Genomic DNA, 72,089 nt, shown 5'->3' with positions numbered 1-72,089 from the left:
TTCCACACTTATAGAGAATATAGAGAAGAAGTGCACAATGCTTATATTTTTTTTAAATAATGCATAAAAGATATATTAAATTAATAAAGAAAACACTACACACACTACATACCGTGTATTTGACGCACACACGCATGCATGCATACTATTTATTGTCAAACTTTTGTTCTTGACGTCTGTTGTCAAATTGAGAATAGATTAAATATTGTTTGTCTTTGTTAATATTTTTTATAGCGTAGTCTTGGCGAAATTTGTGATTATAGAAGTATAAAATACAATCATAATAGTGTACAAACTTACAATTCCAATTAATTATAGTCGAATTTCGACTACTGCGGGACCTCTAGTATATACAAATTTTCGATAAATGTCGAAATTTAAAAGTGTTCCAAAGTCAAATATTATGTACTTTTATTTGATTTCAAAGTGAGGCAGGTGTTGTCTACGCAGTAATTATTAAACCTAGTATTGTATTTCTGCTAAATTAATTATATCAAACAACATTCTCATTCTAGTTTAGCGTTGACAATTTAGTTCGTGTAGTTAACTGCTTAGTATCGATTCTGTATAACTAAGTTTGAATATCCTGCAGCGCGGATCCAACTATGAACTAAAGACAATCACACTGATACAAAACGATGGCGTCACAATCTATTAACTTCGTTGTACTGTCGATAACGAAAGTGTTACGAATCATTTATTTTTAACATTTAATTTTGTGACGTAGAATGTTACAAAATCGTCTCAAAATGAGGTAAGTCAGATTGGTAAGTTAAAAAAGTTTGCAAGTGGATGCCGCACGGACTGAATGATTGCCCGCGCGACGAGCGCATTAAGTTGCGATGGTCAATAGACACAGAAATTTTGGACCTTACTGTCACTTGCGATCAAAAATAGATTCTTTTTGATAATCGTAAGCGGTCATCATGTTGGTTAAACCATGGTTCTAGAAAAATTTTACCCCTAACAAGTCATGGTCGCTGGTTGATGATCTGGAGTCGGTTTAAGGCATTACAGCTTCTTATTAAATGGCACTAGCATCACTGCGGATGATTACTGTAAGGAACTGGACAGAAGAAGAGTTAGAGAAGAGAGGAGCAAGAAAAGTTAGCAAATTTCTGGCTAGGCTTGATAAATTGCTCGTCTCCGCTGCTCCTACACGACAACGGTCGACCTCATATGGCACAACAGATGGTCTCTAAGATACAAGAGCTAGGTTTGAAAGTTTTGCGTTATCCACCGTACTCATCAGACCTTATGCCGAGAGACTTTTCCATCTTCCAAGTTGTGATCAACTTCTTGAAACAAGAGAAAAAATAATACCCTGAAGGCCGTACAAAATGCCTTTGAAGACTTTCTAGTCTCCCGTAAACCTGTCTTTTTCAAGAAGGGCATCATCATATTGCCACTTTGCTAGTAAAGATGCATCGATACGAGGGGTGCATATTTAGATAAATAGAAATAAATAGAAATAAAAATAAGAAAGCCCTCGAAAATTTCAACTAGCGCAATTTCTGGTGATAGGACATCTTGTGAGCCTGGACGGGTAGGTATCACCACGTTGGCTATTTCTGAAGCAGGAATGCTTACCTGATTGAAGGGAAGGGTAGCATCTACGTTATAACGTCTATCGACTTCGGTTATAGCACCCGGTGAACCGTGAGTTGGTTGCCCCGTTTCTCTTCTTCTTTGACGCCGCCTTATCCCACTAGGTGGGGTCGGCACAGCAATTTTTTCTATTCCATTCGTCTCTATCAGCCGTCATCTCGACACTCACTCCTCTCTGTCTCTCATATCGTCATTCACACACTCCATCCATGTCTTCTTCTGTCGACCTCTTTCCCCTTTACCTTGTACTACCATTTATATACATCTCCTAGTCACATGCGTCTCCTTTCTTCACATCACATGTGAAGAAAGGAGACGCACCACGCTAACCGTCTTTAATTTATCAATCACTTGTCCAATCTATGCAATAAAAAAACAAACGGAAATTCGTTTATAATATACGTAAAAGATTTCTATAGACACACTCACTTTTGTTCGAAACTGTACAATGTTACCATTGATTTGTTTTACGGCACGCAGAATGCACGTGCCACTTGCTTAATGGAAATTTTAAGCCTCCCCCGGTTAATGGGATCCGATGTTTTATTAAAAAATATCAAATTTGTTTTATGAAAAAAGCGTTTCCTTTTTTTGTCGGTACGCGAATTCTGCTCGAAACGCTTTGTGGACGGAATATGGTTTTTGGAAATGTTTAATATATAAATCTACAGTGGTTTTTACGGATGTTCCGATATAACTATTGAACCATGCATCCGATTGACTTGAAACTTGGTATCTATGTAGAAAATACATGTACTTAATAGATAGGCTAATATTTACATGAGTGTTGAGATGAGAATCTTTATAGCGGAGCGGATGAGAATCTTTATAGCAAAGCGGACGGGTACAGCTAGTAATATTAAATAATAAATATAAAAATGTTATAAAGCTAAACAGATCTGTATATCAGTCTCTTGTTGCAATAGGGAATTCTAGTTTAGCGCCAGATGATCGTATGTGATCCGTCCTCGATTATTTAATACAATTTATTTAAAATACTTGTAACGGTGCCAAGTATGACCGCCGCTTGCACAAATTCCTTGCGGCCAATTGTCTAGTCGATCGCAATTTTCACAAAAGACATCTCCTAACCTACACTAATTAAACACGTGGTTTGAAGTGAACGTGTTAGTACCGAAATAGTTTGTCGCCTGTCCGAAATGATTGCACAATGAGAACACATAAATAACTCCGGAAATAGTGTTGCCGATAGCTTTGTTGCGGCTTTGACCCAATACCGAAGCGAAGCAGAGCTTTCTCTCTGAACTTTTTTTTTCGAATTTTTTATTTTCTTCGGATTCCGCGGATCGTAGAGATAAAAATTGGCGATTAAATCTTACATTTATTATTCTCATTTTATAATCACTAACGCATCGAATACAGTTACAGAACTTATTAAGACTAGCTGACCCGGCAGACTTCGTAGTGCCTCAATCGATAAACAAAAGACCTAAGCTTTTGTATAAAATAAACTTAAACAAACAAAAGGAATCCGTCCGACGGGGGACACATCAAAGGAAAAACAAAATTGTTATTTTTATTTAATTCCGAGCGTTTTCATATTTATCTACCTTTTAAACCTTCTCTGGACTTCCACAAATACTTCAAGACCAAAATTAGCCAAATCGGTCCAGCCGTTCTCGAGTTTAAGCGAGAGTAACGAACATCAATTCTTTTATATATCTATATATTAATACGTGAAGCAAAAACTTTGTATCCCTTTTTACGAAAATTGCGCGGACGGAGGAGTATGAAATTTTCCACACTTATAGAGAATATAGAGAAGAAGTGCACAATGCTATTTTTTTTTTAAATAATGCGTAAAAGACACATTAAATCAATAAATAAAACATTACACACACTACATACCATGTGTTTGATGCACACACTCATGTATACTGTTTATTGTCAAACTTTTGTTCTTGACGTCTGTTGTCAAATTGAGATTAAATATTGCTTGTCTTTGTTAATATTTTTTATAGTGTAGTCTTGGCGAAATTAGTGATTATAGAAGTATAAAATACAATCATAATAGTGTAAAAACTTACAATTCCAATTACTTATAGTCGAATTTCGACTACTGCGGGACCTCTAGTATATAAAAATTTGCTTTGCGAAATAAACGTTATACGACGTGGTGTATTCTCAGCCTTGATTTGTTCTGCAATATATTTTAGGTACTACGAGAAGTAATATCGAGCGCCAGTGGTGTTTTTTAATTGAAATCGATTTTGATTTTAATAGAAATTTAACTGTTTTGTTTGTGCTCAGCTCAGTAAGTTAGAAGTGAGTCGTCTTGAAATAGAATCGGTGAAAAGTTTTTATTTTTATTTTAAATCAAAATTATGTTTTGTGTTGGCATCTTTATGTATGTACATATCTTGAGAGTATCTATTGAGGCTTCGCGACAGTGCTGTGGAAACAGTAGAGCTTGTATTATAAAAAAAAGAACAATATTCCTAACCTAAAAGTACATGTAATTTTTTTTTTTTTTTAATAAATTAATAAATGTTTACTAACAATCACGGTACGTTAACTGGTCCCGTGATAAGTTCGTACAGAACTTGTGTTACAGGTACCAGATAACGGAAATAAATGTAAGATTTTTATTATACACATACATATATATTTATTTATTTTATTTAATATATTTTGTACACACAGCTGTTAGAAAAGAAACGTCAATAAGGATACAGAGTACAAGGGCACATATATTTAATATACATCCACAACCCTGGAAAAGACATTTATATTTATCATACAAATATCTTCCCTTGGCGGGATTCGAACCCGCGACCCCCTTGTGTAGTGACCATGTCACTTACCACTACACCAGACGGCCGTTAAATTATTATCCGAAAAACGCTTCGTCAGATTACAGAAATAGAGCTATCAGCAACATGCTTCGTCAAAAAGTACAATACTTACTTTCAGTTACACGTGTCGTCGTGCTTGTATTATTTGTGTAGTGCTTAAAACACAAACAGATCTTAGTTTCATAAATAACCGTTTAGCTAACAGTAAGTATTTTAATCAAAAAGTTAGGACAGAGTGTGTATTATGTACAATTTCCTATTATTATTATTATTTTTATGTTTTGTTCCTTAGATCGGTAGGCGAGCTCACGGCTCGTCTGGTATTAAGTGGCTACCGGAGCCGATAGGCATCGCAAATGCCGCAACCCACCTTGAGACAAGAGTTTAAGTCCAAGCTCTCGGTTTTAACAATACAACGGCTGCCCCACCCTTCAATTCAAAAGCCGGTTTAACCGGTGGTAGGACCTAGTCCTCCAACCACCCTCCAACTAGAGTCCGCCGCCAAATAGCCTAGCTGTGTTCCGGCGTGTGGGTTGGAGAGCCAGTTCTATCCCTTCCCTTTCCCCTTCCTTGTTGGGGTTGAGTCTTGGTGACGCCTGGAACTTGCGGAGCAGACGTGCGTGCGAACTCACGCGGCGTGATTGTTTGACGGGGGTATAGGGAGACCCAGTGAAACGGTACCCGCTGCCGCCCGCCGGTCAGTAGGGGACCTGAACCCGGGTGTCTCTACTAAACTCCGCCCCGGGAAGCTGTCCCGCCAACCGGTGTAAAATCCTGCCGTGCGGTCGTCGTGCCGGAGTCGGAGACCGGAGTGGATCCCGGCGATCGCACGCAGAGTGGACTGGGGCCCTTCCATGCCCTGCGTCAGTCTCTCACGCAACCCGTGGTCGAGCACGTACTATGTTCCGCGCTTCATTCAGATGTTGCCTCGATCTCACCTCCAACATCCTACCTCTCCTAATCCTACTCTCCGAAAACTTAAACATCATGAAGACGACAAAAAAAAAGAAAAGGGTTTCACAGGCGGTCCCCCATTCCACATTTAATGTGGATTTCAGCAATGTCAGGGGCCTACATAGCAACCTTGACGCCGTACACCACCACCTTGAGACGGCGCAGCCTGCCCTGCTTTTTTTAACGGAGACGCAGATATCTGCTCCGGATGATACCTCATACCTTGAATACCCCAGCTACGTATTGGAGCACAACTTCCTGCGTAAAGCCGGGGTGTGCGTATTCGTCCGGGCTGATGTCTGTTGTCGCCGTCTTCGGGGCCTCGAACAACGGGACCTGTCCCTCTTGTGGCTGCGCGTAGATCACGGGGGCCGTAGCCGAATCTACGCGTGCCTGTACAGGTCCCACAGCAGTGATGCAGGTTCAGCTCTGTTTGAGCATGTGCAAGAGGGGACTAACCGCGTGCTTGAGCAGTACCCATCTGCGGAGGTGGTGGCTCTTGGAGACTTTAACGCTCACCACCAAGAGTGGTTGGGATCCAGAACCACTGACCTCCCGGGTCGGACTGCCTACGATTTCGCCTTGGCCTACGGCTTCTCCCAGCTGGTGACACAGCCCACCCGTGTCCCAGATATCGAGGGGCACGAGCCTTCTTTGTTGGACCTTCTGCTGACCACAGATCCGGCCGGATACAGTGTGGTGGTCGACGCTCCGCTTGGATCGTCTGATCACTGCCTTATTCGTGCTGCCGTACCACTCTCTCGTCCTGATCGTCGAACGACGACCGGGTATCGAAGAGTTTGGCGGTATATGTCAGCAGACTGGGATGGATTGCGTGAATTTTACGCATCCTACCCATGGGGGCGGTTCTGCTTTTCCTCTGCTGATCCTGACGTCTGTGCGGACCGTCTTAAAGACGTGGTGCTCCAGGGGATGGAATTGTTTATTCCCTCCTCTGAAGTGCCCGTTGGGGGTCGCAGCAGACCCTGGTATAACAATGCCAGCAGGGATGCTGCACACCTCAAGCGGTCCGCATACGTGGCATGGGATAATGCCAGGAGACGTCGGGATCCTAACATCTCAGGGGAAAGGCGGAAATATAACGCCGCTTCCAGGTCCTACAAGAAGGTAATTGCCAAGGCGAAGTCGGAGCACGTCGCTAGAGTTGGCGAGCGATTGAAGAGCTATCCCTCCGGGAGCCGTGCTTTTTGGTCGCTCGCCAAAGCTGCAGAAGGAAACTTCTGCAGGTCTAGTCTCCCACCACTGCGCAAGTCCGATGACAATCTGGCCCACAGCGCGAAAGAGAAGGCTGACCTTCTGGTCAAACTCTTCGCCTCGAACTCGACTGTGGACGACGGGGGTGCCACACCACCGAACATCCCCCGGTGTGATAGCTCCCTGCCGGAAATCTGCTTCACACAGTGTGCAGTCAGGCGGGAGCTCAGACTCCTGGACGTCCATAAGTCGAGTGGGCCAGACGGCATCCCCGCAGTGGTTTTGAAAACGTGCGCCCCTGAGCTGACACCTGCGCTAACGCGTTTGTATCGCCTCTCTTATTGCACTAACAGGGTTCCGTCTTCATGGAAGACCGCCCACGTCCACCCTATCCCCAAGAAGGGTGACCGGTCGGACCCATCGAGCTACAGGCCTATCGCGATAACTTCCTTGCTTTCCAAGGTGATGGAGCGAATTATAAATACACAACTCCTGAAGTATCTTGAAGATCGCCAGCTGATCAGTGACCGACAGTACGGTTTCCGTCACGGTCGCTCAGCTGGCGATCTTCTTGTATACCTTACTCACAGGTGGGCTGAAGCCTTGGAGAGCAAGGGCGAGGCTCTTGCTGTGAGCCTTGATATCGCGAAGGCCTTCGACAGGGTCTGGCATAGGGCACTTCTATCGAAGTTACCATCTTACGGAATCCCCGAGGGTCTCTGCAAGTGGATCGCTAGCTTTTTGGATGGGCGGAGCATCACGGTCGTTGTAGACGGTGACTGTTCTGATACCATGACCATTAACGCTGGCGTTCCACAAGGTTCGGTGCTCTCCCCCACGCTTTTCATCCTGTATATCAATGACATGCTGTCTATTGATGGCATGCATTGCTATGCAGATGATAGCACGGGGGATGCGCGATATATCGGCCATCAGAGTCTCTCTCGGAGCGTGGTGCAAGAGAGACGATCAAAACTTGTGTCTGAAGTAGAGAACTCTCTGGGGCGAGTCTCCAAATGGGGTGAATCGAACTTAGTTCAATTCAACCCGTTGAAGACACAGGTTTGCGCGTTCACTGCGAAGAAGGACCCCTTTGTCATGGCGCCGCAATTCCAAGGAGTATCCCTGCAACCTTCCGAGAGTATCGGGATACTTGGGGTCGACATTTCGAGCGATGTCCAGTTTCGGAGTCATTTGGAAGGCAAAGCCAAGTTGGCGTCCAAAATGCTGGGAGTCCTCAACAGAGCGAAGCGGTACTTCACGCCTGGACAAAGACTTTTGCTTTATAAAGCACAAGTCCGGCCTCGCGTGGAGTACTGCTCCCATCTCTGGGCCGGGGCTCCCAAATACCAGCTTCTTCCATTTGACTCCATACAGAGGAGGGCCGTTCGGATTGTCGATAATCCCATTCTCTCGGATCGTTTGGAGCCTCTGGGTCTGCGGAGGGACTTCGGTTCCCTCTGTATTTTGTACCGTATGTTCCATGGGGAGTGCTCTGAGGAATTGTTCGAGATGATACCAGCATCTCGTTTTTACCATCGCACCGCCCGCCACCGGAGTAGAGTTCATCCATACTACCTGGAGCCACTGCGGTCATCCACAGTGCGTTTCCAGAGATCTTTTTTGCCACGTACCATCCGGCTATGGAATGAGCTCCCCTCCACGGTGTTTCCCGAGCGCTATGACATGTCCTTCTTCAAACGAGGCTTATGGAGAGTATTAAGCGGTAGGCAGCGGCTTGGCTCTGCCCCTGGCATTGCTGAAGTCCATTGGCGACGGTAACCACTCACCATCAGGTGGGCCGTATGCCCGTCTGCCTACAAAGGCAATAAAAAAAAAAAAAAAAAAGCTTACCGGCCATCAGTAATGAATTCGAGATCATTGCCACGCGAATTCCTACCAGACGTGAATACAGTTCCAGAGAATTTGGATATAGCGCCGGCATTCTGTCTATAACATTTCATTAAACAAGAACTTCATAATATTTCACTTACAATTTTAAGTTTGGTTTACGAAATTGAATTTTTTTATTTTTTATTGCTTATATGTGTGGACGAGCTCACAGCCCACCTGGTGTTAAGTGGTTACTGGAGTCCATAGACATCCACAAGGTAAATGCGCCACCCACCTTGAGATATAAGTTCTAAGGTCTCAAGTATAGTTACAACGGCTGCCCCACCCTTCATACCGAAACGCATTACTGCTTCACGGCGGAAATAGGCGGGGTGGTGGTACCTACCCGTGCGGACTCCCAAGAGGTCCTACCACCAGTAAATAAAATGCCCAGATAATCATGTCCTTCTTGAAGTATGAAAGAATCTTTGTTTAATGGCTATTGTCTTCGTATTTCAAACTGGGTGAATTCACATAATGCTCGCGTTCCAATTTGAGCTAGTAAAAAAGGTTTACTTCCTCGTCACGTACTATCCATTCGGTGTCCCGAATGGTTTTCTTACAGCCATATACTTGTTCATTGTTATTGATGACGCTTAAATATGCAACGCGTGCGACCTTTCAAAGTATTTTAATATTATAATATTTTTTTGTTCAATACATTGATTTTTATTAGGTACTAGCTGACCCGGCAGACTTCGTAGTGCCTCAATCGATAAATAAAGGACCTAAACTTTATCTAAAATAAACTTAAAACACACAAAAGGAATTCGTCCGACGGGAGACACATCAAAGGAAAAACAATATTGTTATTTTTATTTAATTCCGAGCATTTTCATATTTAAAACCTTTTAAACCTTGTCTGGACTTCCACAAATAATTCAAGACCAAAATTAGCCAAATTGGTCCAGCCGTTCTTGAGTTTTAGCAAGACTAACGAACAGCAATTCATTTTTATATATAGAGACTAGAGACAGGCCCTCGCTTAGCTTCGAAAAAAAAAAAAATTTTTTTTGTATTTGAGAATAGAGAGATAGATATTTGGGACAGAAATTCAAGAATCCCTCTGTTTATTACATTAGATGGTGTTATATGACTTAGAAAGTGTAGCTAATTGCTATAGTGCGCAGAATACGCACACATAGCAGACAGCGGTATAAATAGATCACTGTCTGTCTATGCTACATTTTGAGGAGGAGAAGCGGGTGTCGAGAAATTTGTATATTATGTTGATTTTAATCTATCACGGCCTTTACTTCAAATAACATCGAAGGCAATACGAAAATGCACACTGGTCAGGTGGGGATTGATTGGGTTGAGTTTCCTTTTCTGAACTTAGAGTAAGCTAATCAAAATAAATGCGCTTATTTGAAATTTAATAATAATAAAAACATATTGGGAATGTGTCGGGAATATAATGAGTCCACAAGATTAAGTACTATCCTACGAAATTTTGCCAGGAAGTAATGCTAGGGGCGAGTGAGGCAAAGCTCTCCTCACTACGCAGAAACCCGCCGCCGCCGAGCAGGGGTCGGGACCGGGGTCGTATCCGTGACCTGGCCCCCTAAGTGCTAGGGGTCCCACCCGTTTTGTGCGGGGAGAGACCCAGACGTGGGGTGGCGTGCTTTGCACGCTCACCCGCAGTAGGAAGTCGGGTGATGGTAGACCGCGTTCCACCGACCGCTCTGGGGGAAGGTGTAACGCGGCGCCATCAAAGCGGGCTCTCGGCCCGCTGACCGAGGGAACTGGTGGTCGTGTCGCTGGCGGCCGCGGGTCCGGCGTCCGTGGGACGGTGGGATGGATGTAATGTGCTCTGCGTTAACCCTGTCCCGCCGTTTCAATAGCCCCGACTGGGCTCCGGCCCGGTCCGAGGTAGGGCGCCGGTTGTGAGCGGCAGGAGTTTTTAGTGAGGTTCAACTCCCACATACCCCACCTGCCGCGCGGGTGGGGATCCGGCAATTTTCTCCTGTGGAAAAAAAAAAAAGGAAGTAATGCTACATACTGACTAAGTCAGTCACATTCTTTTACTTATCCGTACAAGATCGGTGTCTAAGCTTTGAAATTATACCTAAACTTATCAAGCCTGGTCAACTTTATTGTCCGATCTTTGATTTGACTGATCCGTACCAAACTTCATTAGATCACTTCATAGGCCTATTCGAAGATATCCTGAAAATTTCACCGAAATCACTCCACCCGTTTCGGAATCATAAAGGCCCATATCTACTTTTATACACAAATTCTGCATTACGCTTGTGGCTCGTATGTGGGAGTGCCTACTCATTTCGACAATTTGACTGACTGAAATTGGCCTTGTCATAATAGTGTTTAACATTATTTTTTTAAATTACACATTAAGTATGTCTCGAGCGATAAAAGCTGCTATTAATTATGTTCTATTTTAGTTCGGAAACATTAGTATTATTGCGATTGCCGAATCTTTAAAATACTATAGGGTTAATTTCAAATAAGATTTGAGAATTTTGTTACAAAATTTGCAATTTTGAAAGTTCTCTGGTGCCGGAAACAATTCCCAATTATTTTTTATTGTTTTGATGAGGATCGATCAAGACGATCGGGACAAGATAAGGAATGAGTATATCAGAGGAAGTGTGAAAGTAGCCCCGGTAATTAGCAAATTAAGGAGCGGACGGTTAGCGTGGTATGGACATGCGATGCGTAGAGAGGAGATGCATGTGACTAGGAGATGTTTGGAAATGGTAGTGAAAGGTAGAGGGGGAAGAGGTCGACCGAAGAAGACATGGATGGAGTGTGTGAATGACGCTATGATAGAGAGAGGAGTGAGTGTTGAGATGAGGGCTGATAGAAGAGAATGGAATAGAAAAAATCGCTTTGCCGATCCCACCTAGGGGGATAAGGTGGAGAAAAAGAAGAAAATGAGTGATCGAGGTCACGGCTAAGCTGGTTTTAAGTGGTTACCGAGGCCCATAGACCACATGAATGTCGCCATCCATCTTGAAATAAGGTTTAAGTCTCAACTATTACGACTGTTGTACCTTTCAAGCCGGAATGCAGTAGTCTACCATGATGGTATGCTTGTTTTCGAACATCACATCGGGAATGACAGGATTTAAGTATTACGATTGTTGCCAATTTTTAGATTTTCGTTTTAAGACGATATCCCAATAGTTCATATACATTTATGATAGATACAATATCCATTAGTTTAAGCCATCCCGTATAGCTTCAAGGTCAATTGTACATAAAAATCTTGAAATGACGACAACTTTTTCCTTTAAAATTAAACGGTTTTTATGAATATTCTGCTTAAAATTCGTCTCAATCTACCTGTAAAAATTATATGAAAATCCATCACGTGATTCTTAAGATAATGGCGAACAAACACATAAGTAACTACACTGACAAAAAAAAACAATTATTATTCTAAAATATTTTTTTTTACGTCTAATCTGTTTTCCTTCGTTTTCTTCGACGTATAAAACATACGGGATTCAAATGTTTTATTATTTGAATAAAGAATGATGTTTATTATTCGACAAGGAAATAAAAATGTGATAATTTCAAAAAATAAAATACCACAAAAAAATACCTACTTGCCGATATGTTTAGGTCTGCGACCCTTCGGAATTATTAAGTAACAATAAATAAATTACATAAAAATTCATTGACGGCGAGGTCAACATTGTTATTGTCATAGGCAACGGTTCCGACTAAGTCGCTGCCGTGTCAGCCAGCTAGCTAAATAAATGTGTTTCATAAATATTTATTTTACTCAACAACCGGAAAATAACACAAACCGTTTCGGAGATAATGTTCCAAAATGTTATTCGAACCGAACGTCAACGCACGAGGAAAGCGGAAGGATCGATGCTAATTAGCGACCGAGAAAAAGAAATATCTTGAAATTGTCTGTTGCAGAACTAGGGTGACATTTTATTTATCAGAAAAATTGGATTTTCCTGTTAACGGTGCGTTGCATTTTGTGATTTATAAGAGCACTCCGACTTGCCTTTAGAAGTGACCTTGAATCTTTGAGCAGGTAGCAGAATACAGGCGATGCTCGAGGTGGACTCGCAGAAAGAGGCAATGGAACGCGAGAGGGGAACACTTCTTTCCTCTCAGCGCCGTTCTGTCGCCGCCGAGCCGGGTATCGGAGGAGGGCGTTCTTCCAGCTCCGGCCCCTGTGAGGAGGCAGTTTCCTCCCGGGCCCCTGTACCGCGGAGACCGGCGTCGTCGTCGATTGCCTCGACGTCCTGTCGGTCGGACGTCTTCGGTGTAGCGCCGGAGTGTAGTGTTGCGCTAGGGTAACCCTAGGGGGATTACCGCAATCTGACTAGGTTCTGACCCCAGGCGGAGTTTGGACGTCGGGTGAGAGAGCGCAAAGTGAAATCGTTTGGTGCGGTAGGGTCCTAAAAATCCTTGAGATTGCGGGGTCTGCTCCCAACACCTGCAGACCGTCAAATCCCACATACCTCGCGTGCCACCTACGAGTTAACAACTCGCAGAAATCGAAGGAAAAACTAGACGAAAAACAATCAAATTTTAATTAACAGCACTAAATATTCATCATCATCATTAGTAATTATAAAACCAATAACAGGAATAAGTTGTAGAATCTTCAGATTGTGTGTTCTGAAAAGAAATGTTTATGGTCGCCCTAATTAAAATATCAGTTTAGCATCTGTGTTGCACAAACGTACTGAAAATACGTTTGCCGTTCGCGCCGAGACGAAACTGTGGCCTTGATGACCGTTCTCCAAGACATACTTACCAAATATTATGAATATGTATTTAGTTTTGTAAATAGTTTAGGGCAGGGGTGAGCAACCTTTTTAATAAATGGACCAATTTAAATTAAAAAAAATTTGGTGGGACGCACTTTGATTATAAATTATCTCTTATTAATAATTTACAATACTCTATTTCTTTATTAAGACCAAACAAGAAAAGAACAGAAAAACGTATTGATGGGAGAAAGTCGATAAAATAAATCAATCTTAGAGATACTTGGCGGGCTGCGTGTTGCTCATCCTTGGTTTAGGGCGTAAGTTTTAACTGTACATATAAATTAAGACAGGTATAGGTAAAATGACCTAAGGCGTTTATAAAAAACCTTAGTTTATAAAAACCTCTATTATTCTTATTTAGCTTCGTATTTTCAATAAATTTAAACCTCTCTTGAGACGGCACTATGTTTCTTTCAAAACGTACGTAATTCGTTGTCCCACAGATAGTTCGTGTTTAAAATTGTCAGGGCGTAATCTGAGTTCGCACTAATGGGTCTTTCCTAATGATTCCACCTCATATCTCATGGAATCAACGAAAAATCAAACGCACCTCATTTTTGGACGAATACGTCACGGCTAATCTTAACCTTAGGACACAAAGTCGCAATTTCGATTGTGTTCAATAAGAAATATCTTTGAACTTGGTCATGTCGCTGTTGCGAAATTCATGTAGTCAAATGAAGACTAGTTTTTTAGGTTAGGTTATCAGACGAATATTCATTTGATTATGGAAGTGTAGAGTAAAATCCGTCCAGTCCATGAATAGAAGACCCCAACTGGACCGTAAATTGAATGCGACATCTCTCGTCGTTGGGTCTTTGTGTCCCCTTGCGGGGGCACGGATCGGGCCTCGAGGCAATCCCCTCTGCCCGGGCTTGGACTCCCTGCCTGACGAGGCAGGGGTGATGTTTGTTGCCTGTTAGTCATTAAATAGTAGGTGATGAGCTGGTATGAGAAGGTAATGATATTCGGTAGGTTCATTTTTTGATGTAGAAATGATGATGATGATAATGGTGAATGGTAATGGTCATGCTGTTGGTGATGATGATGATGATAATGGGGCGGGTCTACTCCCATGAAGTAGGGGAGGGATGGACTACCCTCCAGATGTTACCTTCGTTCTCTTCGTTCTTCCCTCTTCTTCCTCCTCTTCCCCAGCCGCCGCCGCTCCACCCGCCGTCGCCGCCAAGGAGCAGCCGCTCAGTTGTTTGAGCGGCTGCTCCTGAGGAGAATATCGCGACATCTCTCAATCGACTCGTTGGATTAAATTGAACACTGAGTATTACAATGTATTCGTACCATTATTTTCACTTGTTGGCGAACACAATCACACACATTAATACGACTCTCATGTTATTGTCTAAGTCGCATAGCAGCTATAATAATACATAATTTAGTTGTCGTTTTAATGCCAAAGCGATTTATCAAACCGCATTTCTGTGAGAATGAGTGCAAGGTTAGAAAGTGAGTTGGCATTGAACGTGTTTTCGTAAGATTGATTTTATGTTTGCTCTATTTTAATACATAATAAATAATAAGCAGAAAATGTTGTTTCCAGATTTTAAATATATAAAATCCTAGTGTTTTTTTTGTTTGCCTAAAATTAGTCTAAAAAATACTCGCAAAGCCATAAAATGATTTTATTGTATAACTAGCTGACCCGGCAGACTTCGTACTGCCTCAGTCGATAAATAAAAGACCTAAGATTTTGTATAAAATAAACTTAAAACAAACAAAAGGAATCCGTCCGACGGGGGACACATCAAAGGAAAAACAAAATTGTTATTTTTATTTCATTCCGAGCATTTTGATATTTATCTACCTTTTAAACCTTCTCTGGACTTCCACAAATAATCCAAAATCAAAATTCGCCAAATCGGTCCAGCCGTTCTCGAGTTTAGCGAGACTAACGAACAGCAATTCATTTTTATATATAGAGACTAGCGACCCGCCCTCGCTTCGCTTCGGAAACATTAAAACACACATGAAACAAAACAAAAAAAAAAAAATTAAAAAAAGTAGCCTATGTTCATCAGGGACAATGTCGGCTTCTAATGGAAAAATAATTTTTCAAATCGGTCCAGTAGTTTCGGAGCCTATTCGAAACAAACAAACAAACAAATCTTTCCTCTTTATAATATTAGTATAGATATAGATGCACAGTTTATATATTAGTAGTAGTATATTAACTATAGCCTATCAATACGAGATCATTGATTTCAAAAGAAGCTTAAAAAGAGTAGAACAGCACCGATGTCCAGCCAATGCTAAGTGTCGGTATTTTCGAATGCACCCGTTTCTTTTCGGTCTTTTGCATCCAACCAGGGCAAACTAATAAAACAAAATAAAATATTAAAAGACATCAATTACGCGTATAAATATGTAGATACAAAATCTAAAAATAGTACTTAATGTGTTTAGAGAAAATAGAGAACGGAGAGCGTGGATACAACAATACGCTTCCTTTGAGAGTTCCTATTAAAATATAAGTTCCATTATTTTCGTTTGAACGTGCATTAAAGCCGAGAGTAAGCAGCGGTATTCCAAATTTCACAGAATTCCGGGCAAGTCTTATACAAAAGGCGAAACAGTACTATGCTCGGAACAAGCTTTAATTCGTCAGCTTATCTGCATATCTACTTTGATTGCTTCGTTGGTGATTTTTTTTCCTACCAATTCTAGCAACCTCGAGGTGTTATTTCAGATTCGCCGAACTAGTAGGTGAGCTCACGGGGCTCAAGCCTGACGACATTGCTAGCACGAACCCTAGTAAGAGCCGTGCTTCGCAGAATCTACCACCGGATCAGAATCGCGTCCCACTGAGAAGATCCGGCGAGAAACTTAGTGGGCTGTGTCTGTGGGTTAATTTACTCGCCGAGCCCTTGACGAGAACGATGACAGGTGCTTGAGATACCTAAAAGCACCGTTAGTGGGTCGGGAGGCCAACTGATTTAAGTTTTTACCTATATAATATCGCAACGTGGATGCCTTTACCCAATGTTAACGGATCAACGTCGCGTCATACATTGATGGCTGTGATTGGCCAGCGATGACGTGATATTGCATGAACCAATAAGAAATCAGGGAACGCAACAGTGGCACCAATAGTCAATTTTTCATTATCACACGAAGAAAAAAAGTGTTAGTTATAGGATGAAATTGCCGATTTGTAAAGAAAAATAGAAATTTGTTTTTTTTTGCTTCATTTAACATATTTATTTAATCAAAATATTTACCATTATTATCTATACATTGCTGCCATCCAATAGCAAGGTCAGTTATGCCTTTGCGATAGAACTCTGTTGATCTAGATTCTATAAACTGTGTGAAAGAGATATTTTGTACTGCCTCCTGGGAAGAAAACTTTTTAATACGTAGAAATTTGACCAAATCACGAAAAAATGTTAGTCCGTTGGAGTAATGTCTGGCGAATACGGAGGGTGACGAATGGTTTTTAATTGCAGTTCCTATAGAGTTAAAACAGTTTCTCGTGCTGTATGAGGTCTCGCGTTGTCATGGAACAATAATGGTGAAGATCGATTTATGAGTCGGGGCTGTTTCACTGCAAGTTTTGCTATCATTGTTCGGAGTTCGGCATTGTAGATATTTGCCGTTATTGCTTGACCAGATCGGAGAAAGCTGGGCGGAAATGTGGGCATCCGTGGTCTAGTGGGTAAGAAGCTCGGTTCATTAGTATCGAGCTGTCGTAGTCAATTGAGTCTGCACGGATAAACACCACTCTCCAGCCTGTTTATTCCACAAAGGCACTATGTTTATTTGCTCCGGTGGCTATTCGGAATTTGATCTCCTGGCTTAGACAGAAAAAATACTTCTCATATGACTCATACAATTCTTAAATGGCGTACAAACTAAAGTGTGAAATGTTGTGTGTTAGTGTTTATAAATGCTCACAAACTAGACTTTTTTTTTTTTCTTGTAGCGCTCTGTATATTGTAGTTAAAAGTAAACAGCAACAGCAACGTGCCGAAGCTAACCTATTTCTGAACTGTACACAGTGCAACTATAATGTTGCAGCGCTGAAGGTCATAGTTAATAGCACAACAGTAATACATTCCTTCAGTAATTACAAATCTATACTAATATATAAATCTACAGTGGTTTTTACGGATGTTACGTAATCCGTTATCTGAGTGTTAGACTCCCTAATAATAATGACAATAAATAATAATGTTAATTTTAAATGTCCAGCGAAGCGGGCGAGTACGGCTAGCTATCTCATATTAGTGTAACTAAAACACTACTGATTTGATCTCGTGTTCATTTTATTTATTTGAGAAATTTCAAATATCAAGATTTGAAGTTATCTAACATCTTTGAGATCACTACATTTCATTATTTCATTTCTCAGGGTTTGTAACGTCAGTAGTGTTAACTACGAGAAAAGAGACTACACATTTCGTGTAGAATACGATTTCATGTGGATTCATATTGAGCTCCTCTCCACGTTCTTTCCAGATCGGTTGAAAATGTCCTTTAAATGAGCTTTGAAAAGATAACTTTAGTGTGCACCTGGAATTGGTGATCGGGTAGACCGTGTATTATAAATATGATCACCTTCGATCAACGCCAAAAATAAACCAATCGACATATGCTTTGAAGCCGTTTTCGTTTCGTTTCCATATCCCATCGAAGGTAGTTCAAAATCCGAATTGATCGTCTGTATACTACGACACTGTGGCATTGTATACTCGACCCGTTTACAATCATCTCTGTCTAATGCGCATAGTAAAATAATAGTTTTATACTGTGCATTCAGTGTTCAAGGTTTTTCAACGGACCCGTTGTTTAGCTTCACTTTGAAAATTTTTCGTTTCACTTTGCGCATGTTTTATATTATGAATCCAGACACGATTTTCGTTCGGTTGTCGTAATGAAAATGGAAATCTGTAATTTTGGGCGAAAAAAAAACTATTATAGTTTAAATTGGCGAGTGTTACTTGATATTCTTTGTTAAAGAGCTTGTGCCTCTACGCTTGGCTCGAAGCGCCCAAGAGGTTGTAGGATCGAGTTTGGCGAATTTTTATTAAAAGGTCATCGTGATATTTACGTAGTATTTAGTGTCTGAGCACTCAGTTCTAACAATATTTGGATCTTATTTATCAAAATTATGTTGAAAGCTGTAGAGTTTCTCTGTACAAAATTGAATCGTAGCTTGTAAGATTAGCTTGATAGATTTTGTCACTTCAAAATTTTGCTCTAATTGCTTTGAAGTGGAAATACAGTCATAGCTTAGTGTTTTTTTTATAATATCTCGTACACTTGGGTCATATAAAAAATTTGGTTCGAGAGCCTTAAGTATCAACAAGACTATACCTGTAGAGTTGTCGACAAATATAAAAAAATAAAGATTGCATATTCTATATGCGTAATTTAAGCTGATTGTATTTTCCATTCTTCTCGATAAATCTATCCATAACTTCCTACAAAAGCTTTATACAATTCGGGTGTATGTAATTTAGTTACGTGTGCCGTCATTTAGAACTAAGATCACCAATACTCAATAATTACTCACACAAGACATCACTTGTTCTAACTGGTTGCTTGTAAGTTACTAAGTTTGAATTAAAAAACCAAAAAAAATGATTTCAAACATAACACATTCATATTCATTATTATAGTTTGTTTTTAATTGTTATTCGATTGTTATGTATTGTTGCATATAAACAGTTCTAGCAATGTTTATGTTAAAAGAAAACAATAACATTTACTGCTAAGCGGTTAAAATTACGACTATATGTCGAAATTTGACCAACCATAATAAATTACAGTAATGAAAATAGACGCATCGATTTTATATTTCTATTCAAGAATGCACCAGCCTTAAGCCTTCTGCTACGGGCTACGTGTCTACGTTGCTACGACGCTACGACGCTACGTGATCGCTTCAAAGTATTGTATTACCAATTTGGTCACACGATACGCTATTTTTACAAGCTCAATCGCAGTATTTACAAGACCCTCTACAATGTACGAGACTAGTTTTCAAAGTAACAAAATTACATTGGAAGTCTTCCGCTGTAATTGTAATGCGGAAATTGTAGCTTTGGATTTTAATAGTCCGTAAACCGAAACGTATTACTGCTTCACGGCAGAAATAGGCAGGGTGGTGGTACCTACCCGTGAGGACTCACAAGATGTGAGTCCGTTCGGCTTTACAGTATCTAATGTATAGTCTACGTGATTACGGTTATTATTATTATTCATATAAATAGCTGTTTCTTTGTATATTATTATTATATATTTTTTTAAAAATCATTGTGAATAAAATAAAGTTGATAATTTTGTAAAGTAGTTTTTTTTTTTTTTTTTATCAATAAAAAAATCGTGAAAAATGGATACCCGAATAATTATTTTCTCTATACCTCGAATAGAACTTAAAATTAATATTTTTATAGTAAGGAACTTCGTTCCTATCCGGTGTCCCACGACACCACACATCTTTTTTTATTTTTTTATATTGCATGGATGGGTGGACGAGCTCACAACCCACCTGGTGTTAAGTAATTACTGGAGCCCATAGACATTTTGAGATATAAGTTCTAAGGTCTCAGTATAGTTACAACGGCTGCCCCACCCTTCAAGCCGAAACGCATTATTGCTTCACGGCAGAAATAGGCGGGGTGGTGGTACCTACCCGTGCGGACTCACATGAGGTCCTACCACCAGTAAAAATCTATCCATCGAACGGCTGTAGTTTTTCTTTAAGTTTAGATCTGACATGAACGATGTTCACAAGACGATAGCGAGTGGTTGGCTTCCTCACAGAAAACATTTGGGCTTAATTAATAAGCTTTAATCTCTTAAAAAATGACCATATTTTCCCGTTAAACTGAATGAGCTTAATTCATCGGACAGCGTCACTGTACAACAAGCTCTGTCCATTATTATTAGCTTAATGCGTTCAACGAGCCATGAAAGCTCCGTTCGGGTAATAAAGCACGCGATAAATTTATATTTAAAAAGCTGAAGGTCGCGTCTGTCCGTCGCGGTTTACGAGTATGTGTATCTTTTTTTATTTCATTATAACTGTATGCAATATTACTGTGGATTAAAATGAGCTATGTGATTAAAAACGTGATATGTTTGACGATGTGTCAGAACAAATAATTCTAATGGTTTATTTGTACACGAAAGCAGATTTCCGATTCGGGATTAATTTTTCAATGTTTATGGATGCCCTCGATTAATATATTTGATGAGGGAAATTGTCGGGACATTCGAGGATTAAAAAATATTGGAATATCACAATCCAAGAATAGAAGACACACTGAATGTTGAATTATCTGTACAAAATTGAATCGGAGTTTGTAAGATTAGCTTTGTTTTACGTCTTTGACACTTCAACATCCCCCGATCACCCTCTTCGGCCAACCTATACCCTGGGCCAGGAAGGTCAAGTACCCGGGAGTCACCCTGGATGCATCCATAACATTCCGTCCGCCTATAAAAACAGTCCACGACCGTGCCGCATTTATTCTCGGCAGAATCTATCCCATGATCTGTAAGCGGAGTAAAATGTCCCTTCGGAACAAGGTGACAACTTACAAAACTTGCATAAGGCCCGTCATGACTTACGCGAGTGTGGTGTTCGCTCACGCGGCCCGCACACACATAGACACCCTCCAATCCCTACAATCCCGCTTATGCAGGTTAGCCGTTGGGGCTCCGTGGTTCGTGAGGAACGTTGACCTACACGATGACTTGGGCCTCGAATCAGTCCAGAAATACATGAAGTCAGCGTCGGAACGGCACTTCGATAAGGCTATGCGTCATGATAATCGCCTTATCGTTGCCGCCGCTGACTACTCCCCGAATCCTGGTCATGCAGGAGCCAGTCACCGTCAACGCCATAGACACGGACTTACGGATCCATCAGATCCAATAACCTTTGCATTAGACGCTTTCAGCTCCAACACTAGGAGCAGGCTTAGGGACCCCGGTAACCGTACTCGTCAAACTCGACAAAGAGTTCGCCGTGCAACCTAACCCATGAATCAGCTCGCTGAGTTTCTCGCCGGATCTTCTCAGCGGGTCGCGATTCCGATCCGGTAGTAGATTCATTCGCGAAGCAATTGCTCTTGAGTTGTTAGGTGTCCTATGGAGGCGCTCGGGCAGTTATTAGCAAATCCCACACCTCCTGGCTGAGCCTTTGCTCGTCCACATGTCCTGGTGAAACTGGAAAGGCCTCGGGCCACCAGTAATCATTCAATCATAAAAAAAAACACTTCAACATAATTAGGATCTAATGGCTTTGAAGTGGATTGCAGTCATAATTCAGAGTTTTTATTAGAATTTCTCGAACACTACGGTCATGTCTACAAAAACAAATTCCATGCGTGGGAAAAGAAGCACAGGCCTCATTATAAAATAAATATTGTTTCCTTAAGGTCATTAGTCATTGACGACACTGTCGGGCGCAAGGACGTTTCTCAAAACGTAATAATCCTTTTCAATAAAGACTGCATATTCTATATGCTTAAGTGGTTATTGGAGCTCATGGACATCTACGACGTAAAAGCGCCACCCACCTTGAGATATAAGTTCTACGGTCTCAGTATAGTTACAACGGCTGCCCCACCTTTCAAACCGAAACGCATTACTGCTTCACGGCAGAAACAGGCGGGGTGGTGGTACCCAACCGCGCGGACTCACAAGACGTCCTACCACCAGTGTAAAGTGATCATATTTATCATTATCCACGATGAACCTATCCATAACATCCAACACTTAATGTCTAAATATAGTCCGATCCTTTTTGAATTGATCACCGAGATTAGGTTTGTTATTAGAATGAAAATGTTCAAACAAAAATAGCACGAAAACGTGTCTCGAACATTTTGAATACATTGTTCGTGTAACTAGAAATGTTAGTACGTCGATGGTGCGGGTTTGCCAATCGGTCACGTGATACAGTTTGACCCTGAAACGGAAGGTCACACGGAAATAATCTCGCGTTAAAACGTATTGTTTCGTAACTCTGTATGAATTTTGAGTTGAATTTAGGCAGCCTTTTGGTCTTGTAATGTCTTTGTCGAAGGTATTTGACGCTGGAATTTCGGTGTTAGCGTTCTTGTAGCTCGTTGTGAATGTCTCTCGCACTTATAATACAGGAGAATAGCTTGGCTGGGAGTCGGGATTTTTTTATTATAGCGTTCTTTGTTGATATATTATGAAGGTAGAGCAGAAGGTAAGGAACACTATCTATCGATTTAGTAATACATATATGTATTTATTTTATGTATTTCATTATAACTAGTCAGGTCATAAGTATTGTCACACAGTAAAAACTTTTCTTTTAGAATGCTGGCCTCAAAAAAGTTTATTGAATTCGAATTTCGAATTGTTCATGAAAATAAAAATGTATACTTTTAAAATTTTACTCATTTTTAAATATGGAGTGGACGCTTAAAGAAGACCGTGTTGCAGTTATTGCGTTGCATCGTTGCGGTTACGCGCCAATTCAAATTTTTAACATACTGAAAAATTTGAATATAAGCAAAAGATTCGTTTATCGTACCATCAAACGATACAATGAAGACTCTAGTGTAGATGACAGGTCAAGAAGTGGTCGCTCTCGGTCTGTTAGGACTCCAGCAGTGATAAAAGCTGTGAAGGCGCGAATTCAAAGAAATCCCAAACGTAAGCAGAATCTGTTGGCCCTTCAGATGGGGTTAAGCAGAACCACGGTGAAAAGTGTGTTAAATGAAGACTTAGGGCTTCGGGCATATCGAAGAAAAACAGGGCATCGTTTGAATGCTCGTCTAATGGACCTGAGACTGAAGAGATGCCGCGCTTTGTTGAAGCGGTACGCGGGAAAAAAATATCGGGAAATTCTTTTTCCGGATGAAAAATTTTTTACTACATTGTGTTACTTTTATTAGATTGTACTCTTCTGCCCACATATATGTAAAGCTCTCCCTCTTTAAGAACGGTTAGCTGGTAGATAACTCAATTGTTGAGTTAAGCTTGCCATTTTATAACTTTTCGTAATTATTGTATTGTATTAACTGTGTGTACAATAAAGAATATAGAAATAGAATTCAATGAGCTTAGGCGACGAAACTAAGTCTTTTTTTATTATATGTACTGGATCGATTTAATATGATTTACATTTATCAACCTCAGTAAACATTTTTGGTATAGCACCAATGAAGTATGTTAGTAGAAGTGGCACTATATTTTAATAATTATCACTTATAACATATAGAAATGCAATTTTAGATAGAGCCTTCAAAAGTGGCTTGTGGAGAGTATTAAGCGGTAAGCAGCGGCTTGGCTCTGCCCCTGGCATTGCTGAAGTCCATGGGCGACGATAACCACTCACCACCAGGTGGGCTGTATTCTCGTCTGCCTACAAGGGCAATAAAAAAAATATAATTTTATTTAAAGTGAATTGTTATAAATACTTAACTTTTAAAAAAAATTTTAATTCTTTAATTTTCATTTATTCATTGTTCGCGCTTTTGTGCTCATGCGTTGTGTTAATGGCGGATTATTTTCATTTTACTCATTTTTAATATACTATGTATATGTATACGATTTAATATCGCGTTTCTTATTATTAAATATTATCTTATTTTGACGATGCTTGACAGTTTTCGTGGTCATGGATAAAACCAAACAAAAATCGGAAATAATGTAATGCCAATAAAAAAGTCGAGATTAAACTACATAATAAAGTACTATTATTCATTATTAAGGTGTACTAGTCTAGTCTTAGTTTAATTTCATTTAGTGGCGAACATTGAAGAGTGATTTGCTAGGGTAATTATAAAATTAATCTAAAGTGTAATAATGTTGGACTTCACCGTGATTATCAGTATTTGTTTGAATTTCATCCGAACAAATCTGTACAATATAGTTTTGTATGATGTTTTCTGCTGATAAAAAAATGTTGTGTTTTTTTTTTATTGCCCTTGTAGGCAGACGAGCATACGGCCCACCTGATGGTGAGTGGTTACCGTCGCCCATGGACTTCAGCGATGCCAGGGGCAGAGCCAAGCCGCTGCCTACCGATTTATTTGTTACTGCAATATCATGTTTAGAGGAAGGATGAATGATAGATTGTGGGCAACTAGATAGAGCCTAGATTCGATTCTTTCTAACAGCTTATTCTGCACTGGACAAATGAAGTTCACACACGATTTGAACCGGCCAACATTATAGAGGTTCGATTTCGAAATTAATACCAATAAAGCTGGAAAGTCTCGCATTAGGGAATAAGAATACATTGGTGGATACGTTCGCGGCATTAGAAGTGTTCAGACCGTCGCGCGTACTTGTCGCCTTCGTCGGGTTTTCGAACAATAAAATTATAGCAATACGTTTAAAAATAGCCGGCGGAGTCTAGCGGAGTTACCCGCTCAGCGCTGTGCCAGTTCGAAGGTCCGGAGGCGTGCGGTGCGTCTGCGCAGCGACCACCGACTGTACAGGTACACCTGTCTCACCTAAACCAATGTCATTATCACTATTATTATAATACGAATAACAAAGCTTCATTCACCGTCGCGAACGTCTACCTTGGCATTGGAGGCGCGAAAAAAATCCCTAGCTTCTACATATTTCGTTTTGTGGGTGAGTTACATCGATTCTAACCGGCACAGTATACCGTATAAATTGAAAATCTCATTACGATTTCGTAATTAAATTTTTACTAAACTATACTAAAATACGAACAGTGAATTTGGATTTAAATTATTTCTATTGTTCCGTTGCATATTCGCTCTAGCCGGCTCATAAGGTTTTCTATAATATAAATTTGGAATAAGTGAAAATATGCGTATCGTATTTAATTATCTTTGTGAAATTACAATGACGTTTCCAAAATGTCCAGCGTCCGATTTAAAGTCTAAAGTGAATTCCTTTGGAATCGTAAATAAAGATGATGTTATATTTTTCAGTTTCGTGTGGGTCGCGGGACATTTTGTAATCGTTTTCTCGAATGTCTGCCTTCGCATTATCCAATTCTATTTCTGTAATCTCAATTTTGGAATACAATGTTAATACATATTATCGTTACGTATATTCATTCTGGTGCGTTTGAAATTTGAATTTGAAAATTTTGTCTACATATCCAATTCTATCATTCGTGTACTCGGTACAGAGGGCTAATCGATTTTTAGATTTGTATGTTTATATAATAATTAATGCGATAAATGTTGGAGTTTAATATCAAATTGTTTTTAAAATTTAAGATCTCTTTATAATCCTTCCAATTGGTTTGAGTAACAAATTTGAAAGAAAAAAAAAAAACAGTTTTTATGAAGCACTTTAGGACTCCTATTAATAGTTGAAATGTGTTTAAATATGAGTTCCAGAATTTGAAATATCGAAACTCAAACATTTTATAAACACGATTCGATTAAATTTAAAATCTATGACTGATATGTGTAAAGTCGTTTTTCCTTTGAACCACTTTTAGAAACGATATGTTTGTATGACGTAAGAAAAGTTAAATTCGATCCGATGTTCCGAAGTCGTTTTGATGTATTCTTGGCAAAACCTACCGCTCTTCAATATAATTAACCGTAAATTTATTAAGTTCTGAAGAAAATTTTAATTTCAAATGTAAAAAAAAAAAATGTTTTGCAATGATCGCCTGTGATTAAAAACTATTTTAGAACTAGATCCAACAGCATCTACTAGTAACAGTGGATGAGCATTGTATAATCACTTTACCAGTTGCGTTATACCAATTCGAATTTAGAAAATTATACATTTACTATAATAAGATTATAAAGAGGAAAGATTTGTTTGTTTGTTTGAATTGAATAGGCTCCAAAACTACTGAACCGATTTGAAAAATTCATTCACTGTTTGGAAGCTACACTATTCCCGAGCGACATAGGCTATAATCTTTTTTGAAAAAAATTAGGAATCCTTACTAAAACTCCAATAATGTAACTCAAGGTATAATAAATTACCTAAAATATTCTTTACATCGCGTGCCCTGCGAAAACTATTGATGATAGAATAAAATAATGTACTACGACTTTGTAGAATACATTATTATTTACGAAAAGTGTCGCGACAGCATATGTTTGACTATTATATTTATGCCGTAATAAGTGTTCTTTTATTTAAAAACATAAAACAACGTCAAATATCATTGAAATTTTTGTTAAATACCCGAGCGGAGCCGGAGCGGGCCGTTTGTTTACTATAAGATTATAGAAACAGACGATGAAATAATATTTATTTGCTAAACGTAAATACTAGTCATTTTTGTAAATTCGAATTTCGCATACCCGCAACAAAAAAAAAAGGCGCGACCCCCCGCGTTGTATGAGAACGATGACCTTGCTCGTCATTTGATTCTAATTTGCGTTACATTGCTGTTTTCGTGCGCGCTTTTCAAATACCGCCATTGCAACGATACCTGTTCGTTTTTGGAAAAGGAAGTTGCCGTTGTAGGGTAGTCTATGTTTAGCGGTACATTTGGTTCTTGTTGCCTCTGTAGGCAGACGAGCTTAAAGACTATCTGATGATTTTGTCGCTATTGGACATCAACAATCAGGGCAATCGTCGTCGTGGCCTAAAGGATAAGACGTCCGGTACATTCGTGTTGAGCGATGCACCGGTGTTCGAATCTCAGGCGGGTACCAATTTTTCTAATTAAATACGTACTCAACAAATGTTCACGATTGACTTCAACGGTGAAGGAATAACATCGTGTAATAAAAATCAAACCCAAATCAAAATTATAATTTGCGTAATTACTGGTGGTAGGAGATCTTGTGAGTCCGCGCGGGTAGGTACCACCACCCTGCCTATTTCTGCTGTGAAGCAGTAATGTGTGTTTGAAGGGTAGCCGTTGTAACTATACTTGAGACCTTAGAACTTATATCTCAAGGTGGGTGGCGCATTTACGTCGTAAATGTCTATGGGCTCCAGTAACTACTTAACACCAGGTGGGCTGTGAGCTCGTCCACCTATCTAAGCAAATAAAAAAATACTAATGAAATCCACTTCAACGAAACCCCCAAAACTACGTCTAAATTACGTAATAAGTTTTGATGACGTAACAACGATAAATACAAGACCACTACAGACAGGTGTGTGGGCACATTCACGTGTACACTTACAGCCCACTTTCATTGCGTGCGAGTGCATGGCGAGTATGTACTGCAGTGTTTATAAACATTGGGAATTTTTACGAGTGGCCCACGAGTCGGATGCAGATGACAGAATCTACCAGACAAGACGGTCACAGGATATGTTTTTATTTATCCGGTTGAGCGATGATAAATTGTAAGTTGCGATGCTATCCGACGCGATAAAATGCGGCTACTTGCATTATACATTACATTTCGGTAGGCAGCGGCTTGGCTCGACCCCTGGCATTGCTGAGGTCCATGGGTGACGTTAACCACTCGCCATCAGGTGGATGTATGCTCATATGCCTACAAGGGCAATAATATATCGCACGATACAAGCTTTCCTTTTCCTTTGTCGTATCACTCTTGTCAGAGCGGTCGTGGTCGTCATTTATAGCATCATTATAATCACGATACAAGTTTAAGAGAAATGATAAATAGCCGAACAATTATTATCTAAGAAGCGCATGTCACAGCTCTGTAAGTATTTGGTTTGAATATGCATTCGCATAAAGCACTTTTTCGTTTTTACATAAAAATAAAAAAACTTTTTTGAATATTTATCAGACCCTATTTTTTTTATAAAACCAAAGTTCGTCGAACGAAAAGCTTGTGTTTGAAGTTCCATTGCAATGTCGTAATTTGTAAATTTCAAAAGACTGATTGATTTCCGTTCTCGAAGATGCCATAGATGAATTGTACGATGTGATGTTTTCATCTTCTGTTTATTCCCATACAGTTCGCTATAGAAGCAGAATTGAAATGGAGGCACTGATTGCAGCTGAAATAAACAGCTTACTAGACGATGACGATGATAGGTTTTTTTTTGATAACGCCATCTTGTTATGTCCTTAAAGCGGTTAGTTGCAAAAATAGTATTATTATTCGCCAATAGATGTCGGGAAGAGTTGATTATTGAAAACACGAATAAAACAACATTTTCTGTAAATAAATCGTAGCTAGATCGATCTATCGCCCCAGGAATCCCCTGTATACTAAATTTTATTAAAATCGTTTGAGTCGTTTACGAGATCCAGATTATATACATACATATTAATATACAAGAATTGCTCGTTTAAGAGTATAAGATTAAGGGATTCTTTTTTTTTAAATAGTTCTGAATGGAGTCTGTCCCGCCAAGAAATAGGTATATTTTCGGCAATCATATCGCGACTGATTTAAGTCACATTTTTGCGCCTCTACAGAAGAGTAATTTAGAGTTTAAAATTTGAAAAATAAAAACATCCCAAAAAACTTCTTCAGTTATTCGAATGGGGTCAACTTAATTGAAGTTCAATTCAAAACATCGAATTGTTGATACTAATACCAAATAAAACGGACCTTTCATTACAAAGATAGAGGGCCTTAAACCAAATAACCTTTCACCTCTCGATATGAATCGAAAAAGTGATTTCATGATAAAATTTCATAGTAGAGACAATTTTTTTTTTATTACAGGTATTATTTCAATATATACAAATATCATAAGGTTATTAGTAGCAAGCTTAAATTTAAAGCTATTACTATTAAACAGACATACTAGATAACCCATTCTATTTAAAAAAAAAACCGATAACTTTCCATTACAGCATCAACTCCTCGCATCATTTTAATTCTTTGCGATTTTCAAATATTTGTATCCTTCGATAATTCCAAATTACACTTTTCAAGAATGTCAGACAAGTGGTTTACCGTAGATTTGTAAATACAACCCGGTTTCACAAGAATGTGGCCACTTAATTTGCCGACCCTACTTCACGGAACAAACACATGAGAGAAAACAACTCTATGTGTATTTCACTTCGTCAAATTCAAAAGAACAGTTTTCCAACATTCGTTGGAGAATAAACGTCTCTAATAAAATAAAAATAGCGTTCAAAGAACGGGGAATTCCCTTTTTGATTTATCGTTGCAAAAAAATCTAAGGTGTTCCCCCCTATGAGTTCATTACCACTTGGCAATGTTTGTAATCACCTGTGTAAGTGACAGGTTGGCGTAACGCCAAATACCCACCGATAGCCGTCCACCGTTCTCTTATGGGGTTCACTAACCATAACTTTTTTAAATTATGATTGGCATTACGAGTTTTTCAATTTCTGCCGATAATTTTAGATATGCTTCTTATATTATACTTGTAACTATACTTGAGACCTTAGAACTTATATCTCAAGATGGGTGGTGCATTTACGTTGTGGATGTCTATGGGCTCCAGTAACCAATTAACACCAGGTGGGCTGTGAGCTCGTCCACCCATCTAAGCAATAAAAAAAAAAAATATTAAGTTGAGAGCTCGTCACAGACTTTATTTCTGCCACGATTGGCATACAATATTCCAATTAAAGCATTAACAGAATTTTTTGCTGTTGCACAAATGATTGGTCATCAATGTGACTTTGTCACTATCTGTCACTAAGCGCAACCAGCCCTTTACTTTAAACCTATAAATTAAACCACGTTTTCGGTGCGTCTCTACTTTCGAGATATGTAACTATATATTAGTCAAAATGGTAAAGCCTAAGCTATAGCTCACCTATATACTATTATTAAAAAAACGCGAAAATTTGTTGTTCATTTATCACGGAGTTAAATTCTGAATTTATTGCATATACATAATTATTATAATGATATGGAGTACTTCAGAATGAATAAACAATGAAAGGCTTAATTGCGTTTTGTGTTATATGTTTAATCAGAAAACTACATTTAAAGCAGTTAATCTCTTTTAAAACTAACATAAAAAATTAAACAGTAAACAGTATTAATGAACCATACAAAACTGAGCTCTCTTTTTATTCAATGACAGACTTCACTCCACGACACCGAAGAAAAGTATTTTTTAAAAACTAAAGAGTTTTAAATAATAAAGGTTTTTCTTTACATACATTAGAAAAGTATACATGATATAATATGTTATAATCAACAAAGGTTAAATGGAGGGCGAATATTTTCAAGAAAATCATGTTTTTCAAAGAAAAAGCGATAGTCACAATGGAGGATTCCAATAACACTAAAATGAGAGTTTAAAGTTTATTTAAATTAAAAAAAGAAAATACAACAGAGTGGACTTTTTTTTTGTAGAATGTCAAATATCAAAATTGAAATGTTACAATTAGGTATTATCAGGTAGGTATTATTTTTATTTAAAGTTTAGAATTTTCGGAACAAAAATCTCAATTCTAGTTTTTTGTTAAGTATTGCGAATTAGTTTTTTTCTTTTAGCTTAGACATAAGATAATAGGCTTTTAACTGACATAAGTCCGTTTAATTATTATTAGCGAGTACTGCTCATAATAATATATACATACCTACACAAAATTTTAACCGCGTCGTTTCACTGTGTTATAATGTGGATCATAAACATGTAATATTTGATAATCATTGCCCCCGTAAAACATTATTAGTTTAATGATAATGCGACGTTATTATTAGATTTTCATATTGAATATTTTACCAGTGCGTCGTCTAACTCCGTTGCATAATTTCAGTAAACGGTTTGCCGGCAATAAAATATTGTGTTGACTGCATCAGTGGGTAGCATCATGCACAAAATATGTCATTTATCGCACTATATAAGTAGCTCTTTTGAAGTCGTCATGGCCTTAAGGATAAGACGTCCGGTGAATTCGTGTTAAGCGATGCACCGGTGTTCGAATCTCAGACGGGTACCAATTTTTCTAATGAATTACGTACTCAACAAATGTTCACGATTGACTTCCACGGTGAAGGAATAACATCGTGTAGAAATCGAACCCGCAAAATTATAATTTGCGCAGTTACTGGTACATTTTGAACACCGGTGTTATGCCGCATCGCTCGACGATTTCAATATGTGATGTCTATTAAACCTACTTCGAGTACATAGACATTTACGACGTAAATGCGCCACGCACCTTGAGATATAAGTTCTGAGGTCTCAAGTATAGTTACAACGGCTGTACCACCCTCTAAACCGAAACGCATTACTGCTACACGGCAGAAATAGGCAGAGTGGTAGTACCTACCCGTGCGGACTCACAAGATGTCCTGCCACCAGCAGATTCCAGAACCAGCAGATTAAAATTTTTAACTAAAGCTTAAGACTAAATGAAAACATAAGAAACATCGGAAATAATATTTAATAGTGATAATAAAAAATTGAGAGATTAAATCGTAAAAATAGTTTGATGTACGACGATTCATCAAAATCGAGGAACATAGTAATTAAAATCTAATAATAACAACCTAAAGATATACAACGAATAATCTCTTGGAAAAATATGTGCGTTTTTGTACTTGACAATGAATATAAAGTTATGGAATGATTTTATCAAAACATAAGTACATAAGTACACAATACAATGTGCCCTTTGTTATTCAAAGAACCAGAATACACAATTTATTTTCTAACCTCCAAGACGAACAAACAACACAAATAAATTTCGATTATGTACGAATAAAAAGATATTAATTCATAAGTTTACGTGTATTTAGGTTGACATTTAGACCGAAAATAACCAAGAATGTAACGCAGCTAAAATTAAACAAACCGAAATAATTTTGTTCGCGAATGTCCCAACGACCGATGTATGTATGCAAATGATAATAACATCTGAACATTGAGAAATTATTCCGGTCGTGGCACAAGGCCAGACTTCTAAAATCATAGCCGAAATACAATAACGGATTATCTACGTGTACTCCGTGTAAATTATATTATAATACGTGAATTTTCTAGACGCGGTGCCGTTAAAAACAATGGATTGGAATCTTGTCAAATATTCGTAATGATTTTTTTGTTATATTCCGATAACACAACTCTATAAAAAAAAATTGTTCTTTGTCCTAACGTTTATACTAGCTTTTGTGATAGTTATAGTAATAATAGTCATTTTTCAGTTTTTGAGTTTTAATTAATTTTAATACTTTCAAAAAAACCGCGCTATGAGAGTGGGGTGTTCAGGCTTACACAGTGCCACTAGATGGCACTCTAGTCATAAACAACGATCAGGTGTTTTGTACAAGCCCAGAAAAGCTTAAAATGTCACGAAAGTGTAAATACGATGCTGATGTATTTTGTTTCATATGTGGTCAATTTATTAAAGTTCAAAAGCAAACTGTTTCATGGCATGTATTTTTTTTCCGTCTAATTACGATCTAAAATATCGAAATTTTATGTTTTGCAATCAAAGTCAAATTTGGTGTTGACCCGTGTCATACTTTGAAAGAAATTTCGTATTTTTTGTTTCATCCCAGGATCCTTGTAAAATAACTCTAGAGTTAAGAGTATTTTTGTATTTATTCCAGTTTAGTTTTACCGAAACTCTAGACCCAAAAAGCTATAACTTAGTGTGACAATTCCCATTGAAATATAATAAATTTTGGACGCATCACGTGAAATTTAAACCGTTCACTCAAACCGTGTTCGGCGTTTTTTTTTATTGTCCTTGTAGACATACGACAGACGAGCATACGGCCCATCTGATGGTGAGTGGTTACCGTCGCCCAGGGACTCCAGCAATGCCAGGGGCAGAGCCAAGCCGCTGCCTACCGAAACGCGTGAACTTGATCTGCTATTTGTTAATCAACTATACTGGTATATACCTAGTCAGGTCATAAATTCTGTCACATGTTTAATGTAAAATAATTGAAACAAGTTTATTCATTATGTAACCATTCATATACCAAAATGAACTTAACAAAACATAGATTCTTATGACACTAAAGTTTATTCAAAATGACCTCCGTGATTTTGAATACAGGCCTTCAGTCTGCGCGGCCAGTCGTCTATCGCAGCACGAACGAGGTCCATGTCAATATCGGCGGCTGCCTTAATCAAAGATGTCTTGAGTGACTCCAAATTGGGATGAGGCTTTGAGCACGCCTTTTCCTCCAAGTGTTGCCATATCTTGTAATCTAACGGATTCAAATCTGCACTGGAGGAAGGCCAGTCTTCGTGCCGGATGAAGTCGATTTCACGCGCCGCCAGCCAGTCTTGTGTGCTCTTCGCTCTATGAGCTGGCGCCGAATCTTGTTGGAATACCCAGTGCCTATTATTGAACATGGTATGAGAAACAGGTTCCACAAGGTTCGTCAGGACTGTATTTTGATACACAACTGCATTCATTTTTACACCTTTCTCACAAAAATATACCTGTGTTAAGCCCCAATAAGAAACTCCCAACCATACCATGAGCGAGGATGGAAAATGACCTCGTTGGACACGCGGAATACGGTTGCTCGCTTCTTCACTACTGTGTGCGTACACCTTATAATTTTGTTTGTTGTAGCTCTCTTCTACGGTAAAAATTTTTTCATCCGAAAAAAGAATTTCCCGATATTTTTTTCCCGCGTACCGTTTCAACAAAGCGCGGCACCTCTTGAGTCTCAGGTCCATTAGACGAGCATTCAAACGATGTCCTGTTTTTCTTCGATATGCCCGAAGCCCTAAGTCTTCATTTAACACCCTTTTCACCGTGGTTCTGCTTAACCCCATCTGAAGGGCCAACAGTTTCTGCTTACGTTTGGGATTTCTTTGAATTCGCGCTTTCACAGCTTTTATCACTGCTGGAGTTCTAACAGACCGAGGGCGACCACTTCTTGGCCTGTCATCTACACTAGGGTCTTCATTGTATCGTTTGATGGTACGATAAACGAATCTTTTGGTTATATTCAAATTATTCAGTATGTTAAAAATTTGAATTGGCGCGTAACCGCAACGATGCAACGCAATAACTGCAACACGGTCTTCTTTAACCATTCACTCCATATTTAAAAATGAGTAAAATTTTAAAAGTATACATTTTTATTTTCATGAACAATTCGAAATTCGAATTCAATAAACTTTTTTTGTGGCCAGTGTGACAATACTTATGACCTGACTAGTTATTTTGTACCAACCTGTCGACATATAAGTGAAAAATGACGATAGCTTCTTTTCGTATTACTAGATATTTGTTTACTTTGTTATCAAAGGATGTTCATCCCATATCATCTCATCTCATTTCATTTAATTTCATCCCAGTTGATTAATGTCTCAAATTAATCATCTTCATTTCACTTCACTCCATATTATCATTTTTCATAAAATTAAGAATATGAACTAAGATAAGACATGACTTAAATGTCTTAGTTACCAGGTCATAAAATCCCTTAAAAAAATTAATCAAAATAATGTTTCATTATTTTGGAATTCCAAACTAAACGCAGATGAATGTGGGGGCCACATCTTGTTCTGGCTAAAACGCGATGCAACCTTGACTTATTTTTTCAATGTAAAAATACGAATCATGGACAAGGAAAAATACTGGATCAATTTTATTCGTATGCTTTGAAGTATCAGCATTGAAATTTCGTTTTTAAGACAAGTAATTTTTTTAAATATCAGTTCGTATTGTATTATAATGTACTATTATATTGTAATGTTATATGGTAGTGTTGATTGATTGGGTGGCACAGTAACTGCGACACTGAATGCTGGGTCGTGTTTTCGATTTCCACTTAGAGCAAACATTCGTGTGATATACAAATTTATTAGCTCTTTGCTTAGGTTTTTGATACCTACCTATACTTAGTCTGGCCATAAATACTGTTACAATTAAAAATAAACAAAATATTACATTTGAATTTGGAATCTGTCATTTTTATATGAATGCTCATTGAGTTTTTTCATTTTGGCGCCAATACATTGTACAATATTTTGCGATATTAAAATGGAGTGGAGTGATAAAGAGAACCGAATCGCTGTGATTGCATTACACAAAGTAGGTATGGAGCCAAATGCAATTTTTAAAACTTTCCATACGCTTGTATTAGTAAAATGTTTGTGTACCGGGCTATTAATAGATGCAATGAGACCTCCTCTGTTTGTGACAGAAAACGATCTGGCTGTCCACGTAGTGTTCGTACGAAAAAGGTGGTTAAAGCAGTAAGGGAAAGAATTCGAAGAAATCCTGTCCGAAAGCAAAAGTTTTTACCTCGGGAGATGAAGATAGCACCTAGAACCATGTCGCGTATTTTAAAAGATGACTTAGGTCTTGCAGCCTATAAGAGACGTCCTGGTCATTTCTTCACTGATAATTTAAAAGAGAATAGGGTGGTAAAATCGAAACAACTACTGAAGCGGTACGCAAAGGGAGGTCATAGAAAATTTTTGTTTACGGATGAGAATTTTTTTACAATTGAGCAACATTTTAATAAAAAAAATTACCGTATTTATGCTCAAAGCTCTAAGGAAGTTTCCCAATTAGTCGACAGAGTGCAACGTGGGCACTATCCGATTTTAGTGAAGGTTTGGTGGGGTATTAGCTATGAAGGAGTGACTGAGCCATACTTTTGTGAAAAAGGGATCAAAACATCGGCACTAGTGTATCAAGATACAATTATTGAGAAGGTAGGGAAGCCCCTTAACAACACTGTGTTCAATAATCAAGAATGGTCCTTCCAGCAAGACTCGGCGCCAGGTCATAAAGCTCGGTCTACGCAGTCTTGGTTGGAAACGAACGTTTCGGACTTCATCAGAGCTGAACTGACTGGCTATAGTCCCGATCTTAATCCGCTGGATTATGATTTATGGTCAGTTTTAGAGAGTACGGCTTGCTCTAAACGCCATGATAATTTGGAGTCCCTAAAACAATCCGTACGATTGGCAGTGAAATTTTTTCCCATGGAAAGAGTGCGTGCGTCTATTGATAACTGGCCTCAACGTTTAAAGGACTGTATTGCAGCCAATGGAGACCACTTCGAATAAGCTTTTTATACTTTAAATTGTTTTATATTTATGTATTAAACTAACACACTGTAAAAGCAATAAATGTTATTTGCAATAGTTTTTTTAATATTTTTAATTGTAACAGTATTTATGGCCAGACTAAGTATATATAAGTGTTTATTTAAACGTATATAAATGTGTATGTTAGTCTCTGTCCATATACAAGAATTCTCAGATTAGGGCCCGCTGGTTTTGTGCTATTTCTTACGAACTACTTATTATTATTTATTTATTTAGTTTTACTATTATTTATCTAGTAAAGACTGCGAAAACTACCAGATTATTGATTTAATTTCTTGTATAGAAATTAGTTACGATCGACTCAGAATGCACATAATGTTGTAAATAAAGTTAGCAAAGACCTATTGTCGTCATTCAGAGCGAGTCTCTGCAATGAATTCCTCTCATCGATCTTTCCGCTGAAATATGATACGTCGCGGAGCATTGAGCTGTCGTATTAGCTTTTACATTATATTAGTAGCTGGAGGCGTTTAAGCAGCCGAACTTGACAGCTTAGTCGATGTCCCCACATCGTAGGAAGCGGATTTAGAGAAGTACTGCTCTTGCTAGGGCAGAATTTAGCAGATTCTATGGAGCTAAGGCTCGAGACAGTAAGGCAAAAGACAGTAAGGCATTTATTTAGGACGTCTTGTGAGTCCGCACGGGTAGTTACCGTGCCGTGTTTTGGCCGTGAAGTAGTAATGCATTTCGGTTTGAGGGGCGGGACAGCCGTTGTACTGTTAAAAGTGGGAACTTAGAACTCATGTCTCAAGGTGGGTGGCGGTATTTACGTTGTAGATGTCTATGACCATTTAACACCACGTGGGCCGTGACCTCATCCACCCATTTAAGCAATGAAAAAAAATTTAAATTGTGGCCAATGTACATCTCCCTTTCTTCCCAATACTTCGGCTGTTTTATGAAACAACAACACAGAACATCCGAGAAGTTTCACGTTGTCTAGATGAAGAATTAGGTTGTTTGAAAGGTAAACAAAAGCTGGCAACGGTAATCATGAAGTTACGCGTCTCCACTCACTTACAACTTGATAAACCTAAACGAGAACCAGCCAACTTTCTTATTAAGATTTACTAGGAAACTTTACGGGGGATATTACGTTTTTAAATAATGCTTTGGCGACGTCGTGAAAGATAACAGATGTTAGGCCTTGTAACGAGATGGGTGTTTGTTTAGAAATGGTACTTTTGACGGTAGCTCTTAAGTTTTGTAATGAGAACTGATTACGGAGTCCTTTAAGATTTTTTTTCTTGTTTGTTCTAATGGTGTTGTTCTATTGATTGTATTTTATTGGATTAAGTTTATCAACGATATATTATAAATGTTTAGGCTTAAAGGCAAGTGTAGTCGTCGTGGTCTAACGGATTAGACGTCCGGTGCATTCGTGTTGAGCGATGCACCGGTGTTCGAATCTCGCAGGCGGGTACCAATTTTTCAAATGAAATACGTACTCAACAAATGTTCACGATTGACTTCCACGGTGAAGGAATAACATCGTGTAATAAAAATGAAACCCGCAAAATTATAATTTGCGTAATTACTGGTGGTAGGACCTCTTGTGAGTCCGCGCGGGTGGGTACCACCACCCTGCCTATTTCTGCCGTGAAGCAGTAATGCGTTTCGGTTTGAAGGGTGGGGCAGCCGTCGTTACTATACTTGAGACCTTCGAACTTGTATCTTAAGGTGGGTGGCGCATTTACGTTGTGGATGTCTATGGGCTCCAGTAACCACTTAACACCAGGTGGGCTGTGAGCTCTAAGTAAGAGTAAGCTCCACCCATCTAAGCAATAAATAAAAAAAAACACATAATCTTCAATATATTAGATATATAAAAATGAATTGCTGTTCGTTAGTCTCGCTAAAACTCGAGAACGGCTGGACCGATTTGGCTAATTTTGGTCTTGAATTATTTGTGGAAGTGCAGAGAAGGTTTAAAAGGTAGATAAATATGAAAATTCTCGAAATTAAATAAAAATACCAATTTTGTTTTTCCTTTAATGTGTCCTCCAAAAGTTTAGGTTTTTTATTTATCGGTTGAGGCACTACGAAGTCTGCCGGGTCAGCTAGTCTTCAATATATTTTTTTATCTTTACTATACTAACTATATCTATATTTCAATGCTCTTTCGTTTGTGATTAAGAATAGTATTTCAGCTTAAAAGGCTTTTTTGTTCTAAAAGGTATTTGATTACGCAGGCGGTAAACTGGAATAGGCATAGATAATTAAAAATTAAAATCATTTAAATATTATTATTTTTCATTAATCAATCATTGTCATTCAGTTAGTTCCTGAAAGTTAGTTTGATTTTTTTCATGACACAGCCGTGGTTGGATGTGAAAATGGGTTCTTTAGATGTTGCTTATACTGTACGCGCTGGGTTTCGGGATAGATAAAAACTCTACCGAACCACAGATTGAAACTCTATTTAACTTAAAACACTTAACGAACACATTAAAATTCTCAATTCACTTCTTCCGCTTCGCTTCAGCTGATCCGTTCACTATTTCGCTTCGAGTAGTTAGGAAGGTCTCCGTGTCATGTCTGCGACGCTTTTATAGTTGATACAATATCCCTAGAATTATCGAGAACATTCCTGACAAGTCGAGTAGTTTTTATATATGTTTCAGCTATTAGAAAATAGATGGCGCTGTACTTCTAGAGCGTTCTTGTTTTTACGAGTTATTTTGATATTCGTTTCTGCTATTCGACGATAGATGGCGCTCTCGTAAAAATATTTATGAGCTATTTCATAACTGTATATCTGGTCTGGTCTATCTGGCTTATTAATTTGTGGACGTGCCCAACGCGTTTGCCTGGCACGGGGCAGGCAGTGGTTTTCTCGCACCAGTTGGTTATCCTCGACGTGTGTAGCCGCGAGGGCTGAGAGAAACGTTGAAGGAGCAAAGCTTGCAAGGTTTTTATTTCCACTAAATTGAAAAAAAATATATACCGGCTTCGCACGTTTTCCTGTCCAAGAAGACGTCTTTTTTATTGCTTAGGCGCGTGGACGAGCTCACAGCCCACCTGGTGTTAAGTGGTTACTGGAGCGCCCATAGACATCTACAACGTAAATGCGCCACTCACCTTGAGATATAAGTTCTAAGGTCTCAGTATAGTTACAACCGCTGCCCCACCCTTCAAACCGAAATGCATTACTGCTTCACGGCATAAATAGGCAGGGTGGTGGTACTTACCCGTGCGGACTCACAAGAGGTCCTACCATCAGTAAAGTAAGACGTACGCTTCGTGGAGTAGTTGCGTTAGCTTGCACGACCCAGCATCTCCACTTCCCCCAGTCTTTCGAAATTTGATGAGAAAACTCTAATCATAAACAAATGTTTATTTAAAAGCTTAACACCGTGAAAAGTAATGGTTTCGTAAACAGAGAGGGACTGCGTTTAGTATGAGTGTTTATTAGATACATACACACATTTCTAGGTTATGAAGTTAGTTGATTCTGTTTTATTTATCTTCGCAATGTTTCTCTGAGTGAATCAATATTTTCATTTTGGGTTTTGTTTGGTTTTATAGTGCCTGCTACGATGGCTATTTCAAACGGTATTGTTTGGCAATCATTTTAATTTAAGACTTTATATGCTGCCCAGACTTCACCTTCAAGATTCCAACTGTTAGGTGGCATACACATTGTAACATTCGTATTTTACTCCACAACTAACATATGTTGACTATTACTTTTGACAATACGATAATGATACATTTAATTATGTTTTTAAGAAATCTCATATTATGATATGTTATGTATTTACATTTTATAGATATTAAGTACATAAAGTTTATAAATACGTCAGAGAAACCACAATTATTAACACCATCGTCAGACATCATAGGGCCGAATAGGGTGATCGATCTAAGGGAAATATTGAGTACACCAAACACGTTTGTTGTCTTAGAACAATTAAAAAATCATCTTTTGACGTCAGCCAACGAAAACGAATGACAGTTCTTAGGACGGAGGCACCGCTCTTCAAGAAGGCTGGTTGGTAAGTGTGTAATGGCGTCTATGTGCCTCCATCGGCTAGGCTCTGGCGTAGCACGAAGTTAGCAGAGTTCCGACGATACCGCAATCGTGCTGCCATCTCTCGGGAACCGTGCTGCGTTTCGTTTAGCTACCAAACTAATGACCGTCTCCGACAAATATAATGCTACTAAACTAGTCACATTGTCCAAGCCTGAGAACGAATTTCCTCATATGATATTCTTGTTAGGGTCTAGTTAACTGTTGAACTCAGTTGTACTGGTGGTAGGACCTCTTGTGAGTCCGCGCGGGCAGGTACCACCGTCTTGCCTATTTCTGCCGTGAAGCAGTAATGCGTTTCGGTTTGAAGGGTGGGCCAGCCGTTGTAACTATACTGAGATCTTTAGAACTTATATATCAAGGTGGGTGGCGCATTTACGTTGTAGATGTCCATGTGTTCCAGTAACCACTTAACACCAGGTGGGCTGTGAGCTCGTCCACTCATCTAAGCAATAAAAAAAAAAACTGCATGCTAGTCTGCGTACCAACATCGTAAAAACCCCTCCGACATTTTGTCTTAACACGAACGATATTGCCAAGACCTTGAGTTTGAAAAATACGAACATAGATAGCATTATATTATAGTGTATAATAATATATAATCTCTAAGAAAATAAAATGGAGTAATTCGACGCAAGCAGACCTCTCTGTACGTTGTAAAAATCACCGTAAATTAATATTAATCCCTTTCCGAGTTAAAAAAATAAAATGAACGTCGAACAAATGTTCCGTATAACACGAGGTCTTGTTTATTTTTTCTGCAATAACGCAAACCTCGATAGATCACGATCGAAGCGAGTTTTTGCGTCTTTCCAAAACAAATATTCATCAAGATTGCATTACGGCAGGCTTGGAGGGGATAGAGATTTTGCTGCGCGACCGAACTGAAAAAAATGTGATAGTAAAACCGTAAGAAAAAATCCGTGGAAAAAAGTGCGTGGAAAAATCCGTGGAAAAAAGTGCGTGGAATAAAACCGTTAAATGAGACGTGCGCAGGCGCGACAGTCGCATACACAAGCGAGTAGTGTATAATACCTTTCTCTTTCTCCTTCTTTCTTTTCGTTCTCTAATCCCTTCTCTCTCTATTTAGTAATTATTTCTATTTCTATGTAATTCTATGTTGTCAAGCAAAAATAAAGAGACATATTTTGTTATTTTAATTGATAATTTGAATTACTATTTTTTTAATTTTACGTAATTTATTATTTCCTAAAATACTGAATTTCCTAAATACTTTCCCGTACTTAAATAAAACTAATCAGCAAAACTTAAGAGAAAAACCGAGAAAACCTACATAAAATTGAGCACCATTTCTGTTTTTGCAAATTGTGTCGATTCTACATTAGCCGAAGGAACTTCGTTCTTACCTGGTGTCCCACGACACCACTTTTTTTTTTGTCTAGATGGGTGGATGAGCTCACAGCCCACCCGGTGTTAAGTGGTTACTGGAGCCCATAGACATCTACAACGTAAATGCGCCACCCACCTTGAGATATAAGTTCTGAGGTCTCAAGTATAGTTACAACGGCTGCCCCACCCTTCAAACGAAACGCATTACTGCTTCACGGCAGAAATAGGCAGGGTGGTGGTACCCACCCGCGCGGACTTACAAGAGGTCCTACCACCAGTAAAAAATATATTATATGTGTATGTGTGTGTATGTGTATATATTTCAATTGATTGGTACACCGCAAATAATTCGTTTCCAAATGATTCTTGTCCACCTGATGGTTGTCTGGAAGAGATCGCTCTTAGCGATAAGATCGCCAACTGTACTTTTTTGTATTTAATGTTTTGCATTGTTTTTTTTGGTGCACAATAAATAATACACTCTCTCTCTCTCTCTTTCTCTCTCTGTTATACCCACTACTATTACTAGTGTGCTGTAAGTCCACACGTGGTACGAAATCCGCGCTTCTGATTATTTTCACGCGTTCAGCTTTAAAAGATGACTGTGATTTCCTCTGTTTGATAGGCCATTATTTTAATTCTCCGATACATTAGAGTCAAAAGGGTGGTCACGACCCTCAGCAATGAGGAATACGACGCAAGGAGGAGACATTAGAGTAAACATTCATATAGAAAATACGACACGCGATATCGTGTTGCACAAAACAATGGAGATTTAAAAACGATACGTTATTAGAATTACATAGTTCTTTGAACGTTTTTTTCTTTGAGATAGTTTTTTTAGTAGCTGTTTTCAATACTTTGAAGCCGACAGATTTTAATTCTGATGATTCCGTCATATTTACTGCAGCGTCTAAACAAAATTTAATTTAGCCGCTGTTCTAGCAACGTCGATGTGCAAAATAGTCCAGGAGCCGTCATAGCTCAAGCGATCTTGTTCATAGTTATTTATATCGAATACTAGTTTATTATGACGTAGAATTACCATACCATATTGTTCTTAAATGTTCAGACGGGGTTAATGCCCGCAGTTGGATTCATGCCTAATGTGTATTTGAATAGATCGATGTGGTTCCGATATGAATTTAAGATACGGTTTTCACTCGTCTCGTGTGTGTATTTAAATTATTCGTATTTTTTAAAACATATTAATTTTAGGTATAGAAAAAAAAAATTGCTAAATTAAGAAAGCTTAAGTCGGACTTAAGACAACGAAAGCTTAACGAAGTAATTTTTAAACTGAATTAGTGGCTTACTACAAACAGTTACTTATAAAAAGTAGTAGATAGTGGCTGGGCTGTTCTCATGGCATTGATGCGTCTATGAACAACGGTAACCACATACCAGTCGACCGGCCATATGCTCATTTGCCACAAGGGTAGTAAAACCAAGTCTTTTGAACTTACAACATAGACTAGACATCCATAACTTTATACATGAATGTTAAAAGTGTTGAGAGTACTTTATCGATAATGTTGTCAATGAATTTATACATATCATATTTAAATTTATACATATTAAAAGCTTCGGGCGTGGACGATGATATTTTAAATTTGCTACCTCTTTGTTGTATATATTTTGAAAAGTGACGTTTTCATTATTTTAAACGCATTTTTTATTTGGTCGTATAATCGAAACTGATTCATATAATCACGGCACTGTATATGTATAGGAGAGCCGTAGACCGGGCTTAGTGGTGTGGGTTGGGAGATGCCTACGTCCAGCAGTGGACGACTGTTGGCTATTGATGATGATGATGATGATGACTGTATAGGTTGCGTACCCAAATTTCTCACGTATATATTATATATTTTCGAAAATAAATACCGACACGGGAACCTCTTAGCCTAACATTAGCACCTAGTCTAGCAGCATCAGATCGCCGGCTATTTCCTCGTCACGTCGTACTAGCAAATACTCAGTAACGATACTTGCAAAGGGGATCTTATTGCTTTTACTGTTATTGCTGCAATCTTCATGGCTGAGCAGCATTTACGCTTCATATTGTAGAATGCATAAAATGTGTAGGATTGTATTTAAGTGTTAGACGTATAGAGTATTGGAGTTGAATGTACGGGGATCGTCGACGTCACCCTAAACACGTCCACCATTAACGGTGATTTTAGGTACCTCAAGCACCGGTCACCGTCCTCGCCGAACCCGTCGCTTGCGACGAAGGGCTCGACGAGTAAACTAAACCACAGACACAGCCCACTGAGTTTCTCGCCGGTACTTTTCAGTGGGTCGCGTTTACGATCCGGTGGTAGATTCTGCGAAGCACTGTAGGATCAGTGTTAGCAATACTTCCGGCTTGAGCTCCGTGAGCTCACCTAACGTCTAGGAGAAGCTGAAATAGCCTCTCGAGGCTATCAGCATAGGTAAAAAAAGGGGAACTCTGTTCATTGTGTTCGTTGTATTCTAAGGCAACGTTTTTAACGTCTAGGGCAACCTTTTTCATCATATAAGTAATTCTAATAAAAACATCATCTAATTAAATTGGATTTTTTAAAATGTGTCGGCTTCAAAGCTATCCTTTTAAATGCTCTGTTCGTGTAATATAGACGAGTTACAGTTACGAAGTTTCTTATGAGCAAAAAACACCCTTCAAACTCGACAGCTCTTATTCACAATTATCTTTTAATTTTCATATCTTAATTAATTTTTAGTCGTAACGAAGCGTAAATAGGAAAACTTTAGCGTAATAACCTTGTATAGCTCTTGTAATTATGAGTAACGATTGGAGAGGATAACTTTGGAAAAATACGTATTCATTATGCTCATCGAAAGTTTGGATTGCTAATAACAATTTTGGTGTTTTGTTAGCATTTTTTCTTCTTCTTCTTCTTCTTTTAGATAATTTGGCTCCAACGCCTTTGGCATTGATTTTGCCAATGTCAAAGTATTTACAAAAATGACAGGTGCTTAGAGAGGGAAAAAATTACTAAATCTAAATACAAATAAATTTGTCGGTTTTTCCATACGCGAATCTGTGGTTTCAAGAACAGCACAATTACCATTTTTTATTTATTGTTTAGGTGGGTGGACGAGCTCACAGCCCACCTGGTGTTAAGTGGTTACTGGAGCCCATAGACATCTACAACGTAAATGCGCCACCCACCTTGAGATATAAGTTCTAAGGTCTCAAGTATAGTTACAACGGCTGCCCTACCCTTCAAACCGAAACGCATTACTGCTTCACGGCAGAAATAGGCAAGGTGGTGGTACTCACCCACGCAAATTATAATTTTGGGGTGTTCCATTTTTATTACACGATGTTATTCCTTCACCGTGGAAATTACCTAATTACCTAATCGCAATTACCTAATGGTTCAACTACAATGCATCAAGGCTAGCCTTGGAGAAGTTGTAAATCTAATTGAATTACTGAAGTTATTGCGGCAAATACATTGAAGGCTCGTTTTGTTGTTAGCGGCACGAACACGTATTGCAACTAACTATCACGGACATGTGTACGTAAACGCGATATTCAATAGTTAGTTATAGATTTCGCTTGTGGCATCGTGGTTTTAATTCTCCCGGGAGGTTGCATTAAGACACGACCCGTGCAAACTTGTGATTGTTGTTATTTGCCAATCTAATATAATCTAATAATTAAATTCAATTCAAAAACATTTATTTCAACTTAGATGTCAGTATAACACACTTGTTGAATGTCAAAATATAAATAACAATGTTAACTCTACCACCGGTTCCAAAAAAAGCCACAGTCCTGAGAAGAACCGGCGAAACAAACTCAGCGGGCTTTTTTTTTTCGTTATTTCTCAAATATTTTCTTTTATTTTTTTTAATCTACTAATCTACTAAAAGTATATAGTGTATTGTTTTATCTTAATCGCCTATACAATATGAGGATTAATAGATCACACGGTGATAATAGGACGGCATGTGAGCCCTCACGGGTAGGTACCATCACCCTGCCTAATTTTCAATCGCGAAGCAGTAATGCGGTCCAGCTTGAAGTGTCGTGCAGCCGTTGTACTATAGAACTGAGACGTAGAATCTGTTGATGTCTATGGACTCCTGTAACCACTAAACGCAGGGATGGGTCGTGAGCTGTTTTATCCGTTTGAGGAATAAAAAAAAGCACAAATAAAAACAAGATAACATATATTATAAGCTGAATAAGTGAAAAAAAACATACAATTAACGTAAAAACATTTCATTATCAAACGTAGCATTTAAATAAAAATTTAAAAGACCTAATAAAATCAGATAAACGATTGCTAACTTTTAAAAAATATCTGAAACAGATTTCTTGGTATTTATTAATCAATATTATTGTATGAAGTAAAGACGCCCACGGTACTTTCACTGGTGTGTGCATAGAAGGAATTAGGGTTCTTAAGCTGGTAATTCTTCAAATGAAGAAACAAACAGCGTTCCGCTGGCGGGTACCAATTTTTGTAATGAAATACGTACATAAAAAATGTTCACGATCGACTTCCACAATAAAAGCAATGCAGCCGCAAAATTATAATTTGCGTAATTCCTGGTGGTAGGACGTCTTGTGGGTCCGCATGGGTAGGTACTACCACCCTGCCTATTTCTGCCATGAAGCAGTAATGCGTTTCGGTTTGAAGGTTGGGGCAGCCGCTATAACTATTTTGAGACCTTATAACTCATGTCTCATGGTGGGTGGCGGCGTTTACATTGTAGATGTCTATGGGCTCCAGCAGTAACTACTTAACACCAGGCGGGCTGTGAGCTCGTCCATCCGTCTAAAATGTAAGCCATAACAATAAAGGCAAATTACATTTTGACCAAGATTTTTCGATCTAATATTTAAGTATCACGGAAAAAACAAATATCACGACCCAAGTGATGTACCTACTGTTTATCATTTCTAATTTCATTTATTTTTACAGAATGGCGACTAAAGGCGAATCAGTGAAGACAGAAGTTAAAGTGAGTACTTTTTCAATTTCCTTTTCATAAAATAATTTCCTAGTCGTATCGGACTTTCAACAAACAGGATGTTGCGTTGTTCTGTAGACTAAAGTGAATTTAGACGATCGCGTTGTTGATTTAATAACGAATAAGTTTAGTTCTATTATTAAAATTCTTGTTGGGATAATAGGAACTTTTTTTTGTTATGAATGAGGGTTTACTGGGGGTCCTTAGGCCTTTCCGGTTTCACAAGGACAGGTGGGCGATCAAGGGCTCAGCCAGAAGGAGCGGGATTTGCTAACAGTTGCCCGAGCGCCTCCAAGGGAGACCTAACAACTCAAGAGTAGCTGCTGCTTCGCGAATTAATCTACTACCAGAATCGTGACCCGCTGAGGAGATCTGGCGAGAAACTCAACGGGCTGATGCCTAGGTTAGGTTGCACGAGGTCGGTTATCGGGGTCTCTACTCCTAGTGTTAGAGCGGAAGGCGTGTAATGCAAGGATTATTGGACTTGATGGATCCGTAAGGACGTGTCTAGGGCGACGACGGTGACTGGCTCCTGCGTGATCAGGATTCGGGGAGTAGTCAGTGGCGGCAACGATAAGGCGATAATCATGGCGCAAATAGCAACTACAGAGATGTACAAATCATAATTGAGTTTCGTAAAGCATTTTTTAGAGATCTTTGCTTAGGAAGACCCCTGCATCGTTTGAACCACTTATCTCTTCAATTCTACTATTAAACCTTTAAAATTCAGTATAATTCTTTTATTCTACAACGATAGAATTGTAGTAAATTTTTGAAACCCACTCAGCCGGGCGACGCGACCCTTTTGCCTTCGGGCGAAAAGCTCACATTAAAATAACATGAGGCAGCAGGATTTGTTATTCGATAAGTCATTGAACTTAATTCGGGTACTTGATAAGTACTCGAACCGCATTTAGTATTCTTAGTCTTTACGGTCGGTTTCTGAATTGGAAGTATCGGTATGGGCTAGGGATGTCAGAGCTTGTCACAATGAGGCATTTTTATCGGTTAGATTTGTTCTAATGGGTATTGTGTGTTTCCCAGAAAATTATTAATCTATTTTACGGTCAGGTACAGAATTGCATAGCTACCTTAGTTCCATTATCGCGTTTATAACTTAAAGGTCATAAAATTAGGTTTAAAAAAATATTTAATTACCGTTTTATTTTATTGATATTGTACACCTACCTACCTATAATTAAATACCTATAATAATATATTGGTATTAAGCGCATTACGATACGATGTGAGAACAAGACCCTAAGTAAATACTATCAATTATAATTGTTTTCTTACATTAATTATAATTAATAACGGATGACGTCAATGTTCATACGATTTTTTATTCTATTTATTTTATTTTATTACTTTAATGGGTGGACGAGCTCACGGCTCACCCGGTCTTGAGTGGTTACCGGAGCTCATAGTTAACTACAAAGTACCTGAAGCACCCACCTTGAGATATGCGTTCTAACGTTTCAGTATAGTTACAACGGCTGCTCCATCCTTCAAACCAAAACGCATTACTGCTCACGGCAGAAATAGGCAGGTTGGTCGTATCTACCCGTGCGAACTTACAAGACGTCCTACCACCAGTAATTATACAAAAATATAATTTTGCGGGTTTGATTTTTATTACACGATTTTATTCCTTCGCCGTGGAAGTCAATCGTGAGCATTTGTTAAGTACGTATTCCATTAGTAAAATTGGTACCCGTCTGCGGGATTCGAACACCGTTGCGTCGCTAGATACGAATGCACCGGACGTCTTATCCTTTAGGCCACGACGACCTCAATTTTTCAGTCTATTGCACGTTATGTTCATAATAGCTGATTACATCCTAGTTACATCCAATGTTAAAAGGAAATGCGGTTGCCGAGAAATTCTATACACAATTTAATAACTATGTTCCTATCCTCTTCCCAAATCTCACCGAACTAGAAGACAATTGCAGCTCAGACTGAAAATATCTACGTAAAAAGTGTTTCAGTTCAGTCAAATACGTAGAGGACAAATATACAAAGATTTATTGATATTTATGTGCTTATGTATATAAATATAAGTAAATATTAGGAGTTTCCCAGTTTTCTTCTTGAAATTCAACACATATTTTTATTTAAGTAGACTGATTATTGATTAAGTCTGTATATTTAACTTTTATTTAATTTATGTAGTGTGATAAATAAATGATTTTTTTTTAATTGATTTATAATGAATTGATAATGGACTATTAAATTTATTTAATTTTTTTTTTGAATGCCTACGATTTTTTATTCGAATTACTCTTCGCACACAAGCGAAGTAAACGTAACAATAACAACAAAAAATTAAAATATTTTCTTGTGTTTTTTTCAAAGTTTACGTTTGAAACTTATCTGAATTGAATCGATTTTTGCCTATCAATATTTCGCCATCCCTACTGCAAATGTTATTTAAATGGCCAATTACTAAAATTTACAGACTTCTGAGATCGCTAAGTGTTATTAGATTCTTGTTTTACACCGTTATTGATTTTACGAGTAAAAGTAATAATGTTAAGAGAACTGAGTTACAGAATCTCTTTATTGAATGCATCCATTTGGTTTGCTGAATATTCTAAAATGAGTCTCTAATGAATGTCTCGTTGTGTTTCCCAAGCGCTATGACATGTCCTTCTTTAAACTAGGCTTGTGGAGATTATTAAGCGGCAGGCAGCGGCTTGGCTCTGCCCCTGGCATTGCTGAAGTCCATGGGCGACGGTAGCCACTCACTATCAGGTAGGCCATATGCTCGTCTGCCTACAAGGGCAATAAAAAAAAGAAGGAATACTTATATCGATTACCAACCATAAGCAATGATATCTAATTGCTTACAACGAAAATTAATTCGGTAGTCTAAAGGTATTATTATTACTGGTGGTAGGACTTCTTGTGAGTCCGAACGGGTAGGTACCACTACCCTCCCTATTACTGCCGTGAAGCAGCAGTGCGTTTCGGTTAGAAGGGTGGGGCAGCCGTTGTACTGTTAAGCGTGAGACCTTACAACTCATGTCTCAAGTTGGATGGCGGCGTTTACGTTGTATATGTCTATGGGCTCTCAGACTAGATCCCACTAAACGTTCAATTACTACTTGTTCATAGATTTAAGAAAACTGTTAAGGAACGTTTGTGCAACAAGGCATATTATAAAGTTAAGGATTATTTACTAGATGGCACTACGTGGGAATGAGGCGCTCGCTCCTGGCCTTTTCATTTTTCATTTTTATTATTATTTTTTTAATTGTATTTTTGACTTGTTTTTTCTTTTATTGTAAATATTTTTATTTACTAAAAAAAAGAAAATATTTGAGAAAAAACAAAAAAAAAGCCCGCTGAGTTTGTTTCGCCGGTTCTTCTCAGGACTGTGGCTTTTTTTGGAACCGGTGGTAAAGTTAACATTGTTATTTTTATTTTGACATTCAACAAGTGTGTCATACTGACATCTAAGTTGAAATAAATGATTTTGAATTTGAATTTGAATTTTGCTCCGGTAACCACTTAACACCAGGTGGGCCGTGAGCTCGTCGCTTCATCTAAGAAATAAAAAATAAAAATTTAATGATTTTTTGGTATTTGACTCATAAATATTGACTGTGTGAATTTCATTAGATTTAAATAAACGAGCCTATTTTGGGGTTTCAGTAAAGTCGTGTAATAAAAATCAAACCCGCAAAATTATAATTTGTGCAATTACTGGTGGTAGGACCTCTTGTCAGTCCTCGCGGATAGGTACCACCGCCCTGCCTATTTCTGCCGTGAAGCAGTAATGCGTTTCGGTTTGAAGGGTGGGGCAGCCGTTGTAACTATACTGAGACCTTAGAACTTATATCTCAAGGTGGGTGACGCATTTACGTTACAGATGTCTATGGGCTCCAGTAACCACTTAACTCCAGGTGGGCTGTGAGCTCGTCCACCTATCTAAGCAATAACAAAAAAAGATATCGTTGAAGGCAACTCCAGTATCGATCGTCGATAGTACAAAGAATAAAAAAATAGCAAAGTAGATATATTCAATAAATTAGGAAGGTCGCATCGGTTCGTTTAGTCAGTGACGTCACCAGGCATGTCGTTTACAACGTATCGAAGCAATGTTGAATTAGAAAGTTTTGGTGAGGAGCCAACTGTAATGGTGGAGGATAAACGGATCGGCGACCCGACCGAGTAAATCTCGCGATGACGCTGCATTCAGATCACATATCTTACATATCACGCACGCTAAAATTGTTTTGTTTATTGCTTAAATAGGTGGACGAGCTCACAGCCCACCTAGTGTTAAGTGGTTACTGAAGCCCATAGACATGTACAACGTAAATGCGCCTTCCAATTACAACGGCTGCCCCACCCTTCAAACCGAAACGCATTACTGCTTCACGGCAGTAATAGGCGGGGCTTATATTTGTAAACAGCGATTTTGTATGGAAACTATTTTGGAAGCCATTAAAGAATTATTATTTTTTCTAGTCTAAAAAACATTTTTTTTATTTTTCTTTTATTGCCCTTGTAGACAGACGAGCATACAGTCCACCTGATGGTAAGTGATTACCGTCGCTCATGGATATCAGCAATGCCAGGAGAAGAGCCAAGCCGCTGCCTACCGTTAAATTAAATCCTGCTCCATTTGAGCGACCGTTAAAAATTGACCGTTGAGTTGTAAAGTCGAAGAGCGGTAAAGTTCTTGGTGACAGTTTCAATGGCCCGAACAATCTCACTTGGCACGGTTACAGTGAGAATAAACGGAAACATGGCGGGAATCGCATACGTGAATGATAGATAAGTCGACGTTGCAATAAATGATAATCGCGAAACTGTCGGAAGCATTCCGAATGTTGTTTAGACGATTTTGCCCAAGACGAATTGTAGACGAGGCGCCCGTTGATATTGAGGTCGGTACAAAAATACATGGCGGTTGATGTCGCTCGGACGGCAGTAGGTGGTAGGCGGCGCACGCGCCGACCGCGCGCGACTCACAGATTCAAATGTACCGGCTCATTTACGACACCCGCGCTATATATAACCGCTGCGACCAGAGTAATATCTGCATGTTCCATCACAAAAAACAAGTGATCCATCTAATTAAATGTGAATATCTAACTGTGCCGAGTGCCGCTACAGTATACGTCTCAAATGTGTCCGCTGGACAAACAAACTTGAGTTCTTTAATACGTTGACACGCAGGAAGTATATATATCTATTTTATATTTTAATAGTGAACGTCAAAGCTTGTGAGTATATTATTATATTATTATGTTTTGTCAAATTGCCAAATAGTTCGTAGCTCGCGAGGTTTAAAAAAATAAATACACAAAAATCGTGATTTTCTTGAACCGTACGAAAGACGTTTTTATATGTAACGGAATGTGAAATATTTCAGTAAAATGAATCCACCGTCTGCGATACACGGAGCCATGAATCGCGACCGTAAGCCATTCACTTACACCCCGGGAGGGTTAGATTTATCAGAGATCAAGTCGGAACGAATGGCCAAAAGACTTATGCGAAACGCAATGAATCAAGGTGTACCGGAAGTGCCAACGCACCCTGTGCAGTCGCCACCGATGCCGTCCACACCGATCTTAGTACCGAACTACAATTGCTTACCGGTCCAAGTATTTCCGACCTTTAATTTACCGGCCAATCCTAAATCATTGTTGCGAACAAGAAGCAACCCAGACACACCTAAAGATCCGCCTGTACAACGTGTACCGCCGCCATATCATTTTACAAACAATAACAAAGAATCAAACATAGAAAGTTACGAGCCAGTTAGCAAGCCAACGTTTTCGTTTATAACCACAAATAATAATAGACCAACGTCTGCGTATGAATACGTAAACAATCCTTATGAGACAGTACAAACTAATAATGGATGTATTGGATTTAAGAACCCATATGAACTCCCAGAAATTAGTTATGATGCTGAATATTTAACAAGCTCGCCTATTGTCAGTCATGTTCCTAGTAGCGAGCCCTTTATAAAGTTTCAAAATAATGAAACAGATGAAATAAAAAATCAAAATGGGGAACACGCAGATTTGTTTCCTAAAATATTAACACCGGATATCAGTGTTGATGCTTTAACAGAATCAGAGAAAACAACGGATGCCGAAGAAACTTCAGATGATAAGGTTTTAATTGAAATTCTAATTGAAATATGATATTCTGTTTATGCATAAAATAAAATTTATTACTAAATAAGTCTTATGTGGACAAATTTGTTTGCAACTTAAATTTACGCATCTGAAATATTGCAAAGCTTATTGTATTTTCTATCATGTTTTTATAATCAGTATAACATTAGACAAGAATACGAAAAAAAAAATATTAATCACATTTTAGTATTTGATGTTCTTGAATGTATCTTATGTCTTAAACAGACAATTGACTTTTAATTTTTTTTAATTACAGAAACAAGTCAAATTTGTAAGCAAGACAGTTAAAAATGAAGGAAAAATTGAAGAACAAAATGGTGATCATAATGGTGACGTCGAAGCAGAAATGACAGTTATGCTACCCACTAAGAAAACAGGTGCAAAAACGGAAACTAGAGTTGAAGTGGTAAAGAAAATTCTACCGGATGGCACAGTACAAGAAGTGAAAACAACTACAACAAAAACTACCATTGACGGTAAAACTGAAATTAAAACAGAAACAGAGACAAGAACATTGCCAAAAGAAGAGGCTGATGAAGAAATAGAGGAATTTGAAGAAGAATTGGAAGAACAGGAAAATGCCAATGTAGCGGTTCAAGAGGTTGAAGAAAAATCACAAATCGTCGAAGAACCAGAGGTGATCTCGAAGAAAATCATCAAAGAAAATACTCCTGAAACCAAAGAGGATAATATCATAAAAGGTGAAGAAAAATCGGAGACTACAACAACCACAACACGTAAAGTTGTTATATTACAAGCAGACAGTGAAAATTCAAAAGAAGATGTTGAGGAAATGGTGGAAGAAGAAGAAGTTGAAGAAGAAGAAGTTGAAGACAGTGAACCTGTAACAGTTGTAATTAAGAACACTGAATCAATAACCCCAAAACATAATACAAAAGAAGAGGATGAAGAAGAAGAAGAAATAGAAGACGAAGAAGTAGAAGAAGAAGAGAAGGAAGTTATTGAAGAAAAAGTAGCTAAAGAAGAGGAGATTGAGTCTGCAAAAGAAAATTTGGATGCAGAACCAGAAAACGACAACCAAAACGAAGAGAGCCGGTTAGAGGAAGAAGAAGAAGTTGTAGTTAGTAGTAAAAAAAATACTGAAGTTGAGCAAACACTCAAGAGTGATGATGATGATGATGGTGATGATGAAGTATATGAAGAAGCAGAACAAAATGAAGTAGAAAAAGAGGTTGAGGTTATAACTGAAACTGTAACTGCTGAGGAAAAAAAAGAAGCAGAAGAGGAAGATGACGATAAAAGTGAAGTGATAGTCCAGGTTGATGTTTTAAAGCCTTCCTCTGTAAAATATGACGAAGAAGAAGTAAACGAGGAATGTAAGGATATAGAAACGGAAACTGCCGAAGCGGTTGAAACTAAAGAAAACAATTTTTCAGAATCCTCAGTACGACCATCAGATACTAAACAAGAGACAGTAGTAGAAATTAAAATAGAAGAAAAAGAAGAAGCTGAGCCTGAAAAGAAAACTCAAATACCTATGAGAGAACCATCAGTGCCACTCGAGAAAGTTGAAGATGTTGAAATTAAGCCAATCGGACCGGCTGAAGTTATCACCAAAACGCATACAGAAAAAACTGAAATTTTTACGCGCACTAGTCCTGTACCCGGAGCTTTCAGTACACAAACTGAATACAACAGGATAGAAAAGATTGAGACCGTTAACCGCACAACGAAAACATTAGACGGTACCTGTGAAGATCCTGTTCAAACAGAAATACCGGTTATTAAAACCTATTTTCCTCCCAATAGGGACAGATCTCTGTCATCTCCAATGCCATCCAGACCCTTCCAACAAGCTTACAACCCTGAACCAACAACTGAACGACGCCATAGCTTGTTACTGGAAAGACTTAGCGTTGAAAGGCAAATGCCATCTGAAATTTATCATAACCAAAATAATGAGCAACAGCGACAATGGTCACAAGAACCACAATCCGAGGTCTTGACTATAAGTAATGTTAAACCCAGTTCAATAACAAATCAACAATGGTATCAACAAATAAGAGAAAATTCTGTTTATAATGATGTTACACCTACACCCGTGTCATCTACACCAATTTGGAGCCAATCACAACCTAAGCATCAACCTTCACCCCAACCCCAACCTCAACCTCAGTTACAACCTACTTATCGACCTCAACCAACATATCCCACAAATCAAACATACACCCCACAACCGACTCAAAAACCGATCACTCCACAAGCTACACAACAAACATACGCCTCTCAACCTCAACAAAAAATATATACTCCACAACCCATACAGCGCCCATATACTCCACAACCAACTACACCAATTTTACAATCGCAATACCAACCTACTTACACAGAGACTACACAAGAGAGAAGTTCAAACACTTACACAAGTTACACTCCAAAACCGACATGGGCTAGCAGCATTGACACTACGCCATCATTTAATTTACAACAGCCGAGCCAATATAACTATGTAAACACGGAAACAACAGACAACTATCAGAAAACCTCACAGCAATATTCTTCTTCTTATGTTCCTCCCCCGTGGGAACAAGATTCGTCTTATTTGGCAAATAACTCCTCTCAAAGTTACTATCAACCACTACCCACCACTACTTTGACACCGACTGCACCTGCACAAAGTTGGAAACCGCCAGTCCCGAAGTCCAAGTTCGCTAAGCCTCCTCCTACGGCGTACATACCACCAGCTCCTAACCAATCTTTCGTGAAACCAGTAAACGCCGCGGAACAATCCAAACAGTCTGGCCGAAAAACTTACTACAGTGAATACGAGAGACGCTACATTAGCGTGCCCGAGTCGACATATATACCCACGGAAACGAAATTTCAGGCGCAGCCAGATCCATCTCCGCAGTATTACTATGACAATAATGAACAACCTGAACCTGTTGAACATCAGTGGCGAAAAGAATTGAGAGAATTCACTGAAAAATCTCAAACACAAACTGAACAAACTAGCATCAAGCCCCCATGGGAGACGGAATCTAAGTTCACGAAAACTGCGGAATCTACATACGCATCAACGCCCACTTGGAGTCAAACTTTGCGGCCGCGCTCATGGCGTGAAAGGAGCTTTGAAAGGGAATTCACTGGATCCCAAGAGTGGCCAAAAACGAACACTCTGGGCCGTAGTAGACCTTTAAGCTCTTATGCTAAAAATGAGCCCATCCTAGAAAGGACTAGAGGAGTGTCAGTAGATAGATATAATCCAAATAATTATCAGTCGCCAAGCAGTCTGGAACATCCGCCGGTACAAAGTCACACCCTGATCCCAGCGCCTCACGGAACTTATCACAATCCGAACGTGCCCAATTACCATTCTCGTGCTTCTACTGAAACAAGGTTAGTTGATTTGTTTACCATGATTTATATACTTTGTTAAAAAAATATTTTACTATATTATCCATCATTAGGTCACAGTTGTGTATTGTGTGTGTGTGCAATATCATATTACTTTAAAGTCTTAAGATTTCTTTTATATAAACCATTTATTCTCTCTAGTTTGAATGTTACGGAATATTTGCTAGAGTTAATAATATTTTTCATTGTCTTTTCAGAGAGCAGGCAACTTACAAACAGCCGCGTGCATGGAGAGAGTCGCGCCCAACTCCGATTCAATCGCGCTCCTTCAAGTACCTCCAATGGATCACGGGCACTGAAGATTAATGATTTAGCTAATTATGTAATGGTTATTATGAGTAAATCTTCTCAATTGTTTTAATGAGACGTTAATTGTAGATTAATATCGGTATACGGAACGAGGCGGATAATGAGATGGTAGTAAACATAAAATTTCCTTCATTTGATCCTAAAATTCTCTAAAGCGAATTTGAAGAGATAATTTAGAAGTGAAAATTTTATGAGTTAACGTAAAAAAAAAAATTAAGTCATGATACAAGCACATGATATCGAATGAATGAACTCAAAGGAGGTTGATATTTCTATTCTGATTCTGTTCTATCCGAAAGTTAATTTTCATTTTCAATTAATACAGTTTTCACGCACTTTTTGTATACGTACTAAAATTGACATTGTTATAAATAAGTACTAAGATGTGTCATGTAAAGTGTTTAAGAGTTGTAAATTTTAATGTTGCTCTGCTGTAACAAAATATTTTATTTTAGCTTCATAATTATTTACTAGCACAGAATTCAATTAAACATTTTCATTGTTCTTTGAGAGAGGCGCAATTTGCTTTCCATAAATTTCGATCATAGTTCACAGAATTAGCCTTCTTGTCTTATTAGTAACTTCGTTTTCTTTTAATTATTGTTTCCGCATTCTGATTTTAACATAGATATACAATTATCAACGCTAGTCACTATACAATGAATCTAGTCTTTATTTATTAACGCATATTATTGAAGATAATGCATTTTCGTTACATTTTGATGTTTGAACAGTTCCTAATAAAATGATTCACAATTACGTAGTTGAGTACTCTCGAAACATGTTCTTTTTTTGTATAAAAAAGATTAATGTCTCATAGTGTGTCCAAGCTATCTGCTTTTTAACTTTTAATTCATTCTTAATACACTCAACCTAAAATATTTGATGTTAATTTCAATTTATTAAATTTGATTACTGACAACGTTATAATATTTAAGAGATAACTCACTCATAGTTGTCGTAACAATGTGTTTCTTACGCTTTTTGTATTAAATGTTAGTTGTAAAGAGTTGTTGAGTTTTTGTATACTATAATAAAAATAATGAAATTTATGTTTCTTTTGTTTGGATAAATAGCCTCTTTTTGATCAAGAAGAATTTTGATATAATATTTGAATATTCAAAAATTCCTTTTAATAATTAATAAAACAAAATAATCGTCAAAAACAACCTAAAAAACCACCTACGTTATGTTTACGGATCGAGAAACCAAAAATAAAAAAAATAATTTTAACAAAAATTACAAAATTTTAGGAACTTTGATATTATTATAGTTAAAGGTTTTAGGGGACGAACTAATTGCGAATTACAGAAACAAATGAGAATTCATTTTCTAAATATCTGCGAGAACACATTCTAACCAACTCGCTCACTTAAAATGCAAGCTTGTGGTCACGTTCAGGAGCAAATAAGAATATATGTGCCTCCCCCCTCAATCCCCCCACTCCCCTTTAGAAACCGTAAAAATTTCCTCTTTACGGCGCTACAGCGAAAACCTCTTCCTGAAACCAAACTACTCAGAACAGCTCTCGTGTAGGACATTATGCGGAAAATTTAAAATGCACTGATTTAAAGCTACATTCGGAGATTTTATAGATACCGTTAAATTTATGTCTCTGTGAGCAAATGGACTAGCCTTGTTCCACGTAAACGGTGGAAAGTAATTCAGTTTTACATTTCGTTTCAATTCGAGAGCTATATATATATAAATTAATACGTGAAGCAAAAACTTTGTATCCTTTTTTACGAAAATTGCGCGGACGGAGGAGTATGAAATTTTCCACACTTATAGAGAATATAGAGAAGAAGTGGACAATGTTAATATTTTTTTAAAATAGTGTATAAAAGATACATTAAATGAATAAAGAAAACATTACACACACTACATACCATTTATTTGACGCACACACGCATGCATACTATTTATTGTCAAACTTTTGTTCTTGACGTCTGCTGTCAAATTGAGAATAGATTAAATATTGGTTGGCGGCATTTACGTTGTTAATGTTTCTGGATTCCAGTACCCACTTAGCACCAAGTAGGCCGTGAGCTCGTCCACCCATCTAAGCAATAAAAAAAAGTAATGAACCAAAAAATACCAGGTTTAAGTTTTAAAAGATTTTTTTACCTATTGCGAGTGTATAAGCTATTTCTCATTATCTACGACGGAATGTATGATGACATTTTCGAAAAAAAAATCAGACCTGGCAAAACATGAGTTCCCTTATCTTGTGCAATGAAAATCCGGCGAGTGCTCCTATTTCAGCTCGTAATGTAAGCGTATTGCAACCAAATACCATACGTTACAATGATGTAGTGATCTGGCTTACTGCCAAAGCATGCATTACAGTAGTACGCGTCTAATTATTGCATTGTATTACAAAACTTTCGTAATTTATTGAAAGATACGAGAAGGCTGGTAATGGAATACCGAGGGTTGTGCGCTGTGTTTTTTCCTAGGTAACAAAAGAATGTGTGTGAACTGTTGCAGACAGAAAATAGATTTTTTCACATCAGGAGCTCAAACATGCCGCTGCGAGACAACTGTGAACAAAAGGTGATTTTGATTCGAGCGTGGGTCAAAGTAGCTTTTTAATTTTTCAATCTTCAGTGCCGCGAATTGACATTGTTCAGCCATAAATTTGTAACATTCATATTTTACTGTGCTCTGTCCCTTTCGTATGCATATAAAAAAGCGAGTGAAAAAAACCCCTTCGAAATTCGATTTTGGAATTCGACCTCCAAGAAAACACGTTCGGAAACGCGTAATACTCTAAAATTTAAAGATATTTGTAATAAAGAAATTACATTTTTTATTTAATAGTTATTTCATTCCTATCTATTCCTGTTCATTTCTATGTCTCCTAAGTAATATGTGTTCTCACTGCTGAGGTGAAAAGTTATGTGTGCTACACGAAAGCAAAGTTTTTTGCATTTCGTGTTTTTCAGTCCCTCACTACGTTTAGGATTCTAACGATGAATCAATCTTAAAGTCCTTCGCTTGGTCGGGACTCAAAATCAGCACTCGAACCAAAAAACAACTTTGCTCTTTTGCTGCACAAATAACTATTATTGATCCTGTTTTGGAAATAAAAGTGCGAAATGACTAAGTTTGACTTTCAAATAAATATTTTCAGTCAGTTTTGTCTATCGCTGTCAATGGTGCGAACGTCCAAAGGCTTGGAGAGACAGTAATATATATTTTAAGCGCAATCTTAAAATTTATTCCCGCCCTACTATTTTCACAACTTATCTAATAGATAACATGTATAGGTATTAACTAGTATGGGTGACTTCTAATATACAAGTAGACTCCTTTAATGCCCAACGTGGAAAAATAGTTAATTTATCGCATCAAAATAATTGTCTGTAGATTATAACTTAGTATAATCGGAAGATTAACATATTCTTTTAAAACAGGTCGGAATAGGTTTCAGAAATAGAAAAACGCGGATGCAAAGCACAAACACAAAATCTTGTGATAAATTTATCATAACATAGAAGAAAATTTCTATAAACACCACTGCATGATTAATTACTAATCACAGAGAAACTAGAGCTAGTAGATGTATAATTACATGCGCTAATGCGCATCGATATTCTCTTGGGTATTGAGGTTAGAGGTAATTGTGTGGCGGCTTCAAATGCACCAAAATGAACTGCCATTCAATTCTAACCATATGCGATACGCAGAATATAACTTTGTAAAATTCAAAACTGTATCGATTTTTGCTAAATCCTCGTCCTTTGTACTGTCCGGTCATTAGATAAATGTAGCAAGGCGTTTAGGCAATATTAATTTATAAATTGTAGTTTATGTATGTTTTTTTTATTTTTATTGCTTAGATGAGTGGACTAGCTCACAGCCCACCTGATGTTAAGTGGTTACTGGAGCCCATAGACATCTATAACGTAAATGCGCCACCCACCTTGAGATATAAGTTCTAAGGTCTCAAGTATAGTTACAACGGCTGCCCCACCCTTCAAACCGAAACGCAGTACTGCTTCACGGCAGAAATAAGCAGGGTGATGGTACCTACCCGTGCGGACTCACAAGAGGTCCTCCTACCACCAGTAATTCGGGGCAATCTACACATTTGATAATTTGAAGAAGCGATTTTTAATGATAATGAGTACCCTATATTTCAGCGATGTTGATAGGGCCATAACCACGGATAGACCAAGGAGTGCCGGTAACATCTTTCCGAAAAACTAAATCAGGCAGAGATGACAAACTTGTCCATTATTTTGTTACGTAATTCCCATTTTTTTCAAATTAATTTCACTATATTGTGTTACATTTAAATTACAATATTATTTTGTATATTTTTGTACAATTAAATTGCTATTTGGAAAACCGAATCGAGAAGTCCTCACATCACTGCAGAGTAAACGTCCATTCCGTCACGTAGCATTTGAGAAACCATAGAAAGGTATTCAATTTTTTCATTTTTATAATGAAAATAAATCTTAGGGAAAAAACTTGCCTATTCAAAATTCCGTTCATCCCTAGCGCACCACAACTTGACACGTTTTTTGGCAACGGTGCAAAGGTGTCATCTACCGTGATATTTGAATCCTTTGCGGATTAACTCGAGTGTGTATACGTGTCCCTCTCGGGCGATATACAGGGAACACTATTTACTGTCCCGTGACTCCTGCACTTGACAAGGATGTATTCAATGTTGCTTTGCTGCGGCAATGTGACTTGAATGTTGTTTAGCAATTCAGAGCTCATCCTTGAATTAGTGGGTTGAACACTGAAATGCTACAAAAGTTTTTAGTTGGTCATATCAAACAGAATTTAGGTTTTGAGTTATTCAAGGAGGTTTTTCGTGATTGCCTGGTGATGATGTTTGATACTGTGTCATAATTTACAAAATTAGAGAACTTTAGTTAATTTCTAGGTATTTATTTATTTATTTTATTTAATATATTTTGTAGACACAGCTGTCAGAAGAAACACGACAATAAGGATACAAAGTATAAGGGCACTACTTATTTCATGTTGAAATCTCTTCCAATAGGCCCGCAGAATGAAAGAAGAATTAAGAACACAGACCTAGTGCATACAGTAAACATTACATATAATAATATAAACATATTACAATATACAAAACAATACATATACATACGCATACATATACTTACTTTATATTACAATACTTTATACAAGTATATATACTTTTATTTAATACTAGCTGACCCGGCAGACTTCGTAGTGCCTCAATCGATAAATAAAAGACCTAAACTTTTGTATAAAATAAACTTAAAACAAATAAAAGGAATCCGTCCGACGGGGGACACATCAAAGTGAAAACAATATTGCTATTTTTTTTTATTCCAAGCATTTTCATATTTATCTATCTTTTAAACCTTCTCTGGACTTCCACAAATAATTCAAAACCAAAATTAGCCAAATCGGTAGAGCCGTTTTCGAGTTTTAGCGAGACTAACGAACAGCAATTCATTTTTATTTATATAGATAGTAAGGATAAATAATGTTCCCTGACAGATTTCACATATTTCTTGAACGCTGCTATGGTTTGTATATGACTTTTCATTTTATATGTAATATAAATTTTGTTAAAAAAAAATGTGTCCATTAACTAAGCTTAAAACCAGCTAGGAGCGACCCGAAAAAGGAAAGTAATTTGAAAAACAAACGCTCTTCATTCGGACGGAGGGCGCGATCCCACGGGCCGGTCGTTAGCCGATTACCCCTAATGTTCTTTATCGATAAAAAAAAACCGTTCGGTTATACGTAACCCAACAATTTACCGAGACGGAATCCCGCGGAGGTTCGTTATCTTTCGCCGAGGGACGCCTATTATCTTCGGAGTGGGTAAATGCAGGAATTTATACTAATTTTGCGAGAAGTTTTTTTTTTATTGCTCTTGTAGGCAGACACGAGCATACCCACCTGATGGTGAGTGGTTACCGTCGTCCATGGACTTCAGCAATGCCAGGGGCAGAGCCTAGCCGCTGCCTACCGCTTAATACTCTCCACAAGCCTCTTTTGAAGAAGGACATGTCATAGTGCTCGGGAAACACCGTGGAGGGGAGCTCATTCCATAGCCGGATGGTGCGTGGCAAAAAAGACCTCTGGAATCGCACTGTCGATGAACGCAGGCGGTTCCAGATAATATGGATGAAGTGTTTTAATGTTGTATCATTAAAGCTTTGCAAGTGAAAATCGGTGTTATGTAAAACATGTAGTTTGTGTAAGACATTCTTGTATAAAGTCTATTTCGGTAGTCATCAAACGGGCTTGCGATATTTCTCGTGCAGCCACTGCAGCTACTTTCGTAGTTGTGTTTAGAATAGTGACATTGTAAATTCCTATCCTAGCGGTAGCTACTAAATGGTCAACGTTTTTAGACTACAGTCCAAAACAAACGTGAAACGTGTATGAGCATGGTCATAATGTGATTTGTTCTTTTTTTTTCCCTACCTAAGCTGACAGCCTTGAGAGGCTATATCAGCGTAACCCTAACTAGTAGGTGAGCTCGCGGGGCTCAAACCGGAGCGTTGCTAACACTGACCCTAGCAAGAGTAGTGCTTCGCAGAATCTACCACCGGATCGGAAACGCGACCCACTGAGAAGATCCAGCGAGAAACTCAGTGGGCTGTGTCTGTGGGTTATCGTGATGTGAGCGTTGTGAGGGCTTAGTATAAAAATTAGTTTTTTTTTTTTTGCTTAGGTGGGTAGGCGAACTCAAAGGCCACCTGGTGTTAAGTGGTTACTGGAGCCCATAGACATTCACAACGTAAATGCGCCACCCACCTTGAGATATGAGTTCTGAGGTCTCAAGTATAGTTACAACGGCTGCCCCACCTTTCAAACCGAAACGCATTACTGCTTCACGGCAGAAATAGGGAGAGTAGTGGTACCTACCCGTGCGGACTCACAAGAGGTCCTACCACCAGTAAAAGAAGATGAAACGTCCATAGACGTAATAGGTACGGTATAGACGCGACTTAATAACTTGACCACATGTTAGAATCTATTGTTAGTACGTGTGAGCAGTCCATCATTATATATCTAAGGTGGATTCCTCATAAATGAGGATCATGACAGACTAATGCAGAACACTCCGATTGGGCGACCTGCCCCTGTCGGTTCGTATCCATGGCACTCCTAAGCACTCGCCAGAGCCAAACTCGAATGAGGTTTCTATGATTGGAAATCAGCTGTCAATTCGCGTCAATAAAAACCATCGAGTCACAATTATTTATTTGTACTTCAGAGGGAGTATGTTGTAACTGACTCGTGATTGTTGGCGAACTCTATACTGCTCACTAAAGAACACACACACTACGCTAACAATTCACGGAAAATCCACTACCAAGTTCTGCAGTTATTCGATCCCATCCTAATATAATTTATATGAACACAATAATTCTCGTAACAAACCGGAGTAACCTCATTTGATAATCCGATGTAACTAACATACTACCACTTATTAACTAAGTGTGTTTGAAATGAGTTACAAGGGATTTCCTGACAGGCAGCCTTTGGGAAATCTCAACTCTGGAATCCAATTAAAACCGAGTTGAACCTTCGCTATCCGATGTCGAATGCTTTGAACGAACTTCGCATTGTGGAATATATACCCTTTCGTTCCTGGGGGACTGCCTTCGGATATTTATGCGAATCAAAAGATTGGGCGCTCTTACCTTTTTCCGTGTGACTTGGGATCTAGTGATGTCGGGGTTTGTCGATGTTATTGTGTATTGTAATGTCGTAAATTAATATCAACAATTGGCCTATATTTTGGGTAACAGCTAAGAGAAAAAAAAAACTATTGATAATTCTCTTTTAAAACTTTAACGGAAAATTTTCAATGTAGTTTTCACTAATTCCAAGATGTCCAATTAACTTTTTATTTTGCCCACGTATCTGAGATCCATAAAAATACAATTATTAATATGCTTTTATTAGTTTCAGACGTGTGTATGTTTGTAACGGAATCTTTGAACATGATTTTGACCCCCTTCAAGACGTCGGATTAACTCGAAATTTATTATACTTATTAAGGACCGATGACAATTCAATATAAAAAAAAAAAAAATTTAAATTCATCTAAAAACTTAAAAATAAATAATAGTTTAAAAAAACTAGTAGGCTTTTATAGAAAATCCAACTAAAAAATAGAAAAGAAATTTTAATACATTTGAATTAAAAATAGTGTAAGAAAAAAACGATTTTATTGTAAAAAAGTGTGGTTTGCTTTTCAGGATATTATCAAAATAACCCTTCTACTCATATCTCTTCATAAAATATTTATAACTACTGATACCATGCACCTCACGCTTTTATTACAATAAAATATTTTTTTCTAACACTATTTTTAATTTACATTTATTAAAATTTATTTTCTATTTTTTTAGTTGGATTTTCTATAAAAGCGTACTTTGTTGGTTTTTTAAACAATTTTTTTTATTACTATCTCCTAATATCTTGACCAGGGCAACAAGGATGAGAAAACGTTTCTTTTTTTTTAATTCCTATTTTGGTTTGTTTTTATATTGGCTAGGTAATGGAATGGATGTTTCGAAGTGCCTCTGTTATTGCTGACGTCCACGAGCCATAGTTATTCACCGTTAGGGGAACTGTAAGATCACGTGCCTTCATAAAAACTTAAAAACTTATCGATTATTAAAATCCAGTTACTTCCAACCCTAACCTATCGTGAGGTGTCGATATCTCGATTCTAATATTGTCCTTTCCTACTCATATTTGTTTTGGTGTTTCTTCGTGTAAGATTTAAGATAAAAGTTTTTGAAGATGTTGAATATTCATTTTTGGGCTTGGGAATTTATTATGGTATTGTCTTAATGTACATATTAGTTTGTGTAATGGAATAAAACTTATTAATGTTCTATTTTGGATAGTGTACTAATAAAAAAACCGTTACGATTTATAACGTTATCAGAATTGATCCAGAATTACTGGTGGTAGGACCTCTTGTGAGTCCGCACGTGAAGGTTCCTCCACCGTGCCTATTTCAGCCGAGAAGCAGTAATGCCTTTCGGTCTGAAGGGTGGGACGGCCGTTGTAACTGTACTGAGATGTTAGGACTCATATCTCAAGGTGGGTGGCGGCATTTACGTTATAGATGTCTATGGGCTCCGGTAACCACTTAACACCAGGTGGGTTGTGAGCTCGTCCACCCATCTATGCAATAAAAATTTAAAAAAAAAATGTTTGTGGGACTAATTTTTTACTAAATCCGAATGGCTCTTAAAAATTTAAGCCGCAAAAGCAATTTTACTAGAGCATAGCTTAATAGTCTATTTTGTTATTATCGTTCCTGACTAAAAAACAGGACGCCATTCTAGAGCTTGTGACTTAAATTTAAATCTTAAAATTCGTTAAATAATAAATAATAATAATATATTTTTCCAGGTGCCGCGCATAGCTAATTGGCTCCTTCAATCTTTCAATCACACACATCGTTTTTTCATTATACGAGTCAAGATTGCTTACGGTGTCCTGATAGACCTCATTTTTTGAGCTTGCAAGAGTTAGGGAATCATTTTGGATAAAAAAAAAATGTGCGTATTCGCAAGCTTGATGATTTTCCTCCCTATTGAATTTAGCTGGCAGTGAAAATTAAGCGGCGGCTAGGTTTAATTACCCAATTAATACAGTTTTGTTCTAAATCTAATTATGTAGCGATCCATCAGGGAGCCATCGTATTTAGTGGACTGTGTACGGTATTTGGTAACTGCATTGAGTTGTTCAGATTTTTTTGTTCAAAGTGCACTTCAGTTCCTTGAGCTTTTGATCACACCCAACAACTCATCGGAGACTGTAATGATGACAAAGTATTTTACACGGGAAACGTGCGATTACTAATTCGTGATCAAAATTTTCGCGCTATTTTTTCACAGTCACAGATTAAACCCACTGGTTTTTTTTTTTTTTTTTTTAGTATTCCTATTGACCTCTTTGGATACAATTGTTGTTAGTATCGATATCTACTTACTCATCTGTGGCGGTCCCAATTATGATTTATGTAAATGCATGTACGTTTTCTGGAATAATTTATTTATATATTTAATTAGTTGGACTAACACAAATTCAGGACATCGACGAATTGACAAGACGATAGGTGATAAATGTCACCTTAGTTTTAGGTACAAACGACATTACAGCAAATACATTTTGAAATTAAAAAAAAAAACATGAGTAATTTAACTAGTTACTATGTTGCTGGTAATTTCACTGTTAATTAATCAAAATGTGACCAGAATATCCAATGTTGTACACAAAAATCTCCTATAGGCTAACAGTGCAGGTTGTACCAATATCTTATTCGTGAAATCGTTGTATATCATAATTTGCAACGATCGACCTAAATTTCATTTCATACATTACCTATGTGTCATTAAAGTAGTCAGAAGCAACCTCTACAGGATAATTGGCTTCCGTTGTAGCTAGAATTAAAACGAAGTTTGGCCAAACCAGTAACTTAAGCTTAAAAGGATAACCGGCAAAGTTACGAGAAGAGCCATTGTTGGAAACTACAACGAAAACATTGTTATATTTGACGTTGTAATATGGGGATAGTGGGATTAGGATGGAAATCTTGATGCAGTGGAACACAATTTACGGTATGTTTAAATGGGCGGGGGGTATTTAATTGGGAAAGTTATTTTGGTATGGTTTACTGAAATTTGGTGCTTTTTAATTGTACTAGGGATGGCGCATTGTAAACAGGTAGGTCTTGCAGAGGTAGATGGGGTAGATAAGATGTGAAAAAGTCCTACTAATGAAGTTTTGAAGATACACTTCCTCTATGATCGTTGCACTGGATAATAACACCAGGTTGGTGGAAGATCTTCCTTTAAATTTTATTTAAGGTGTTAAAATAGTTACCTGAGCCCACAATATGAATGCCGACACACACTAAAAGAGACTTTAGATCTATATCTCTTTAGTGGTGGAAGGACTTTTTTATTTATTTATTGCTTAGGTGTGTGGACGAGTTCATGATTACTGGAGCCCATAGACATCTACAACGTAAATGTGCCACCCACCTTGAGATATAAGTTCTAAGGTCTTAGTATAGTAACGGCTGCCCCACCCTTCAAACCGAAATACCATTACTGCTTCACGGCAGAAATAGGCAGGGTGGTGGTACCTACCCGCGCGGACTCACAAGAGGTCCTACCACCAGTAATTACGCAAGTTATAATTTTGGGGGTTTGATTTTTATTACACGATGTTATTCATTCACCGTGGAAGTCAATCGTGAACATTTGTTGAGTACGTATTTCATTAGAAAAGTTGGTACCCGCCTGAGATTCGAACACCGGTGCATCGTTCAACATGAATGCACTATACGTCTTCTCCTTTAGACCACGACGACTTCATAGTTTAAAATTAAATCCTTAATTTATCCTATCCCTAAATTAAATCATAGTTAGTTTAAAATTAAATCCCTACACTATAACACGCCTTAAATAACCCGCTTCAAGTATAGTGGTTACAATTCCATTTCTAATAAAACACTAAGATTAGAAACGGGCCGCATAGTGAGGCGACACTGGATGTGGTACAAAACGTGGTACCACAAGTTGGCGAATAACAGTGATATTACAAAACGTACTAGATAACGTTTGCATAGAGACGGAACTGTCACGATGAAATATAAAATTATCTTTTTATCACTCGTTGTGATTGTGATATGTTTAAAGTTCTTGTTTTCTTATGAAAATAAAGTTTGTTGTATTGTTTTTTCTTATTGCTTAGATGGATTGGCGAGCTCACGGTAAGCCTGGTGTTGAGTGGTCACTGGAGCTCATAGACATCAATCAAGTTAATGGCGCCACCCTCAGTCTCAGTCTCACCCATGTTTTAATTTTTACAGTACAACGGCTGCCCCACCCTTCAAACCGAAACGCATTACCGCTTCACGGCAGAAAGAGGCAGAGTGGTGATACCACCCGTTCGGACGCAAGACGCTGTACCCCACCAGTAAAAGTTGTGTAAGGTTTTTCGAATGGACGGTTGAAACCTTGATGATATTAAAGATAATTTGCATCATCAAGACTTTGTTTTGATTGTCATTTTTTAAATAATTTCACATTCTCTCGAGTCTATTAAGCTCGCGGTGACACCGAGCTTTTAATGTTCTTCATTGCGTGCAATGCGAAAACTATTAGTAAGATATAACTATTATTATATTTACAGCACTATATGCGTCTTTTGAATGAGACCGAAGATGTAGATAATCTATGGTAAGCAGCGGGGTAAGGATACTACCAACAGTTAGTGAACACTTTTCATTAAGCAGATTGCGTACTAGTTTACTTACCCTGAAAATACACATGGGTTTGTTTATGTTAAAAAAAACTTGTGTTTAGAACACCTTGTTTCCTCTCTTCGTTTTAGGGAATTTAAACTAATTAGTTACTGTCAACTAATGAGTTTATGTCAATCATGAAAACGGTAATGTATGAGCATTCAATTTTTAAAATTATTATTTATTAAAAACACATTACTATCGTTTTTTCTTTAATACTTAAGGTCTCAGCACTAGTCGGACTAGAAACTTTAGTGCTGAACAGAATGCAGTTACTGAAATATTTTGAAACAATACGATTCTCCGAACGGATTATGTCTGAAGTTTTAGTTGAAATTCGATAGTATATATATTAACATAGTTATTACTGAACGAAAGACTTTTCTTAATCGTCTTTTGCCTTGCCATAGATACATAGACGGATATAACTTTATGTAGGATATTACAAAAATGTTAATAGTAATCTGATTTTTTTCCCTACCTATGCTGATAGCCTTAAGAGGCTATTTCAGCTTCTCCTTGACGTATAGGCGAGTTCACAGGGCTCAAACCGGAGTGCTCCTAACACTGGCCCTAGTAAGGGCAGTGCTTCGCAGGATACTGGTGGTAGGACCTCTTGTCAGTCCGCACAGGTAGGTACCACCGCCCCGCCTATTTCTGCCGTGAAGCAGTAATGCGTTTCGGTTTGAAGGGTGGGGCAGCCGTTGTGGCTATACTGAGACCTTAGAACTATATCTCAAGGTGTGTGGCGCATTTACGTTGTAGATGTCTATGGGCTCCAGTAACCACTTAACACCAGGTGGGCTGTGAGCATAATCAAAAATTTCATCTAAATCTTGCATTGAAATTAAATTTTCGAACCACAATATTGTGCGGTAGGCAGCGGCTTGGCTTTGCCCCTGGAATTGCTGATGTCCATGAGCGACGGTAACCACTTACCATCATACCATCAGGTGGGCCGTATGCTTACCTGCCTGTTCGGCCAATAAAAAAAATTAAAAAAACAACACTAACGTTCCTAATATAGACTACGCTACATCACCTGAGTCGTGAAGTACCCTGCTATCCAGAGCGTGTAATCCGTAATAAATTAACAGAGAATGAACAGAGAAAAAAAAGAAATTATTTAATTTGCCTTTTTTTTATTGCTTATATGGGTGGACGAGCTCACAGCCCACCTGGCGTTAAGTGGTTACTGGAGCCCATAGACATCCACAACGTAAATGCGCCACCCACCTTGAGATATAAGTTAAGGTCTTAAGTATAGTTACAACGGCTGCCCTACCCTTCAAACCGAAACGCATTACTGCTTCACGGCAGAAACAGGCAGGGTGGTGGTAACAAGAGGCCCTACCACCAGTAAAACAGACATAGAAACTTCGCGATGTAGAAATTTAGGTTATATCTAGAATTAAATTTAGTCCCTTCCAGGACGTCATAAATAACACTAATTCTCCATCAGTGGAATAAGAGTGGAATAAAAGCTTAATACAATTTCTAAAAGAGACTCGGAAGGTTGAAGCTTGTGAAAGTTCTCATTTTAGCATCGCATAAAACGAATAAAGGAAGCGAGACAGACAGCACGCGCGTCGGTTGGGTGTGCGACTTAAAAGAAATGTCTTCATGATGGATGAGGTCACGGCTAACCTAGCGTTAAGTGGTTACTGAACTGAACTTTTGGTAGGCAGCGGCTTGGCTCTGCCCCCGGCATTGCGGACGTCCGTGAGCGACCGTGACCACTTACCATCAGGTGGGCCGTATGCTCGTCTGCCTACAAAGGCAACAAAAAAAAGAACATTAACCTGAATGCTGACACCTACTTTGAAACATGAGGTTCAAGTCTGAATTGCACACGACTGTCTCATCTTTCGCACCAAAACGGCTTCGTGGTTCAAATTGGTATGTACCGTAGTACCTACCTACACGGGCCTATAATACGCTCTACGCAGTGAATACATAAACTTGTTAACTTTGTGAGCTTGTTTTCGTTACATTGTTAAGCTTGCCTTTCTAATAAAGCAAATAAAAAACATCAGATTTTTGTGACTTCCTAATGAGCGACAGTAGATTTCGCTAAGCCACGATCGCTGCTCTGATAGCTTAGGACAAAAGTTAATTAAAAAAAAATCGGTTGTCTGTAAAGTCGGTTTACTGACGATAGTTGAACGTGACAACGTCATAAGAAAATACTGATGGAATGGTTTCATTTTTCAATTATCGCAATTATCGTTGCTATAAACAATTGACACCACATTCACTTTTCACTGAACTTTATACTTGACAAAAACATGTAAATGTATTATTGTATAGCAGCTGTCCACGCGGATGCATCGCTCACTCAAGTAGGAGAGAGACAGATGTTGAATGCTGAAGAACGCGGAGGCCGATTGTGCCTCTTTGTCGCTCCTTGCGCGCTCTCACTTGCACTTCAAGCCTGATATGGAACGTTTCAGAGCGAGGTAACGCCGCATGAGTCATGTTTTTTCGTGCGTGCAGCCGGCTCCATCAAATTATAAGACGTTGTCACGTCAAAAAGTACACTTTTATAATCATTGACAAGTAAAATTGCAAAATAATAATTAAAGTTATTTGAAACTCACAAACATTAGCTGCATATCGTACGTACGTAATTTTATATAATGTAATGTGAAGTTGCCAGTAGTTAAATTGGAAATCATCAAATCGACTTTAGTCAACAACAATTCCAGTTGAAAATAACCTTTTGCGCAACGTCGACTCGCATAGCGTTCCCAAACAAAAGTTTTAGATTTCGTCCAACGTGTATTATACTTCGTATTTTAGTTTCATTCGTATAGATTAAACTATAAAATGGCGTAAAGTTCGTATCGTAACCTCTGCGTTATCATTGAGTACCTAGGTGAAGCACACACCGAATACCCAGATTCATATTTACGATGAAGCAATCAATTGAAATACAAGATGGCTCCTAAAAAAAACATGGCGTCAACAAAATCACGAAATCTGTTTGTGGAATGGCCACTAGTTTTTAAAATTCGTATTTCGAACGGCAATCACGACGAAGTAACACATCAAAGTGTCGGGCAATAAAGCGTTGCATTTGGAATTGGAGCTAAAACAGGACGCTACTCCGGGCAACGCTGTCAGCGCTCTCACTGGCCAATTTTTCGTGCATAAGCATCGTATTCGAAGTTTGAATTGTTTGCAGTGGGTTTTTTTTTTGTTAATTCTAGATTCGTTGTTGGCAACTAGCATCTCGCCAGCGGCTTTGCCTGCGTAGACTGTGTTTTGTATTTACAGGCAGAAAAGAATAGTAATAGCTCTGATTAATGTTCTGTTATTCTTTATTGTTCTCTTTATTATTCATCACTTTATTCTTTTTACCGTAAAATTCAAGTATTTTTAATGAAACGCAATTTTCGT

General features: G+C 38.2%; 1 protein-coding gene across 3 annotated transcripts; it reads left to right on the top strand.

The window, feature by feature from the left end:
* Positions 1-24,526: 24,526 nt before the first annotated feature.
* Positions 24,527-57,423, top strand: LOC114239453 (uncharacterized). 3 transcript variants are annotated; one of them, XM_028169651.2, is made up of 4 exons: positions 24,527-24,708; positions 46,469-46,508; positions 52,941-56,044; positions 56,260-57,423. In XM_028169651.2, exons 2-4 carry the CDS (start codon positions 46,470-46,472, stop codon positions 56,366-56,368), a joined length of 3,252 nt encoding a protein of 1,083 aa, XP_028025452.2. In that variant the 5' UTR covers positions 24,527-24,708; position 46,469; the 3' UTR covers positions 56,369-57,423. The 3 variants fall into 3 exon arrangements, with proteins under 3 accessions (XP_028025452.2, XP_089584816.1, XP_028025451.2); XM_089728690.1 differs by lacking the exon at positions 24,527-24,708 and adding an exon at positions 24,749-24,850; XM_028169650.2 differs by lacking the exons at positions 24,527-24,708; positions 46,469-46,508 and adding exons at positions 51,424-51,757; positions 51,907-52,660.
* The last annotated feature ends 14,666 nt before the right edge of the window (positions 57,424-72,089 follow it).

The sequence above is a fragment of the Bombyx mandarina genome, chromosome 07, assembly GCF_030267445.1.
Source record: "Bombyx mandarina strain Sakado chromosome 07, ASM3026744v2".
Taxonomy (NCBI): domain Eukaryota; kingdom Metazoa; phylum Arthropoda; class Insecta; order Lepidoptera; family Bombycidae; genus Bombyx; species Bombyx mandarina.
The sequence above is the reverse complement of the archived record's forward strand: the minus strand, read 5'-3'. Positions and strand labels throughout refer to the sequence as shown.

Coding starts and splice junctions, on each gene's coding strand:
- LOC114239453 (XM_028169650.2), top strand. CDS start 51,911: ATGAATCCACCGTCTGCGATACACGGAGCCATGAATCGCGACCGTAAG. Junction 52,661..52,940: donor AAGAAACTTCAGATGATAAG/GTTTTAATTGAA, acceptor TTTTAATTACAG/AAACAAGTCAAATTTGTAAG. Junction 56,045..56,259: donor CGTGCTTCTACTGAAACAAG/GTTAGTTGATTT, acceptor TTGTCTTTTCAG/AGAGCAGGCAACTTACAAAC.